The 70217-nt window shown below is 40.4% G+C and overlaps 4 protein-coding genes across 8 annotated transcripts; 3 read left to right on the forward strand and 1 right to left on the reverse strand.

Annotated features, from left to right (window-relative positions):
* Positions 1-1163: 1163 nt before the first annotated feature.
* Positions 1164-20576, reverse strand: TACC3 (transforming acidic coiled-coil containing protein 3). Its single transcript, XM_065634212.1, has 16 exons — positions 20472-20576; positions 16781-16961; positions 16502-16647; positions 13017-14108; positions 11684-11780; positions 11034-11226; positions 10201-10253; positions 9189-9322; positions 8987-9098; positions 8125-8277; positions 5711-5787; positions 5580-5623; positions 4367-4527; positions 2945-3051; positions 2619-2739; positions 1164-1334 (listed from the first exon to the last, which is right to left on the reverse strand). Exons 2-16 carry the CDS (start codon positions 16958-16960, stop codon positions 1269-1271), a joined length of 2736 nt encoding a protein of 911 aa, XP_065490284.1. The 5' UTR covers position 16961; positions 20472-20576; the 3' UTR covers positions 1164-1268.
* Positions 20577-20767: 191 nt separating this feature from the next.
* On the forward strand, positions 20768-31689 carry TMEM129 (transmembrane protein 129, E3 ubiquitin ligase). Of its 3 annotated transcripts, none has more exons than XM_065634215.1 (5): positions 20768-21175; positions 21826-22300; positions 24679-24838; positions 27536-27795; positions 29646-31689. In XM_065634215.1, exons 1-4 carry the CDS (start codon positions 20971-20973, stop codon positions 27782-27784), a joined length of 1089 nt encoding a protein of 362 aa, XP_065490287.1. In that variant the 5' UTR covers positions 20768-20970; the 3' UTR covers positions 27785-27795; positions 29646-31689. The 3 variants fall into 3 exon arrangements, with proteins under 3 accessions (XP_065490287.1, XP_065490288.1, XP_065490286.1); XM_065634216.1 differs by having other exon boundaries at positions 31217-31689; XM_065634214.1 differs by having other exon boundaries at positions 27536-31689.
* A 994-nt stretch (positions 31690-32683) lies between these two features.
* Positions 32684-47530, forward strand: LOC135988387 (histone RNA hairpin-binding protein-like). Of its 3 annotated transcripts, none has more exons than XM_065634319.1 (12): positions 32684-32779; positions 34819-34935; positions 36688-36792; positions 37534-37653; positions 39885-40037; positions 41336-41473; positions 42134-42250; positions 43322-43429; positions 43859-43972; positions 44257-44370; positions 45111-45300; positions 46182-47530. In XM_065634319.1, exons 1-10 carry the CDS (start codon positions 32718-32720, stop codon positions 44360-44362), a joined length of 1140 nt encoding a protein of 379 aa, XP_065490391.1. In that variant the 5' UTR covers positions 32684-32717; the 3' UTR covers positions 44363-44370; positions 45111-45300; positions 46182-47530. The 3 variants fall into 3 exon arrangements, with proteins under 3 accessions (XP_065490391.1, XP_065490392.1, XP_065490393.1); XM_065634320.1 differs by having other exon boundaries at positions 45126-45300; XM_065634321.1 differs by having other exon boundaries at positions 41339-41473.
* A 4625-nt stretch (positions 47531-52155) lies between these two features.
* SLBP (stem-loop histone mRNA binding protein) lies at positions 52156-60306 on the forward strand. Its single transcript, XM_065634429.1, has 8 exons — positions 52156-52322; positions 53358-53489; positions 55962-56066; positions 56593-56652; positions 56903-57034; positions 57701-57850; positions 59125-59209; positions 59943-60306. The coding sequence occupies exons 1-8, from the start codon at positions 52279-52281 to the stop codon at positions 60057-60059; spliced, it is 825 nt and encodes a 274-aa protein (XP_065490501.1). The 5' UTR covers positions 52156-52278; the 3' UTR covers positions 60060-60306.
* Positions 60307-70217: the final 9911 nt, after the last annotated feature.

The raw sequence follows: 70217 nt of genomic DNA on the forward strand, positions 1-70217 counted from the left end.
ATCATTTTCCATAATTAAACACACATGAGCAAGACAGGTCACAAATTAGGCCAAATGCAAGATTTCTCTCTTTCATTGTTGAGTCTATATACAAAGGAACACCCCAAGACAGTCTGGAGTAATTCCTGCTCTCTGAAATTGAGGCAGGGAGTAAACTTTGCTTTCATGCACTCAGTTACATGACTAATTTTTTTTCTCTGCTACTATCTGGCACTTTCCTAAGCTACAAGTTAAAGAAAACATACAGCAGCACAACTTCTGGAGCCAGGTATTCAATATTGTCATACTGACACTCTCAGGTTGGTGCAGAAACCACAAAGAAAACCCCACATACCATTGTGTTAATTACTATGCGGTATTCCTGCTACACAGTTGCCAATACACACAACACTGAGCACTAACACCTAACTATGGAGTAGACCCCCAATTCCTAAGCACTACTACTCATCTTTCCACCTGCCCTGGCAAACTACCCTTACATGAAAAGGGCCCCAATACAGCAATATCAAAAATAAAAAGCTGTAGCTTGCAATGAGACAATCCCGTTAACATCTGTAAGGTAATAACAGCTTATCCAAGATGTCTGCTATAGCCCCAATTAAAGCTGACTTAATCATAACCTGTGACCTGCAGCCTACATCTCCCAAGGCTTTCCATTGCAGGCAAGTGGCAGGGAATTTAAGTGGTGACTTGAAAGTCAAGAGCATCAGGCAGACTAATGATATGAAAAAAAATCCTGGAGACAGTAGCAAGTCATCTGCCCTGCTATTCAGTGCTCTGCTCAGCTTGCCTGCAAAAAAGGAATCACACCAGCTTCTCTCAAAAAACTAAGTTCCATTTTTTTTTTTCCATTACTAAATACTTTATAGCATTTGTGACAGGTCAAGTTTTGTTATAATCTTGTAACTCTGGAATGTTTCGATTTAAGTGAGACAGCAGGAAGCACAAAATAAGTGACATGGCCCATGCTGACCTCCACCAGCAAAGCACATAACCCTGGTGTTCTTCAACAGGGAAAAGACTGACAGTGAGACCATTAAAAGTTTTTCCTTTGAGCAACATGTGAAAATATTATGCAAGACATTGTCACCTACTGGAAGCAGCAACTGAACTTAAATTCAATATTTCCTGCAAAATATACAGCAAATAATACGCAAGACAAGTGCAAATCAAGAGTTTTATTTCTTCCCCACATACACAATTAAAAAAGTGAGTGAACACACAAGACAGGAAGAGATACTAGACATATTTACAAGACAGTTAAGCTATCAATTTTTAGCCAGCTTCGAGATCAAATCATCACAGATTTTCGTTAGTTCATCATTTTCTTTAGTCTGTTGAAGACAGGAATAAAAAAAAAGGAGTGAGTCTGAGGTATGCCTAAGCTATGCTACATCCATGTAGTCAGCTGAGTCACAAGTCATGTTTTCCTACATGTGGGACAGAAAGTCCATTTACATGCTAATGACTAGGGCATTTTTACTCTAAAGGACATCCTACTTTGCAAAGGTCACATAACAGCCTCAGATGCCTTCAGAAATGAGTCACAGTCCACTATACTGTCTCTACTTCTTCCACAGATTTTCCCATAATGTGAAGACCAATTGATCTAGGGAAATAAGACTATTCAGACTCAAAGTCTGTTAGATGCACTGAAATTCAAGACAGTGACAGTTTAGATTTTAATCTTTGAGACAGACAACTGTGTAGCATGCTGCTTCGATGCTTTTACTGACATGTGGCAATAACTTCCAGTTTGTTATAATTCCTTATACGGTCAAACCCTTTTAATAAGAGTGTTTAACATAACATATTACTGAACCTATAACAGGAACAAAACTAGTTCTGCATTAAATGGCTTGGCTTGTCTCATGTCTCCAGTTACAGGTCACTTTTTCCTCAGCTATGCAAACCTTAGCCATAAGCTGAAGACTAACGCAAATACTGGACTTTTCCCTTACAGGAACGTGTCAGTATTATCTATTTCTGAATCCTCAACACTGGCAAAGATACAACCATGATGCAGTAAAACTCATAGCATGCATTTCCAGCAATATGACTTGACTCTCAAAAAGCTTTTTTCTTTGAAGGTTTCTAAAAAAGGAGACTGATGTGCTTTTATAAGCCACTCTAAGACTATCAGTATAATACGAAATGTCAAATACAAGGATTAATGCCCTAAACAATACTGAAAGAGTTCAGTCAATACAAAGTCTGTATTAGTGCTAATAGGTTACAAATCATGGTTATGAACATGCTGAACCAGACAGTTATTCAAGATTCATCCCCAGATTCTGCTCTGGGACATGTTTAAGTTTTAGATCACCATCTCCTTCAAGAGTTCAGACAACCTCCTGACACAGGAGCCTAGATTGATCACTTTTGTGACCCACCTATGGGAACAGACCTTTTGCTCCAAAAAAATCTAAACATACAGATGAGCTGACATAAGAGTTGTGCCTTGAGTTTCAATGCCTATTTCCCAAAGCCTGCCAGGACAGAAGCCAACAAAACCAGCACACTTAGCATGGCTATTTCTACAGCACTGGTACGAAGTACTTCTTGACCTAATCTAAGGCAGCAGCTTGAAGACACTCACCCGTGGCATTTTGACTAACCTTTTGTTCAAGGCTTGTCTCTAAAGACTGGATCCTCATTTGTTCTTTGCGGAGACTGGCTTGCAGCGCTGCAGCCTCCGCTTTCGCTTTGCTTCGCACCTGGGCAATTTCCTCATTTGCTCTGAAATGGAAGCAAGATGGTGTTTACATTCCCTTCAGACAGCACAGCAAAACTGTTCACAGAATCACACTAGATGCTTGTACTTCGGATGAAACCCCAAGCTAAAAACATTTTCAGCCAAGTCTTGCTACAAGTCAACAACATTTTGCAGTAACTGTGATATATATTTCACTCCCAGCACTTGGCTTCTTGACGTGGTACTTACTGATGCAGCTTTTCTTCAGCATGTGCCTTTAATGCCTGATATCTCTGCTCCTCTTTTTTAATTCTAGCCAGGTATTCTTCAGCACATTTTTTCAGAGCTTCTTCATTCTGTCTCAAAACCAAGAAACTTAGTTAGCTTTTTATATGCTAGTAGATGGAAGAATCTCTCCACTCCACAAATGGGCTGTTTGACTACACTGAAGCAGCAATATTTGCTCATAAGAGTAACAGGAATAATGGTGAAGCCTCACAGGCCTATACAGGGACTGAAGGTCTCTCCTTTCAACTCTTAGCTTTGCAACTGAGATTTATTCACCTTATTTCCCTCCCAATATACTATTTACTTAGTAGCAAACTTTACTAAAGGGGAAATCCAACTATTTCAGAGAATCCATGGAATGATTGAGGCTTTGGACCCTGACATAATTGAGTCCAATGTTAACAGCAAGAAAGTTACCTTGGTACATACAGACACTATGACACCTTATTTTATTAGCTATTATAACAAGTTGGAACTGTTTGAAATAAATGCCAAGACTCTGCTAATTCCAGCTCTTGAATTGAGCAACTCTCTTTCCAAGTGGTGCTTTAACTCTGTGCTAAGGAAAGGGTTTCTGAATTTCAGGTGGAGAGAAGGAAGGGACACAAGATGAAGGAAGGCTGACATGTGGTAGGAAGGCAGAAACTTAAGTCGTAACAGACATCATGCCTGTTTCTCAAACCTAGACTACTAGAAAACTTGTAACAGGCTAGTTCTAAGCTTGAGTAAATAGGGGACATTAAAGGATTACTGAAGGGAAAAGTCTGAAGGCACTTTTTTTCAAACACCAATGAATCAATTTTAATGCATTTCATGCAAGAAACTATAGCTTATGTTGCTCATTAGCTTCATTCCTCCAGTCTCTGAAAACACTACAGAATGAAGGCCTGACTTTACCAAGTTTGAAGGGTTTTTGTTTTGTTTTTGTTTGAGGGGTTTTTTTGGTGGTGTGGGTTTTGTTTGTTTGGTTTGGTTTGTTTGGTTTTTAGCTACATAACACTATTTTGACTTGCAATAGCAAATCCTCTTCAGCCTCCATTCAGCATGATGTAATGGAAACAACCTGCCCTTACACAGCAGTTGTGACATGCGAGTCTGTCTCTATGATTAACAGAAAAGTGATATGCCTGCAGCAACAAACAGCTCATTCTTCTGTTCGAAGAAACTTTGGCTTCTAACAGAGAGATCATTATCATACTTCAAGCCAGCAACTAAATACAACAAACCAGTAATTTTTTAAATCTTTATTTAAACAACTTAGCACCTGGTTTTACAGGTAGTGCCTATACTAGCTAATTAATGGCTGCTCTAGAAATCCATCATTACCTCTCCACCAAGTTTCAATTATCTTGGAAGGATATTATTTACGTTATAACATCTTACTTTGCGGTAACCCTCTAGCACTTCTTTCTGTTTTTCAAATCGTTTGAAGAGTTCAGAGAAAGATTTCTCCATAGAGTTCAGATCTGAAATGACTTGTTGCTTCTCTTCCACCATCCTCTGCATTTCTTTCTTTGAAAATTCCTTCTGCTTCTGAGCATCCTCTAAAGAAAGTGGAATTCAAAGGGTTATGCTCATGATAGTTATTACACTAGCATAAAACTAGTTTCATAGTATGGATACATAACCCCTACACCTTCAATTATTCCTCTTAAGCAGAAAAAAGGTTTCATAATGCATAAGTTTTCAGATAATGCAAAGGGTTTCAGAGGAGCATAATGCTCCTCTGAAAGGACACCATGGCTTTGCTTTTAGGGAAGCAGTCATATTCTCTTTATTTACTACATACTACCTCACACCAACCCTAAAGCTGTTAAAGACCAGTTATAAGGTGCTTGTCAAATCATCGTTTTTCCTGCTATGTAGTCAAAATATTACACCCAAGTTTACCATAACAGAAGCCCCAAGTGTTGTGATAGAAGGAATTAAAAAAATATTTTTTACTAGATGTACACAATAGCTGGAAGATCCAGAGAAGACTGGGATAACAAGCCAAACTAGCACAACAAACTCTTTAAGGACAATTTTTTGTTAGGACACCTGAGCTATGTTCCCCACAGGCTTAAAGAAGCACAAAAAGCTGACATAATATTCAGTTTCCTCAAAGAACTAAATTTAAGCAAGGCACAGATTAGGCTATTCAGCTTTGAACTAGGAGAATCTACCTATACAATAAGAGTTTCATTCAATATCTTCCTAGCTTTGAAGCTCAAGTAAAAGCCTGATGTGTCCAGCAAGAACTTCTACTGACATCTTATCACTGAAATGAGGTCAGATAAGCAGTTAAACACAAGGTACAGACAACTGGATCTGCCAGATTTAATAAACCCACAGATCACACTCCACTGGAGAATAAGAAAAAGATGTGTTCATGCCCGATTCAGGAAGCCATCATTACCCACCAAGCGACATCATGTCCGTAAGAATATGCATAAAAGTGTAACTAACTACTTAGTCTGAAACCTTACACTCACCCTGGAAGCACTTGAAATATTTATGCTATCAGAAGTGACAGACTACTAACTTCAGTTAGTAAACTGAGGTTAAGCATGCCCCAATGGCCCCAAGCTATTCAAAGCATAAGTGTGGAACTTACCCATCATTTGTGTTATTGTACTTTCGAACTCAGCGACTATTTTTCTAAAAAACACAAAAAAGTGTTGAATATAAGTTAGAAAAAGCTGCTGGAGTAAACAAGCTGATATAAAAATCAGGACATATTCATACCCCATTTCCTTGTATTCCATATGCAGCACATCATACTTCCTTTTCCATTCTTGAGTCTCCAACTGTTTCTCTTGAACCTTTGAGGAAAAAAAGTAAACTTTTACTTCTTGCACAGGAAGAGATACAAGATTTGATACTCAGAACAGTCTGAACGGCAGCTTAGGAATACTTATAACTTGATATGGAATTCTAACTGCTACATTCTAACTGCTTAACAGAATCAAAATTAAGTATTTCATTACAAACGTGAGTAAAATAAGATGTGGATTGACATGCAGATTTTTATATGCATGATTCCCACTCAATGTTACCAATATCTCTTTTCAAATAGCAAGATTGGAACCACCTCAGTCAATCTCTTGGCTACTCTTACCCATCCTACATGTAGATCATAATTTCTTGGCCAGTTATGTTCTCAAGAAATATTATCTCAGGTGACATGTATTTAAAAGGCAGGCAAAATAAACCACAAAAATCTGCTAATCTTAACAGAGGAAAGTACAAATAATAGAAGTCTATCCTAGTCAAGATCAATTTGCTGTTTGGAATAATTTATACTCAACATTTAATCCTCCCCCAACTATGTTTCCAAATTTAAAGATGCTTCAGTTCACTTAAGAGTAACCACACCTATTCCACATCAGCTGAATTAAAGCAGAGCTCATGGTAACAGTATTAAGCAGCATAAGCACTCTTTGCTAAACGCTTTGTGCAAACTCCATAAATTGAATTTTGTCTTGGAGTTTCTATTAAGAACCTTAACAGTGATATTTGACTGCAGTTTGTGAGACCTTCAGTAAGGAGCCCAAAATATATAAGACAACCTGGAATTTTTAACAAGACAATGTGATTACTGCTGATTCCACCTCAAAGTTGCACAGTATACTGTAGTACACTGATTTTTTTAGTATTTCTTTTTGAGAAAACTAGTTTTAAATTTATCGTAATATTTCAGATGACAGGGAGGCAGACGTGAAAAAAGAATGTACCAAAATATAAAGAATTAACAATAGTTAGGCTAGAAATAAGTGTTACAAAACCAAAAATGGGTGAAGATGGAAACTGGCTAGAAACTTGCATTTGCAAACTCAGAAGTTGTTCAGTAGACCCAAAAAACCAAAACATGCTCCTCTTAAGCACTGCATTTGCCCAGAAGGGAAACAATGAGGTTTTTTCCTCTCCTCCCACTCTCGAGTTCTGTCACTAAGAAGTCATCTTAAAATTTGTCTTCCTTTAATGTTAATATAGTAATTCCAAGCATTTTTGTTTATATGACACACAGCTGGAATCATCCAGTCACACCTGTCTTGCTACAACTATGTTGTCATATTTAAAATACACCTCTGAAACGAGAGATTAGAGCCCCAATTTTAAGATATTACAGTCTTTATCCCCTGTTATATAAATTCTTCATTTTAGATCAATGCACTAAGAGTTGTCCTGTCAAAGCTGCACTTGTTTTCCTGGATTAGACAATATGCTGGCTAAAAGTGTCCTCCTAAATGACAGCAAGCAAGAGTTACTCCTAGAAAAGCCAGTATCTTTGTACCCTAAGTGGAAAGAATGACTTGAGCAGCAAATAACCACAGGTCATCTTTGCTGCAGGCAGTGACTCTAAGGACACCCGACAGAGCCAGTCAGGAATTTTGAATGCTCCGTGTTCTCCTGAAGGTAATTTTGAAGTGACATGATTAGCTGTAAGGACATTTATGCTTAATTACCTCTCAAATTATTTAGCATTTGTAATGTTATATAATCCAGAAGCCACAACAAATCAAGTATTCTGCTTTTTGAAGTGAGTGGATACATAACTCTTCTTGCATCAGTAAAAAGATGGGTGTTCAACAGCATTCCTGTAGTGATATAGTTACAGGATATGCTTGAAGTCCCACTAACTAATTCTCATGTTTTTCTCCTCCAGACTAAGCTCCAGATCTCACTTTTATTTTATTAGCTGGACATACTGTTGTGCCTCCCTATTCCAGAGGGAAAACAAAAAAAGACATCACTGCATTGAATTAGCATTACAGTTTTATCTTGTTTTAAGGAAATAATTGTGTAAGAAGTCCTTCCCATTGGTAAGAAGAGGTATTTCCTACCTGGTTTAATAAAAAGCATTCCAATCACTGATATTAAGCCTAACCATTCTATCTGATAATGGATGCTTTTTAATACTGACCACTTCTAAGGCAGAACCTGACTAATAGTGAAGTTTACCACATTTCCTTAGATATCAGCTCTGAAGAGTTCTATACCTACTACTCCTACCATATGCACAGCAAGCTTTTCAGGATGAGATGCTTATGTCAAGTACAATAGGAAGAATTACCAAGTATAGATATTTATACCAGATAATCTAAACACAAGGGGCTTTCAAGGCTGCACAAAGTTCTGCTTTGGAAGGGTCACCATACCTCTCTCTTAACCAGTTCAACAGCTGCATCCATGTCTTTTTGGCTATATTTTAGCACATCTATAATAGCATCCACTGCAGTGTTTGTGGAAGCAGCAAAAGGGAGTGGAGAAATGTCACTAGTCAGGGAGTCTGGAATTAGGGGTTCTGTGTCCTGTTAAGAGGAAGAAAAAAGTGGAGATTCAGTAGATTCCTGTTTTCATGCCATTGATTAGTTGCATGCAGATTACTCAACACTAAATCAACATATTTTACTTAACACCCAATATACCTCCATAACTTTGTTACCATAACTTTCTTACTTTGTAGATATCTTTTTGAACCATGTAGTTATCTTTAAGGTATAACACAAACTGCTATCCACCTATTATAGCTAACAGAAACAAAGCAGAATACACCACACTGTTCCCCACCAGAAAAAAAGGCACCATTTCAGGAGGAACTGCTGTGTGCAGATCTGTTGATAAAAGGCTGTTCAAACTATAACCCTTAGACCGTAGAGCATCAAGTTTAATCAAAAGTAGTGCTTTTCATCCCAGTGGTGCAATTAAAATTGTGGCTTCAGCTGCATGAAAGACTGCTTGATTAAAGCATTCTTAAGAAGAGCTCAAATTCTCTTAGACCATGTGCAATGTCACCAGTTTCCACAACAAAGATTTTTAATACTTAAGAAAATTAAGTCCACCAAAAAGTTCAACTTTGATATAAGTGAGTATCCAACCTGTTTAAGATAACAGTTTACATAAGCATTATTTAAATAAGTGATCCTTAGAATATCCACGTAATGCTTAAGTCCAGAACCTAGCCCAATCCCCTTCCCAAAATATCAACATGAAACCAAATACCACTCCAGATGCCCTTACAGGAGTTGTAAATGTTCCCAGGAGATCTAGTCCTTTTGGTTTTTCTTCATTTTGAAGACTCGCTGCAGGCTTTTCAGTTTCCTCAAGTAATTTATTTATATTAGCAACGGGACTAAAAATGAACAAACATACACCATTATATTCAAGCACTGCCTTTCTTTGTAAAGCTTTGTACTAGAGCCTAGCCTAAGTCAATACCTACCCACACTGATGTGGAGCTGTCATGACATTCATGTTTGTTTCAGTAGTACCAGAAATTGGTTTTCTTGGACTGTCTCTCAACAGAGGGTCAAACTTCAAATACAGCGACTGTTTCCTCAAGGCAGACTCCTTGAACTGAGGGGAAAGAGGCATAAACTGGCAGATCTGCTGCTCCATAGCACAACACACACATCCCACACACGCACATAAATAATCCTCTGGAGAGAGGGTGAGCCTGTTCTTCAGTGGCCAGAGCATTGTTCTCAGGAGGAAAAGTTACATAAGAGAACTCGGTGCCCACACGCTTAAGTCCTTATGTAATATCAAGTGAACTCCATCTGCTCACAGACAAAACCAAAAGGGCAAATATTCATGAACTACTCAAAACCAGCAGAAGACACTGAAAGGGAAAGATAGCATTGTAAGCCAAACAAGCAGTGCACGTCATTCTTTGTCTTTGCTCATACAACAAGAACAAGCACAGCATGATCAAAAAACAATTTCAATTCAGTGTATTCATTGTAAATTCAGAGCCTCTCCTACTCTGGACCAAAGTAGGAGAAAGAATAAATAAGCTGAACTGATTAGAACATGACATGCCCATTTTAGAGACAGATTTCCTGAAACTGCCCATAAAACAAAAGAACTTGGAAAGAAATATTTTTCAAAACAATGATCCTGCACTTTCAAAGCATTATGTTCTTGCAGTTTTGGCAACCAGAGAGGTGAAATGTCATCCATCTCAGTTTCACTGCTATTAAAGAAAAATAACACCTTTGCAAAATGAAAGCATAAGACCTCTGATCCTTAGCAGAATTGCTTATGACTGTTCCTTCGACCACCACCACCTGCCCAGCCTTGTAGACACATTCCTTTGGAATAGAACCTGTATTTCTGGGGGCTAGTTCAAAGTGAAGTTATTTCACAAAAACATTTCAGGCTTGACAGTTTCATTTTCCTTTCCTGTCCCCTCTGCCAGGGAGGTAAACAAAACATTTCAATGTCATACTTACTGATGAAGTCCCAAACTGTTCCAGATAGTCTATTTCTATGCCCATTCCTAGAACTGGAAAAGAAGGAAATGATATAGTGAAGATGCAATATTGTCATACCTTAGAGTGAAGCACCCGCAGACAGAAACAGACATCTGTCTAAAGCAAGTAAATCCCTGCTCTCACATAATGAGTTCTAGTTTTACACTTGCTAAAAATATTCTATTTTTATCTGGACCTGAAAAAAGTAAAAAAAAAAAAAAAAAAAATCAGGCAAAATTTATAAGCTAAATGAACTTACAGTTTCCGTTTGTCCTCAAATACTTTAAGAATACATAGAATTTAACACACAGTTGAGAACTTCTGTTGTCCTATGGTTAAAGTAGCAAGCACACTCAGATATTCTACTCTTTTATACAATGCCTCATAGAAGAGTAAGATTGGCAATCTCGCCATTAACATTAGCAGACAGCTCAGATTTGAACAATGAAATAGCTATTTCTCAATACACTGTTTTCTGAATAGCAGAAGTGATTTTAAGGGAGCATTTTTTCAGCACGGAAAGCTGTCGATGAAACTCTAAAAACATCATTTCTGTACCAGCCTAAATTTCATCCTTCCAGGCAACTGAACACCAACGGCCAGCTTTGAATTTAACTTAATCCAGCAAAAGTTACAGATAAGCTTAAGTACGTTTCCCACCCCTGCCAGTCACGATGGGTTTTACAGTCCTTTCAGAAGAGCAAAATGAGAGACAAAAACAAGAATCAATGCCAAAATTTAAGTAGAGAAGTATATACACAGAGGTTACTGTAACAATATACTTTCAGACTGTTCTAAAGAAGTGTCCTTACCTTCTGATGATGGTCTGAAGATTTCGTCAGGTTCAGTACTTGCTGTCTGCTCATCTGCTGTTATTTCAGTTTTGTGGGAACTAGGTTTATTTTCATCTGCAGACATCGACTTTTCTCCACTGTCAGCAGAAACCAAATTATCTTGGGAGGAGATGTTAGCTGGAGACATTTTAGATGGACTCTTTTGCTTCTCCTGATGAGAAAACACACAATACCTTTTACTGTTCAAATAGTGATTTAAATACAATGAAAAAAAATCATGATAATGATTGGTTTGTCATAAACTAGCTGGGCAGTCAGTTTATTATGGCTAGTCAGCATAATAAACCAAGAGTTCCCAGGCACAGAAACTAAACTACCAACAGCTCATATTATACAGGAGACATTTTTTAGAGTCCACACCCTTATGTTTGTAATATATGATTCCTGATCAAAAAAGACACTAAATACCAAGGTACCAATTTGGCTGTCTCTGATGTTACCTTCAAAAGACAAGTCTGCACAGTTGATATTCATTCTAGAGATGCTGAAGACACAGGAAAACACACATTCTTAGACAAAATACCAAACAGGAGTTTGACAGGTTAAGTCAAAGAACTCTGTTTCATGGAACAATTTGGTAAGAACTGGCTATCTTTCCTATACCTCACCATGTCTATCTGTCCTAGAGGTGCAGCTTCTGCTTGAACTTCTGGCTTGTCTTGAGTTCTCAGCTTGTCTTCTACCACAGTCTGTTTGCTGACTTCCCTAAAGCAAATAAAAAAAATTCAAGTCACACAGATAGTTCTGAATACTGTTTACCAGATATATTGAAGCATTGAACAAAGTAAACTTATTTGAGAGTTTCTACTGCCACAGTACAGAAAGCTCTAAGGAGGGTGGTGATGTAAATTCAGAGTCTTGACAACTTAAGCAACAGAAAGCTCTCCCTCCATCAGGAGCAGTGCTACCTGGGAAGCAGAAAGTCACAGCAGTATCACTTATTTCTATTCATTTAACACTGTTGTCTTATTTCCATTTGTTAAGACCATTATTTTAATTAAAGATAGGCTTCTTGTTTAATTAAGAACAGAATTAAAAGCAGTGTGCCACTCTTCCCAAAGTAATGCAGTGATTCTTGGTATAAAGTACAGAACTTCATTAGAGAAGTCCAATACTTTAGCTACTGTTGACAGCACAGACTTTTCACCCTAGTAAAGGGTAGCTGATCATGATATACAGGGATCAAAAAAGCAAATGTTTCTGTCAAATGAACATCTTGTATCAATCTAGTTCTGATAAGCACTGGGCCATCTAGAGCAATGCTGACATTTTAATAGTTAGACTTTCTAGGAAAGGCAACACATCTCCCATTCTCAAAAAGTTTTACGTGGTGCCAAAAAAATGCAACTTTAGTGACAGGCCTTTTTATTGGAGATAGCATTCAGACACAAAGGACATGCAAGGAAGCAACAGCACCTCAGTTCAGCCAGGACACTAAGCAGAGACAATTGCCTACTCCCTTCAGGTGCTGCATGATGTGCAACTCTGCTGCCTACTTACCTGGCTTTTTTTTTTTTGTCTGGTTGGGTATTTCGATGGTGGTGGTGTTTGTTTGTTTGTGGTTTGTTGGTTTTTTGTTTTGTTTTGTGTTTTTTTAAGGCAGCAGCAGTCACCCAATTCTCCACATTTTACTCTAATCTTGGAGAATTTGGGAAAGAACCACTTGACCAAAGTACTAATGCTCTTCCCATATACGCGTGTTGCCTCCCATTCCACCAGATTTAAGAACACCTTTTGCCCAAAGCTAGCCATCTGAGGATGGTTTCCCCAAGGAGATCTCTGCTGTTGCAAGGTGTTGTTAAAGGTTACAATGCACAACAGATTCAGACAACCTCAGAGGAAGTCAAAGAAGTAGGAATCAACTAGTTCGAGATATCATTTAACCATCTTTTCCTCACATTAGTTCAAGGTGCTTCTACATTCAGGTAGAGATTTACTCACAGACTTCCGGGTTCTCTTTTCTCAAGAGTTTCACAGGTACTTGGTGTGTTATCCTGCTCCCCTGGAAGAGGCTCCCTTCTTGATGATGTTCTGTCCTGCTCCTCCTGCAGGTGACCTTCCTGAGAGCTAGGTTTAGAACACTTGGGTGAGCTGGAAATTTTAGAGCCTCCTCCAAACGGATTAAAGTTTGGATCATCACATTTGTCCCAGTCAAACTTATAAGATGCTTTGGGAACAGGGATTTCATCTTCCACATTACTTTTATTTTGCACTTCAGTATTCTCTGGTTTTGTTTTGTTAATAGGAGTTTTTTTGGAAGGTGGCTTAATTCCAGGTCTTTTACCTAGTCTCTTAGGAGGTGGCTTTCTAGCAGTGGTATTATCAAAGTCAAATTCCAGTTTTACTGGTCCAGCCTTGGTAACACCAGGCTTTTCTGTAGGTTCCCCTTTGGAGATAGCCACCTCTTCCATAGGCTTTGACTCTTCTGCAGAGGCTTTTTCTGCTGCTGAAACATTCTCAAGCTTCAATTCGCTAGTTTTAGGACAATCAGTTACATCAGAACCACTGGGACCTAAGTTACCGGATGACTGTAGAGGAGGTGTAGGTGCTTCTGTTAATGCCACTGAACTATTGATTTGGCTCACACCTGTGGAAACAGACTTCGCATCCTGCACAGAGCCACCGATTGCTTGCTTAGGGGACAGCTTGGATTTGTTAGACTCCAGCTCTCTCAACACAGATTCTTTTCCAGGGAAAAGAGTCTTCTCTTCACCTGAGCACTCTGTACTTGCTGTGTTTGATGCAAAAGAAGTTGTATCATCCAGAAGAGACTCATTACTTTTTTGAGAAGCTTTTTCAGGGATGCTAGATGCTCTTACAGGAGACTTTTGTAGATTCACAGGAGAATTCTGCAACTGCGCTGAACTTTGAAAGGGATTGATGTCATTTAAGTTATCAAAATCGAGATTGTAGGAACCTCGACTCTTCACTGGCATCTCATCATCTGGGTAAGGAGCCGCACTGACCTTCTCTGGCATTTGTGTGTTTTTCACTGTATTATTTGCTTCGGCTTCAGTCTTTTGTTGACATGCGCTGCATTAAAAAAAAAAGTCAGGTCACCCATGCTATAGCTATTTTTAAGACATCATTCAAAATCATCTTTAGAAATACGTTTGCACAAGTAGCTTTGTATGCTCAATCAAATTTTTTTTGAGACATAAGGCAGCTGACAGCAAAAGATTATCATACAGCAAGAATTCAGTTGCCACCTAAACAGTGAGAAGTTATGAGCTCTGGTACACATGGAGATCAATCCTTTAAACTAGTCAGTATTCTCAAGGTACCTGTTCAGAGCTATATTACCTTATATATTATACACCAGGCATCACTGGAGACTGCTTTACTTACTACAGCATATGGACACTTCTATTTCACTTGACTGTGAAATTCAGACTGCTTAGGAAGAATTATTAATGACAAGCAGCTCAAACACAGGCACAACTAGTAGTACATCTTCATGTAGATTCATCTGTGAGTCATGACAGACTCACAAGTCTATGGACCAAACTGAGTCATGATTCAGGTTCTCCAATTCTAGTCATTACTTGGGTCACTCTGCAGATATTTTTCCCCTGAAAGTATGCACAGAATTTCATCTATGGAGGCCTACATACCAAAACGGAACCTGGACTTGAGGAACTCTAAACTCTGTACAATGGCAGATCTGAAGAGCAAAGCAGTATACAAGAAAATACTTCTCCAGTAAGAGAAAAGATAAGATTTTCTAGCAAAAAAGACAAGTTAAAGAAAGTTTGTGCACTCATTACCGTGGGTATTTTACAATTTATTGCTCTCCACGTTATTTCCCCAAACTCTACTCAACTTCTAAGACTTAGCCTCAGACTACAGAGAGTTAAGCCATTACTTCCTGGAACAGGATTTCCTCCCATTGTTTTGTCCCTTCATGAAGTTATTATTTCTATGTGCCATCCATATCTGCCGTAGAACAGAACATGATTAAAAGTCACTTACTAAAGACACCACTTTGATAAGCTCGAAAGCAAAGGCTGAGATAAAAGTTCAGGAAGCTCTTCTCACCCGCTCTGAGCGCCTCTCCCCTGCAATAGCCCAGCCCCAGGCTGGTTCAGCTGCTCAGGCCCCTCCCTTTCTCCTTCAGTCTTTAACCTGATAAATGCCAGTCAAGAGCAGGACACCTGCTTGAAACTTCAATTTATTGAGACTAGCCTTCAGCAACACCCAGTCCTTTTGCTTATTTGCTACAAGCAGATCCTTACGTTTTAAAGTAGAAAGAATATGTATGGTAAAAGCGATATCTTGATATACAACTATGTCCTAACTAAAACCAACTCAGCACTAGCCCTTTTAACTCACTTGAACCTTGTATGTACTAGATCTTCATTTATTTGTGCAAGAAACAAGTTTGGGGCATAAATGCAATTAAGTCATTTAAAAATTGTGGCGGCTAGCTCAGAAGTACTTTTCTAAACTAGAGTTTGCGTGCAAGTTCACAGCCAAACATTTAAAATGTTCCCACATTTCTCCCTTGTACCCTTCCCCAAAAACAAGAATAGGGGTCAAATGAAAGTACTAGGTAGTTAAAAGCAAGCAAAAGGATGTATTCCTTGCAGAAGACAAAGTTAAGATCTGAGACTTCTTGCCACTGGCAATTAAAGATGTCAGATGTTTATACATTTTTTTAAAAAAAGGAGCTATGAAAGTCAGTAGTGAAAAACATGTATTGAGCCTTATTAAATAACATCGTATTATTCTATATTATTCTACCATTGTAACAATATTTCTAGTAAAGGAGAGTTGCAAAACCCCAAATGGAGAGACTGCAGACTTTGTGCTCTTCTCTAGACAGCTACCATGAGCCACTTTGAGACCCAGGCTGCTAGACTATAAATGCACACAAACTTGTTTGTACTTGGCATTGATGTTATATGCAGTTTGCGTTGCTAGATTTTCTTTAATCTTAACACTCATTGACTCAAGGTGTCAATTCAAGCTAACCTTTCAGAAGATATATCTTAAGGAGAAAAATCTGAAAACTGTGCTCTGCATACAACAGAAGATATATTAATGCTTAGCTTCAGAATAGTTGTAGTCTCACATGAAAGCTTTACTGTCGGGAAGTTTTGTATTCTTTGCCTAATGCATCTCTTTTCTCTTTAACTGTTTATCCATATTATAAGTCATCTCTACAAAATCAGTTACTGATGAGTTAGAAACTGAGTTCAGTATTCAATATTACAACCAAGATAAAATTTTCTTAAAAGTAATGAAAATTGTATTTGAAAGAGAGTTCGTGCAAAGTCAGCATTAATTTTGGCCCTTTTATGTAGTTTACCTCTTGCTATAAAAATACAAACTTATATTTTAACTAGACAGGTTTATGATGGGGAAAAATTAACCTGAGTATGCCCCACATTGCTAATACTACTAGCAGTGAACACGTTACTTACTCAGCATTGAAGGATGCAGATAAAACATCATCTGCCAAGGCTTCACCGCAATCATCAAGTGTGAAAGTGGTGTCAAGTTTGTCTGTCATAGTAGGACTTAAGATTTTTCGAGTTTGAGGATCTCTTAGAGGAGTTTGAAAAGTTACCTTTAAGAAAGGGGCAAGGAGGGAAAAAAAAGGAAGAACATGAACACCACAATATTTTCAAGCTCCAAATAGCACATGTAGTAATGATCAAAGAAGGAGAAATAATGTAATCAATACAAAAGCAAAAGTTTACCTTCATAGCTTTTGCCACACTTTTTGGTGGCAAGTTTTCTTTCTGGGACAGGCGTAGAATGGAAGGTCTCCCTGTAGGTTCCGGAGGTGCAAAGAAACATCCACAGTCTTCCATCGTTAGATCATCATTGACGTTTCCTCCGTTTTCTCCATTTTCTGCATTTAAAATCTGCAGACTCATTCTAGAATATCAACACATACAACACCCCAGCATGAATGAGAGGGTGTGGTCAGCCAGATGCACTTTCAGATAATCAAAGTAGTGGGAAGCCTGGCACTGGCTAGCAAAGATTAACGCTGAAAATCTTCATACGGAAACATGGTTCTCAGAAGACTCTGAAAGCATCTAAGTGCAGCACCACACAGCCCCTCTGCTTTTCTGAGAGGCCTGAGAAGTTAATTGTTACACTTTCCACAGTTAACATATGTCCTTACTAATTAAGCTGTCCATCCTTTAAAGGGAGCTCTGTCATTTGCAAATTTCTTCATTCCCAGTCCCTTGAAGCTAGCAACAACTTAGAGTCATGTCTCTCCTAACAGGGCATCTAGCTAAGCAAAATTACAGCTTTTGCAAGAGGCAGATGACAATCATTTCTCTATTTTATTCACGTGGTCTCATTGCTACATTGCACCTCGGCAAACAGCAACAACAAATTTCGTTAGTTAGGGTGCCTTTAGGATCAGAGTCCTGAATAAAGTTATTTAGCTTTTTCCTGCCCTGCCTGAGCACATGCTGCTTTTGTAAGAGACATAGTGCTTAAGAATCCTTTGCAGCACAGACATTATTGGTATGCAAATTGGAAAAAAAAAGAATTAAAAAGGCATTTCTTAAATATCGTTCTTACAGTAGACATGCATAAGCTTTAGTAGATCATGCAGGCTGATCTCATCTCGCTAGTATTTCAAGTGTGAAGGACTTGAATCTAAAGCTTGCGTTGCATCTAAGATTACAGGTGAAAATAATTAGGAATAGAGAAAGAACACATTGAGTATGCCAGGCAATCCAGTACAGTAGAGGTACTTTAACTCCGTCTACCTTTTATTCCCATTGGAGCCTCTACTGTTCTTAAGGGTTTAACATTACTGCTCAGTAATGCTACTGCTGTTTCTTTAAAACAGACAAACCCCAAAACAGGACCAGAGCACAGAAGGCACGTTACACAAGATCCAGGCATAACCACCCTCCATCAAACACGACCCCTGAGAAGCACAGTTAGTTGTCAAACCGCTTACAAGGGGATTTCTTTCATGAGAACTTGTGTTATATTGTACCGCTTATGCAAGATAATCAGTATCATCAAGTGGAGGAGACATTGGCTTTCTGCAATGGATAACCATTCCAAATGATTTCAGATGCTTTATTTGATCAAACAGCTAATCCTTAGCTTGTTTTTCCATCCTCCATCATGCAGTCAAGATTAATTCAGAAAAATCAACTAAGGAGAACTCCAAATTATTGTCTTTCTTGTCATAAAGAGGTAACAAGAACACTCCCACTGAAAACTTCAAGTCACATTTTTAATCTCATTGCCCTTATGTATTCAAATTTCTGTATTTAAGTCTCTGCACAGATTTCCCCACTCTTACATTAATCCTCATGGGAAAATTCGCTTCGTACTCTGCACTGAACTCAGCTGCTTTGTCTGTGGGCCCAACAACAGCGCTTTTAATCACCAATGGAATGCAAACAATGGCTACGGAAGCAAGAGTAAGCCTGTGTTAGCTCTTTCATTCCTTGTTTATTCTTCATCATATTCGTACTTTAACCCAAGTTATTTTATAAAGTATTTCACATTAACATCTTGTAGAACTTGAAGTGAACTTCATTACTTTCCTTCATTCCAAACTAAAATCGAGACAACAGATCAAATGGGTCTTTACAGACTATAGTTGTTTACTGTAATTACTTTAGAAACAAAGCCTAAGACATGAAAAAGTTGGCAACACCTTCTAAAACAAATCCCATAAGTAGGAGAGGTTAATTTGGAGAATTCCTCAGGTTTGTCACTGAGCTATAATACTTGTGCACCACTGCTAAATCAGATCATTAAAATACCCAGAAAATTGATACCATAGACATACACCAGGTTTGCCCAGCATTTTAGATATTAAAGCTTTAAAAAAAAATAAACTCCTTTCTAGGATTAAATCATTAAAGTACTCCAGCATGTATTTAAAATATTCGCACCCAAGATTTTATCTAAATTCTATTTCACAAGTTGATTTGCTAGTAGCTGTGATAAAGTGAAAGGGGAAGGTATGCTTTATTAAAGACATATTTTTGTGTAAAGCAGTGTCCAATGCATCAAGTGTTGTGAAAGGCAGCAAGTTTTCCCACTATGGCAAATCAAAGTTCGCAAAAATGAAACTGCTCCTAGTTTTAGAATAATATTTATCCAGGCTCAAGCAGCAGTCTGTCATCCTGTGTTTGAGAATGAACATAAATTCAATGACATCAGATAATTAAAGCTCAGGTACCTATAATTTGCAAATTAAGGGCTTCATGGCCACTACCTACTTAATGATCGCTGGGGCATATAACATCCAAATCACCAGTGTGGTCTCAAATACTAAAAGGAGCCGTTGAACAGGCAAAGATGGAATTTTTCTACTTAATTACGCTTTTTAACTTCTCCAGCAGCTAAGATTCAGAGCACTTGCTCACAGAGCAAGTTAGCATGTGCTGTGAATATTTCCATACAAACTGACACAGAGATGACTGCTATATTTACTTTTTTTATCAGTGCAAATATCTCAATTCAGAACAAATCAACACTCTTCTGGTTAAAACTCCTTCGTAATCACGGATGCCCCCTGACTACAGAAGTCACCCGACTCTCAACAGAGTGTCTGAGAAAGGGGAATTCGCAGCAGTTTTAGCCAAAGCCAAGCTTTAGTAGGCAGAGGATGCTGATCCAAGCCCAGAAGCCTCGTTAACGCTCGGGGCAGGCACTCAGGGCCCGGCAGCTTGTGGCATGGAAACAAAAGATGGCCTTGACCTTCCCGGCTGAGTCAGATGCAGCCGGGGCGGGGCTCCTCCGGGCCGGGCAGAGGAGAAGCAAGGCCAGGGAAGCACGCTCCCTGTCCATCGCTGCACCTAACCATGCCTTAAGTTAGAAAAAAAAAAAAAAAACCACACCACACAAACACCCAACCCTCCTCTCGCACAGCCCCTCAATGCTCCTAGGCCACGACAGCCCCATATCACTCACCCCAAAACTCAGTGGCGTGCCCCCAACAACCCCCGGCCGCCTGAGCTGCCAGAGCCTCCCCGGCCCCACACGGCCCCAACGTGTATTCGTCTATTCACCCCATACTCAGAGACCCCAGAGTCCTTGTCAGCCCCCCATCCCCCTCAAAACGCATAGAGACGCTCTCAAGACCCTCCCGAGCTCCATCGCGCCCCCAAACTCATGGTGGAGCCCCTGAGCTCCCCTCCCATCACCCCCGACCGTGCCCCCATCACCCCCAAAGCTCTCAGCTCCGTTTCACCCCCAAACTCGCACAAGTTCCCCACAGGTCTTTTGTCCCAAGCTCGCAAGAGTGCCCGTGAGGCTCCTCGACAGGGGCTCCCCCGAACCCCGCACCACCCTCAGGCTCGCAGAGGGAGTCCCTGAGGCTGCTCCCCCACCCAGCCCCACACCACCCCAAACTTCCCCCTTCATCCCTCCCACACCCAAACGGGCACCCACCTGCCGGCAAGGCCCGGGTTGCAGCCCGCAGGACGCTCAGCTGAGGCGATACAGAGGTCCCAGCTGGCGGAAACTCGCCCGCCGCTGCAGCCACCGCCGAGCAGCGCCCCCTCCGCCGCAGGATTTCAAATTTCAACGGCAGCTCCGGCCCGCGAATGAGGAGGCAGCATTCGAAACGTGTCCGCCAATCAGAAGAGCGCGCTGCGGGGGGGGCGGGGACAGCCGATGAGCCCACGGTTTGATAGGCGATGCAGCGCGCAGGCGCGGGCGGTTCGTCATGGCGCCGTGCTGACGCGGCGGCGGTTAAACACCCCAGAACCAGCGCCGGGAGCCCGCCTCCTATCGATATTCCCGGGGCCGCGGCTCCGCCCCGGCGAAACCGGCAGCGCCCACGCCGGGCCGGCCCCTCCGCCCATCCGGGGCTGCAGCGGCGGGAACTACCGGTCCCAGGGAGCCGCGGGTCGGGCCGGGCCGGGTCGCGGCGGGAGCGGGCCGTAGCATGGCGACCCCGGCGCTGACCTTCACGCTGGCCTACCTGGTGTTCGCCGTCTGCTTCGTATTCACGCCCGACGAGATGCGCTCGGCGGGGCTGACGGTGCAGAGCCTGTTGGCCGCCTGGCTGGGCAGCGAGGACGTGGCCTTCGTGCAGTACCACCTGCGGCGCAGCACCGGCACGCTGCTGGCTCACTCCCTCCTGCCCCTGGGTGAGCCCCGGCCGGCGGCGGGAGGGCCCCGGGGAGAGGGGGATCCCATGACAGCCCTCGGCCTCGGGGTGAACCTGCGCCCGGGAACCGGCCGTGCCCGGCCGGGCGGTTCCTCGCCCGTGTCCCAGTTGTGGGTGAATCAGGTGACACTCTGCCTCTTGGAAATGCTGTGTTTTAGCATCGCTCAAGCTTCTTTGTAATGGACACCCTAAGCTTTGTAACAAGTTGGCTGCATTGGAGAACAAGCAGTTACAAAGGAATAGCGTTTTATTTAACTAGTGAATTCAAATTGTCATCCCTTAGCCATATAATTCTGCTAAAACTAAGTGGCATCTCACAACTAGTTTTATTCAATCAGCAAATTCAAATCCTTTACATACATAATTCTGATAAAAGTGGTATATTACAGGTAATTTTATTTAACCTCTACATTCAAATCAGCTTCATTTAGCTATCTAATTCTGGTAAAAATCAATGACGGGTAAGATTTTATTTCAGATTGCTTAGGACAAGAGGCTTGAATTGGAGTTGTCATCCAGAAGTACAGTAGCTCTCCAGGAGCTGAGCTCACTGGTTAGATAACTATATGGGGGGATGTGCTTATGTGTGTGCTTAATTGCATCTTGAAAGTAAGTCTTTTTTCCTTGCAGGTTATTACCTCGGTATGTGCGTTGCTGCACCTGAAAAACATCTTTGCTCTTTCTACCTGGCTTCAAAAGGATGGAAGACCTTCTTTTTCTTCGCTGTTCTCTTTCCAGCAGTCACCAGTGCCCTGGCATATTACTGGTCACGGAAAGGTTGGAATAATCATCCGTTAGCCCGAACCCTTGCTGTTCATGCTCTCCCGCAATCAGGTTGGAGGGCAGTAGCTTCTTCCATCAATACAGAATTTAGGAGAATCGACAAATTTGCTACCGGAGCCCCAGGAGCGAGGGTGATTGTTACAGACTCATGGGTGATTAAAGTGACCGCCTACTGTTTACATGTTGCCCAGCAGCAGGACATTCACTTGACGGTGACAGACTCCAGACAGCATGAACTCACCCCAGACTCAAACATGCCTGTGCAGTTCCTCACCATCCGTGTTTCCAGTATTAACCCCTATGTGAAAGCATTTGATATCCGGTAAAACAACTACCCTATTGTGTTATATATATACTATTTGATAGTGCTTTGTTGGCAGATCTGAAGATTTCTTGGGTCTCATCCCTTCTTTTTTGCTCTCTGCCTAGTGTTCAGAGATGCTGTATGCACAGTTCTGCCACACAGTGTAGTGAAAAAAGGTTGGTTGGAAAGATACATACACCTGCAGCATTGAATCCACAGTGGCTAAACAGAGGGACTGCCCTGTTTGATCTGCTCTTAGGAAAAGGATTGTGCTGGATGCAGAAAGAAGTAACTGGAAAAACTTAGGTGGAAGATGTAGAACAGGAATAAAAGGGAGAATCTTAGATCTTCCAAATTTTGGGGGAGGAGAAACAGTTGTTTCTCTAAAAGTGGCTGTTATTCACCCATGACTTTTTTTTCCTTCTGCTCAAGGCTCATAATGTTGTCACTGCTCAGAAGAGTTCTTGTTGAGCTGCTGTAAGCTGACTGCCCTTAAAGCAAGGAAGTAATTGTGGTCCATTCCTAATGTTTGTGTTCTCTTAGCAGTAAATCATGGCAAACGTGCTGTGAACTGTTTGGGCTTGTTTTCCAAAGGCTCATGCTATTTTTTTCAGCAGTCTCTCTGTGTAGCTAAGCAAAAGTGCAAGTTCGGCAGAAAGCTGTAATGCTGATTAGAATGGTGCTAAAGTCTTAGTTGTCTCTGTGTCATTAAAAAGAGTACCCAAAGCCATACTAGTACTCTTTATATATTTGAAAAGGCATTTGAGTGTCTGCTTGCTGTAAATCTGTATGTCAGCAGCATTTATTTACTAGGTAAGTAAAAGGAGGCAGATCACCAGACTTACAGGTCAGCAGAGGGATCCTGGCAAGCCTGAGGAAGGCACAGAGGTGATTGTGTTAGATATCCAGGGGAACAGAGCTCAGAAGAAGAGCTTAGTTAAGGTAAGCATGAAAATCCTAAGAAAAGAGGAGACACTTATAGACCTATGAGAGGGGTGACCAAATAAGTATTAAACAACTAATTATTTACTTCTGTAAGTGCTTCAGTGCCAGAGTGACAAAACTACATCCCCAGCTGAGAAAATCATGGCTTCTTTGACAATTCCTTTTAGGGAAAAAAATCCTAATCCAAAATCTTATTTTGTGGCTAAACAGTACAGCACTGAGAACACTGTTTAAAAGTTCTTATAATAAGATGTATCAGAAATAGCAAATCTCTGCTAGAATGCAGTCATACAGGATTTAACAAAAGTGCCATAGGACAAAATTCCCCTATTTAGGATATAGGATCATTGTACATATCAGTAATTAGATACAGTGGGATGTGTCTGGAAGAAAAATGCTTTTGTGCAGGCAGGCCACATTTCTGTGCATGTTCAATGTGAATTTCTCCTCTGGATACAAAGGTCTCTGTTATTTGCACAGATAGCATCTCTTAGCAAATGACACTATCCTATAGTAGTTAAAACAATGGAGCCCACCGGGAGCTAAAACTAAGCCAGTATTACATTGTACTGGGCTCAGTGAGTGGTAGGAAGAAGGAGGAATTTCAGGGCAATGTTCCCTGAAATTCTCCATGAAAGCTGTGTAATGAGTGGAAACGTCAAGCTGCTGGGGAGTTCTGAATCTACACTTCAGAACTGTCGTATTAAAAAGGAGTAACAACAGTGATGTGTCACTACAGGATGTGCACAAGGTCTTACCTGCCTCTTGAGGTCTGTGGACCTCGCTTAGAGAGACTTTAGCAGCAGCAACCTAGTGTGGAACACAGCCTCTTACAGCCTTACATCAAAGAGTAAGTCTCATTCAGCAGCTCTTTGTAACCTTTGTGAAATTTCAGGTTTTATCTATAATTGTATCATGAAATGACAGGAACTGGTACTGATTGACATTCTCCTAATACTTCTCTGTACTACATCAACGTGATACATACCACATGATATAACTCTAATTTCTGTCCTCAGGAGTTTATAAAGCAGAATTTAGATATGGTATAGGTAAATAGGCCTTAAAAAGGTGGACAGAAACTGTGCATGCAGTATTTTACAGTTAATGCATTATTTTTGTACCTGTATTGCTGCTGTTCATGCTGATTACTTCAAAAGCCTGCCTTTATTTTTCTATGATGTTTTAGCTCATCTCTGGCCTATCCTCTCAGCAATCCGACACAGATATGAAGGAGGACAGCGTGTTCTGTTGTCTAAGTTGTGTCAGAAACAACAACTAAACAACAAAAGAAAACAAAATGCTCACTATGTATTTATTCTGACTAATATGTACCAACCTTAATGGTTTTTCTGTGGATTAATTTATCTGATGCTAACCTCTGCAATGTACTGTCAAGGTATTTGAATGTATAATCAATGTAACATTTTGTTCCATCTTTTCCTCATCAGGTTGAACTCCACAGAGTATGGGGAGCTCCGAGAAAAGCTCCGTGCTCCCATCATCAATGCAGCTAATGTTGTGATCCATCAAAGCCTTAGTGATTTATTTCTAGAAACCTTTACATCTCTGGTGGAAAGTAACCAGCCGTATCCTGTTCCAAGCACTCAGGTGAGACTTTCTATCCACTGTAATAATTACACTTTTCAATACAGGCGAGCCTGTCATTACTGTGTAATTGATAACTGTGTACGTAGGGCTGTCACGGGTGAATTATTAAAAGAAGTCATCATTGTGGGGTTAACCAAAAAGTTTCATTAAATGATAATTGAATTATGATTAAACAATAATTATTAAATATTATTATTAAATTAGAAGTAAAGAGTAATAAAATGGTAGTTAAGCTATCATTAAATTGTGGTCAAAACCTCTACTACTTACAGTATGCTTTAGATCTAATATAAAGTGTCGCTTATCTTGCTGTAGATAACATGCCGGGTAAGGGATCTCTCAGCCTCGAGGAGTAACTAGTGTCCTGCCCAAGAGGCGATGAACCGCCGTGCAGCCCGCTGCCGGTCAGGAGAGCTCTGTGGGCTCAGGGGGGCTGCAGATATTTTTAGCGTAAAGTAACTGACTCGTAGTCAAACTCCCCTTCGGTGTATGTGCAGATGTGCAGCCACAGCAGTTTTAGTTTCGTCTAGTTCCAGTCCAGGCTGGCACCGTTATCTCCTGATAAGACCTAGCCTAAATTCCTTAGCTTTGTAAGACGATGTGGCCTAGCACAATTTCTCAAGGTCCGCACAGCAGGGCTGACTACAGTCAGGACTCCGTGTCAGTGGTGCCTGCACCGAAGTGCTATTCGCTCAGTCAGGGTGGGTGCAGGGGCTCACCTTCCATTTCAGTAAAGTGTAATAAATGTACTTCTGGCTGTTTCTGTTCCTTCTATGAGGAGACAAACAGTATTGTGAACATTACGTTTTTGAGACATGAGAGACAGCAGAGTGGAAGAAAATCCCATATAATCATTTCCATAAAAATTTCACTTGGAAACGTTTGGAAATGATGAGGTTACATTTTCAGAAAATTTATAGGGAGCTAGAATCACAGCTGTTGTTACAGTTCTTTAGGCGGTTTGCCCCATTACAGCTTACTTTTCTAGACAGCCAGGTTTTGCTGGATCTCCTGCTGAAATAAATTAATGATTTTTAAGTTGAGCTTGCTTTAATTGTAAATAATACCATGCAGTCCTTCTTTCAGTAATATTTGTAGAGACCTGGTCATTATTACACTTGTGCAGCACTTGGAAGTGTGACTAGAACACTGTTCAATGTACCAAAGATAACTAATTAAACTAGTTCTGGTGACCTAGCAGTGAGCCTGTGTCAGATGTTCCAGGTAATGGAGTGAGTACTGGATAGTTTTGGTAGCATCATGGAGATTATATGGTGTCTTCACTGTACAGGTGTTACATGAACTAGCTAAAATAAAACTGATCAGATAGATCTGCACATAATGTGGTTGCATGTTCTGATTGCAGCGCCAGCATACAGTGAAAAGAGATCTTCAAAATAAAGAGAAGATACTATTCATTTGGGAGAGTTGCTTTCTTGCAGGGCTTTTAATTTGTGACACATTTAAGTGTAAGCTGAGCTACTGAGTTTTGGTTTAGCATCAAGTGATAAATAACATCAGAAATTATGATACAGACATGAAAAATACAACATGGGATTTTTCCCTATTGTGAAGCTCCATGAATAAGTTGAAAAAGTTAGTTAACTTTTCTATGTTAAAGTTTTTTCCTGCCTAAAAACTAAGATAAGCCCTAATTTCAGAAGTTAAAGCTGATAGAGCTTCTGAAAGAAGCAGTCCTGCTTCCTGTACACTCCTTGTCCCCATGTTGACATGAGACTTTGCGGTGAACCTGGGCGGGGGGGAAATGATGGAGGTGAAAAGAGGAAAAGAAAGATGATCTGCTCCACAGTCAAGCTGCAAGTGTGGTGGAACAGACACTTGAGCTGACAAGGGAGGAGACATGGGAGGTGGGAACTAACGACAACAAAGCAGAGCTGCTTTTTGTTACACTGATAGCAGTATGAATAGGATTCAGATCTCCGTGCCTACCCAGTCTGCTATCTTTTGAACTTTGTCAAGTTGTAAAGAGCTTTGGCTGAAAGACATATCGGAAATGCTAATTATTGTTTATTAATTGTAAAATACTTCATAGCAAGATGATCTCCCAATATGCAAGTTCATGACGCATAACTAACTGTGGGGAAATATCAATTATTCCAATATTATCCAAGCAAAATTAAGTACGTTTCTGGTCCTTCAAAGTGAGTGCCCATTGAGTTCAGTAGAGCCCCGATTTCCTCTGTTATTTATGTTTCTTACTTACAAAGGTGGAGGATCGGAACAGCCATTTTCTGTAATAAGTAGTAAGAACTGTTTGCTTTGTTTATTTTCCTCTATATTGGTATGTTTTTTGAAAAATAGTATGTTGGAATGATAAAGATGGCGGCTTGCTTACCTTGCTCTGGCTGCTGTGCTCTGGAAACAGGTGGGGCTTTACACAGAGAGAAAGAACGTTTATTTTCAGTCATTTTTGTTTTATCAATCTCATGCAGCAGTTCAGGGTTTTCTGTTGGAAGAGATACTTTGTTCTCACTCATGAGAGGGTGGTCTAATAAACCAGGGCTCTGGAGATAAACGCATTTGGTATCTTCTGGTGGGGCAGTTCTGCCTTCAGGCTCTGCCCAACTCACGTTCCCGCTATCCTTGCACGCAGATAATTTTCTAAAAGCCTTTGAAGAGCAATGCCAGAAACCATTCTGTGCAGTTCGTAATTTTGATGTTTTTCTCCTCCTTTAGGAGCTGGAGCCATGCATAGGGTGTATGCAGACTACTGCTAACATCAAGCTCATTAAGAACTGCCAGGAGCCAAACGAAGGGGAATGCCAGCAATGCTACTGTCGGCCCATGTGGTGCCTCACCTGCATGGGCAAATGGTTCGCCAGCCGACAGGATGAGCAGCACCCAGAGACCTGGCTGTCGAGCCAAGTGCCTTGTCCGACTTGCCGAGCCAAATTTTGCATTTTAGATGTTTGCATAATACGATGAATAATACTTGGGTATGTTTTAACTTTTTCAATTTGACTGTATTTCATAGTGGGTCTGGTTAAAAGGCCTGTTAGGTTTGTTTCTGAGATTTCACATTCTACAGAGGTGCAAACTCCGACGTCTTCTTTGACAGTATGGAAAACAGATGTTTATCTTTTCAGTTCCTCTCCATTTTTACCCCATCTTTGTATTTTATTCACCAGATGTCAGTTTCTGGATTTTTTTTTAAAACCGTATCTTGCTTTCTTGTATCTTGGATGGAATAAGGGTATTCTTCTATATTTGCAGTGCTGTTCTATTTTCAGGTTTTAAACTAGGTTAAATTCTTTAAATTTTTAAATTTAACTTGGATTTTTTTTCTTTAGTAAAGGGCTGAGAAAATTACTTCGGTTAGACTTCATTGATACTTTTGTTTTTCTTTAATCCATTTGTAAAGTTCTTATTAATCTCCTCAAGTGTTTACCAAACGAGTATACCAGTTGCATTCCCTCTGTTGGTCCCCTCCACTTAAAAAGGGGATTGCTTTCCATAGGCTAAGGAATTTAATCCCTGAAGATATAGAACTCCCACAGAGACTATTTACTCCATTAATCTGCCTCTAGCTTATTTTTTTATGGACGTATTTATTTCAAACAACAGAAGGATTCAAAAACATACCCTGTTTACCTATACTGCCAATGCTATGCATCATTAAATCTGTTACTTTCCAGGAGCTACATTGCTTAGGGTTTCAGTGCTCTTTAGGTGACGGATTATTTTATACATTTGAAGGGATTGCAGCAAACATCTGAACTGTCTAAATACTCTGAAAGAATGCTCAGCTATTTCAAAGCCTATAAACTTTTTCAGAGGGGTAGCCTTTCCTCTGAAAGAGATGCCAGGATCACAAAGGTGTAATTCGCCATGCAAGATGCCCCAGGAATGACCATTATTAGTGAAAGTTTTTCAGGCTTGCAATTCAAAGACAGATCACAAGCAGTAGTCACTTTTAATATTCATAGGGTACTGATGCACATTTTTTGATCTGTTCTGCATCAGAATAATCTGTAAATTAAAATCAAAGACCTAAATGGTGGTCTAGCTGTCCATCACACCCTTCACTGAACAATTATTTGGCATGCTGCTTGGTGGAAAGCCTCAAGCTGCTGGAGAACACGCGTTTGATTTCTTACACTGACCTGCGCACTGAGAGGCTGAGCTACAGGTATTTGCTTGCTTGGGTTGTCCATGTGAAAGGGGTAGTAAACTCAGGCAGACAGGTGGGCCAAATACCAAGAAAAAGGAATATTTTAATGCTTTGCTCTAGGAGAATGAAAGCCCTAATACCTCCCACCTCTATATACATCAGCAGGCTCTTACCAGTAAATCACTAGCATAGATGACAGACAAAACTGCTTTGAGCAGGACTAGGTGGGAAGATGTTAAAAACGGTACAAGTACTGGAAGCACGACCATGAAAGACTTCATTAGTCTCAGCCTAGCTATAGGTTGTGTGGTGAGTGCACAAAAGGCACTTAGAGCCCCTGAGCCAGGACATGTGTATGAATGTGGCTGCAAGCTAGATTTTTGAGAGGGATAAGGAGTTGAAAAAAGCATCATTTGAGAATATATATGTTACATTGTTGGTGTTGGGCTTTTGTTTGGGTTTTTTTAATAACATGGACTTCCGAAGGTGCAAACTGTTTGGGTTTAAGGACACTAATTGCTTGAGCATCTCGGTTGTTACATAAACAACATTTACTATGCAATTATCTGTACCACCTATTTATACAGGCGATTTTTCTGTTTTTCATTACCTTTTGTTTTGGATTGTATAGAGTGAAAATTTGACACTGAGATGATTCATTTATCTTTCCCACAGAAATCTTAAATGGCATGTCCCTCTTCATCTGAATACGAACAAATTGAGTTCCTGAGTCTCAGAAAGATTTGTTGACAAGTCTGAAAATTAATAAAACATCAAGGAGCTGATCAGTGACTGGATCTAAAATATTTTCCAGTAGTTCTGTGGGAAAGTTCGTTGGAAGTTTTAAATGGTTTCTGCAGATTTTTTAACCTTTGGAAGATTCTTACCAGGCCGAGTGGTACCATCTGACATGCACCTCCTCGCTACATAGCAGCCTTTGCTAATAAGCATTCTGTGCCATTTAACTTCTGGAAAGTTTACATGATGTGGCACGGATATAAGGGATGTGCTCCTTGAAATAGTTACAGAAGAGAGGGTAGGATTTTGGAGTTGTGGTTTTGTGCTGGCAGTCATTCAATTCCTACAGCTCTTTTCCTGTTTGGAATAAAAATATTCACTGTAAAGATGTGTGAAGTTAACATTGTAAAGGTCTTGAGAAACTTAGATAATAGATACATGTAGTTGCAGATGGTTTTATACAAGAAAACAGGTCAGTTTCCAATAATATCTAATAAGAGTTTTAGTCTCATAATTGCTTGTGCAGTGGCGTTCATTACAGAAATCCAATTTGAATTGATTGGAAGTTTTCATTTCAGTGGAACTTCACTTTTATTCATCTTACTTCTTTTGCCAATACAACAGCATGACAAAGTAACAGTCAAAAATGTATAATACCGTTGCATCTTTTAATGGTAGTGCTCTATCCACAGAAGTGCCTCTTAGAAAACTTAGTAATAATTACCAAAATAGTGATTTACATTAATAATAGTGCCTGTCTTAAACCCCTTAAAACAAGCATTTTTTTCCCCAAGTTTAAATTATCAAAGTAATCTGGCATGTCTCCAAAGTTTGTAAGGTTCTTAAAAGCTGTGTTAAGAGAACCAACTTGTTGAAAATCCATATGACATATTCTCCTTAGGGACGGTAGGCGAAACAGTGACCTCTCCCTGCACAGTCGTGTGATATCTTATTTATCTTGAATAAATCATGGAACATGAAAATAATACAATACAAAAACAGGCGTTTGTGATAGCGTTGGGTCATCATCCAAAGAACCAGATACACATATAGGACTGTTTCTAGAGAAGATCTCGCTGTTTGCAGTTAAAAGAAACACATTGCCTACCACCCAATCTTGGTAGGTTTCATAAACATAAGGATAGGGTTTAGAATCAGTCTTTTTACAGCATTTTTCTAAGAAAAAAACCCAAAACAAATCTTTTTCAGCTATGTGTATGCTTTTCCACATCACCAATTCCTAGGTAGGCAATGTTAGTAATCTAAAGTACAAATGTAGCATCATTACAAGAAGACAAACTATATATGGGTACGCAGTGTCAGTATAAATACCCTATATGTATGTATACATGTATAGCCCAAAATTTCTCTATGCACTGCAGCTGAACAGTTGCTTATGAAAACATAGGCTGTGGCTGTATTATTTATTTCCACAGTTGTGTTATTTCTGTAATTGTAGCATTCCAGAAAATATTGGCAAAATGTTATCTGATGTTTTTTTTTTTTAGGTTAACATAGTTTGCTGCCCCAAAAGAGGCATTTTGTCCAAGCAGGATACATTTTGGATCCATTATGTGAAGGCAGTTGTTTGCCATGAGGCTTGCCATGCCTTGAAACCACAACAACAGGTTATCTCTTCAGTAGGAGTATTTTTATTGTGTTGAGACTTGGTGGACAGCAGTGATGTACCATTCCAGTGAGGCTAAACCTTAAGAAGACACAACTGCCTAAAGTTCTGAGTGCCATTTCTGAAGAAATGTTGACTTTGAGATATTTAAGGAGTTGAGATATAAATATTCAAGCTCTTACATGCATTACAAGACATTTTCTTCCAAAGATATACACCAGGGTTTGTTATTTGTGGTTGGTTTTGTTTTGGTTTGGGTTTTTTACCTAGATAGCTTACCTGTCTTAAAATGGACAGTATTGATTGGATGAAGACATTAATGAAGACATGTAGTTAATCTTAAAACTACCTGAAGAGCTCAATAAAAATTGATTTTATGTAAGGCTTCTGGTTTTCATTTTAGAGTTATATTTACCAGTTTATATGGGTGAAAATCTGTCTGACTTACCAGTACCTAATGTTTTAGCTGAGAACGCATGAATACAAAGAGGGTTTCAATTGTCCTGAAGATGTACCTGATAATTCCTTCTCTGATGAATTTTCCTACTATAACCTGAATGCAGAGGGCTGCATAAATGAAAGATGTGTAGAATCTATGTATCTCATGAAAACCAAACAAACACGTTTGATAACTATCGGGGGGAAGGAATGACACTGGATGTCATGAAATCAGCAGGGGCCATGACTAGAAACTTGTCCTTCCAGGGGAGCACAGGCATATAGCAATTATGTGTCCTGTATAAAACTTTTTTTTTTTGTTATTGTGGCATTGCTTAGATATGTTAACAAGTGCAGGCAATAGAAGGATGCAGTGAATGCCACTAACGGTATGAAATGTGGAACACCTTTCTCTAGAGTGTACATTGTGGTGATTACCAGCCCCTCTTTGCTGAGGCGGTTTATCTCACCACATCTAGCAGAAGACTAACTTGGCCAAAACCAAACCCTTGGCTAATAAGCGAGATAACGCACCGGTATCGGGGCTGGTTTTTTGCCGATTAGCGATCGGAGCGGGCCGGGGAATCCGCGCCCCCCCCCGCGCTGGGTGAGGGACAAGCCCGCATGGAAATGGTGCCCTTCCCGGGAGGGAAGCTGCACTCTGCCGCCTCACAGCGCCCTCGGCTGCAGGACGCAACGCCTTCCGGCCTCCCTCTGTAAAACCCGATCGGCTTTTCAGCAGAAAGAACATATTTTCCCTCCGTCTTTACCAACTCTCCCATCCCTCAGCCCTCGCCCAGTTCTCTGCCTGTGGGCTTGTGCGCATGCGCAGCCTCGCCCCGCTGGGCGGGAACGCCGCGCACGCGCGCTGCCCGCCGCTCCCTCCCCTCGGGAGGCGGGGTCGCCGCCATATTGCGCGGTGCTGGAGGCGCTTTTGCTCGGCCATGTCCGGCGGGCGGCGGGAGCTGCTGTGTCACGCCGGCGGGGAGCCGGGGGAGCCGCGCAGGTGGGAGCTACCGCGGGGGGCCGGGTGGCTGGGGCGTAGCGGGTATTGCTCCTTCAAGGCGTCTGTAGAGCTCCTGGGGCTGCGGTGTGTGGGCGGGCGCCCTCGCTGAGGGAGGCTCCTTGCAGCGGCTGCTTCCGTCACCAGGGCTCGACTCAAGGCTGGCGCTGAGGTGGGCGGCAGTGCGGAGCCCTGGAGTTAAAGGAATGCTGGAATATTTGCCAGGGGAGGAAGATGTCCCAGGGGAGGTTTAGGTTGGACATTAGATAAAAGTTCTTCCCCCAGAGGGTGCTGGAGCACTGAACAGGCTCCCCGGGGAGGTGTCCCGGCCACAAGCCTGACAGTGTTCAAGAAGAGACTGGACAACGGCCTCAGACACATGGTGTGAACTGTGGGGTTGTCACATGCAGGGACAGGAGTTGGACTCGATGATCCTGGTGGGTCCCTTCCAACTCAGGACATTCTGTGATTCTATTTCCAAACGTCATGATTTATGGTTAGTGTTTTTCCCTAGATTATCAAATAATGTTGTACCTAAGACATGTTAGGTGTTGTGCCTTTTTTAAAATTGTTTTACGTCTTTTAAGTTGAGTAATTGTTGTTGAGGATAGTTAGAGAAATGTTTTATCCATTGACTGCCTTTGCAAAGTCTGAATCAAAATCATTTTGGTTGGAACTGACCATTAAGATAACTGAGTCCAACTATAACCTAACTAGCACTAAACCATACCCTGAAGAGCCTCACATATACACCTTTTAAACAGCTCCAGGGATGGTGACTCCACCACTTCCCTGGGCAGACTGTTCTAGTGCTTAACAACCCTTTCCATTAAGAATTTTTTCTGAATATCCAATCTGAACCTCCTTCTCCCTCCCTTGAGGCCATTTTCTCTCCTCCTATCACTTGCTACTCAGGAGAAGAGACCAACGCCCTCTATGCTTCAACATCCTTTCAGGTAGTTGTAGAGAGCATTAAGGTCTCCCCTCAGCCTCCTTTTCTCCAGGCTAAACAGCACCAGTTCCCTCAGAATGTGTTGGAAGTGTCCTTTTGCCTAGATCCATGATTTGGAGTAAGCTTTTTGTGGTGTGTTAGTAACTTTGAGCCCACTGGGAGCAGGAGATTCCCAATAGCCAGTTGGGGGGAGGAGGAAGGGAAAGAAAACAGAGGTTGTTAATCCAGCGTTAAAATAACAAAAACCTTCCTTCCGTCTCACTTTTTGACTTAAAAAGTGCAGAGACCTCACATATACAGAGCGGTATGTTTACAGTTTACTCGCACATGCAGAACAGTATATTTACTGTGTACAGCCTGCAATATAGGGTCATTCTCTCAGACAGGTGTGGTCCTTAGCCCAGAAGCCAGGTGTGATGTTAGTAGAGCTGTGATGGTGTTTTCTTTGGTAACCTGTCATTTAAGATGTCAAAGCCACCAGAACTGATGAGGAAAATGCAGATAACTCTTAATCCGTAAGGAATCTCTGGCTGTCTTTCCAGCATGTTGCGATTACCCTGCTCTAGCTCCTTGTCCCATGCTTACTTGTGAGGACTCCACAGCAGTTTCTGGTGAAGAATATCCTGTGTAAACTTGTTTACACATAAACATTTGACCTGCTTCTCCTTAGACATGCTGTTCGCCTGTGTTGAATGATGTTTCTGTATTTGCCTCTCTCACGAGTTCAGTGCTGGGTAGAATGGTATATAAGTGTCTAATGCGTTGCTGACAGAGGATCTATCAATGTTGGCATGTTTCAGCAGTTCCATGAACACCGGTGGCATTCCTCAGTTGTTTTTTCCCCTCTTTTTGTTTGCAAATAGAGAAGCATGTACTCTTGTTATCTAGGTATCAATGGTTTATTTTAAAATTCTGATGTCTTAATTGCTGAATTACTGAATGAGTAAGCTGATGCAAATCACATATCTGTGCCAAATCAGCATTTTGTAATTATAAATGGTGATGCTCAGATTGTCCGTATTTGTTTTGTATAGGCAATGTTCACTGACTACCAGTGACTTGATTTCTGATGAGAATTCTTATTTTCTAGTTCTGTGCAATATCCACACTGCTGGTATCAAGAACAGGAATGTAGAAGCTGGAATGATTCAGATTCTTTGGTGTTTGATGAATATCGATGTAGACATTTAGACCAATGGCTGGAGAGGTAAGGAATAAATGTGAAGTTTGTTTAAATTTTCACTTTGCACTCTTTAGGAATCCAACAAAACCTTGGATGTGATTAAATGTTTTCTAATAATACTAATTCCTAATTCTAATAAGAATTAGGAAATGGTACCTGCATCATGCAAGTAGACCATTGAGTTTGGCTAATTGAAGTACATATTAGCAAGTATTCCACATGAAAGAGAGAAATGGTACATACTGGTACAGTCGTTTAAGCCCTTTATTGCTGAACTCATCAATATTGGTATAAAACTCCCATTGAGGCAGCGCGCTGTTACTTTTTATGCTTTGCTTACACATCTTTATGTGTAAGTGTGGGCAAGCAGTGATTCTCTTCACTTGACAGTGCACTCGGTATATTCAGCTGTACTACAGTTTTTAGTAAATACTTTTGGGGTTTTTTTTGTACTGGAGATAATTTGAGATGAGATCAAATTTTATAGGTAGGTAGTTCTAGGAGTGGTTTGCTTTTCTTTTGGATATTGTAGACTAAAGATCTCAGGTGGAAGAAGTGGTTGGAATTGGTATATTAAATGTCTGACAGGAAGTATGAAAAGTGGTGAGTGCTTGGATAGGTGCAGAAAACTGAGTAGAACATAAGAGATGAAATAGTTTACTGAGGACACTTGAAAACTTTTTAAAATATAATTTATACATTTCTGAGTATCACACTATAGGAAGGCAATTGTAATTTCTGATGGCGTGTTTAATATTGCATCAGTTAATAAATGAATCTTTTGAGGAGCTTAGGAAAGATCTCATTGTGTTCAGGAGTGCTTTCTATGTCTTTGATGCCATCGTGAAAAATAGTATGATTTTGAATCAAACTGGATGTGCTAGCAGCATTTTGTGTTTCTCTTTTGCTGAGTAGATACATTCCTTCTTAGTGTGGAATGTGTTAAAATGGCATTGGCAGTGGGGATAGTAATTTCATCTGTGGATGTGAAACTGTTTAGGGAAGTAAGACTATAATCTAAATCTGCTTCTATATTACTTACGTTAAGTGTTGAGGTATTAGCATTGAAAGAAGTAGACTGAAAGAAGAAATTATCAGTGTTTCAGAATATTACAGTATTATACACTTTTCATTTATTTTTTGTAAGTTATTGAGGAACCTTGATAAGTGTTTCTTTGCTCTGAGATCATAAGTGATCCAGCTGATTGTTTAGGAGCTTCCTGGCTCACTCTTTGGCTTTATACAGCAGAGTTTACATTCTTGAAATGATATGTTGGGGTATGATGGTGTCTGACAAAATGTTACTTCTGCTGATGTGATGGGCATTTTTCTGTTCCTTAAGCATCTCCTCTGTCCTTCAGAAAGTCTGTAGCTGTTGACAGAGAGCAGTGACTAGACTGATTCTGACCTCAAGTAATTTCATGAATTGTGCTCTTTGATGGAATGGCAGTATTGAGAAGGTCCTAAGTAGTAGAGAGAAGCATTTGTATTGGTTGAGGTAGGAGAATTTTAAGAGTTGGTCAGGTCTGTGTTTTGGCATGAAATTTACTTCATGACCATTTTCTTTCCTTGCAAAGTAAAACTGATGATCTCGCATCACTGCTGAAGGTATCTTGAGCTGAAATGTTTTGATTCATTTAACTTCGAACTGAAATAGATTAGGAGTATGCCCATGGTGTTACAGTTGTGGAGCAGTTTTTGTCCACTATTGAAGTCTTGTTCACTAACCACGTTGTGAATATCAAATGTTCATATTGAGTTCTCATTATTTTCCAGCTCTAAAAGACCAGAATACCCCAGGCCTCTTTCTAGTTGCCCCAACTGGGAAGGTAGAATTGAAGAAGACAAAGCAATGAGGACATCACGTAAAAAAATTACGAAGTATGTATTGAATAATTCTCAACTGTCGTTGTGTTGGTTTTAGCAATAGCCATCTGATGATCTGCAGCTAGTTTGCATGCATTAGTGAAGATTTGAAGCACCGCCCGGCCATTTCATATCAAGCCTGAAGGAAGCCTTAAGGAGAGAGTAGCATTGAGAAGTCTTATCTCAAAAGCTGCTTGTATGATAACTTCAGATTCTCTTCTTTTTCATCTTAAATTTCAAATTAATTACAACTTTCCATAAAAGAAAATACTGGATAGTGATACAAAACAAACAAAACCAGCTGTTGAGGCTTATAGAGAGAAATGGCTATTAGATCATTCAAACTAGCCTCCTTTATATTACCCATCTTTGTTTTACTGAGTTTAAGCTTTTTCATATTTATGTTAGGAGGTTGTTACACATACATGCAATAATCTTGTGTCATTTCATTTGCTTATTGTAGGACTATATATAAGTTTCTAATAAAGCAGCTCCAGCATTGGTACCCTCAGGTGTATGTTTACTTGTTACCAGCCTGAGCAATTGCATGAACTTGCAAAACCTACTCTCTTTGTTATAATGATTCATTTGGTTAGCACAACTTTCACTTCCGTAAAATGCTGAAGTAAGAGTTGTTTTTCCTGTCTATCAGAGTAGCAATACATTCAGTTCTAGAGTATGTGTTTAAATTGTTGTAGAGCCATTAAGGTTCTTTTCAACATAGTTCTAATGTTTATTTTTAAATTCTTGTTCAAGAGATTCTACTAATACAGCAGAAAGGGAAACAGATGAAGTGGTTCTGAGGAGAAGACAGAAACAGATCAATTTTGGAAAGAATACCCTTGCTTATGACAGATACATTAAAGAAGTTCCAAAGTAAGTTGCATATTTCCAAATAAATTCTTATTTGTTCCTGAAAATTACATGGACAGTAATTGAAGAAAACTTGAATCAATTGATTTTTTTTTGTTAGAGAAACCAGGTATTTTCTGCATACAAGTGAATTTAGGGAAAATTGAATGCTAAATGTTCCCTTCGTGTATTGCTGTTGCTAGTACCAAACATACTTTAAATGACTTCCTTATTAATCAGCTCCCTGTGATACTTCTGGTGACTGTTGCTAGGCCAGTGTGAAGTTAATTGATATGAGGAAATGACGGTTTGAATGAGGACTGAATAAAGCCTTGCATTTAAGTATTGGTAAGGGAAACGAGTCTTCAGCGATTCATCAATAACTAACAAATCAAAACCTAGATTTCTTGCTTTCTCTGTCATTCTGCTTTGGGCTTCAGAATCTGCAAATTGGGGCACTTAAATTAAGATTTCTTAGCCAGCCCCTGCGCTTACTGCAGAGCTGTTGAGATTCAGAAGCTAGGCTGTACTAATGTCTGGATGTGCATCTATGTTCTTGTTTTTTTGTTTTCAGGGTTAATTTTAGAGGTTTTTCTACACATGGCTTGCTACTTAAAATTCCCTGCTTTCTATGGATTTAACCTGTAAGAATCTGTTGTGAAAATTGCCAGCCAAGTGTGGTGGACACTGCAGGCTTGTTTTTGAGGAAAAGCTTAAGGATTAGACTGGATGACTAAAAATCAACAACAGACACCAAAAATGATCACCGATATTGCACAATATCATGATCACATCTTCAGTAACGCTTTTTTCCTTAGCAGGGATCTTTTTATCTTACAAAAAGTGTTATGGCTAAGTACATCAATCTGTGAAGCTGGTAGGGGAAACCATTTGAGACCAAGGTACTTTCGTGTGATTTAAAACATTATGCTTCCCTGCCATGTGTGGGCTTAAAGCTGACTCCAGTATGATAGGACTCTAGATGGGATTATTTTGTACTGAAGGTGCAGTTTGAGTGAGCTCTCCAGTAATCTGGTGGGCAGGACGGAGCTTTGAGATGCCATCTGAGAAATAGCACTTCCAGCCGTTGGGTGATCCCAGACAGTGGTGGTTTTTTTTTTTTTAGTGTCTGCCCTATGTAGATTCAGTGGAAAAGGCATGTTGTTTACATTTTACCTGGAGAGTAGTGGTGCTTTGTTTTCTGTACTCCCAAAAGACAAATGTCTCATAGAATTATAGCAGTCCCCATTGTAATAATGCATGGATAGTTGTGGAATAAAAGTTCACTGAAGATATTTGTGGATTGACCCCTCCCAGCAGCCAACTACCCACTTAGCTACTTGCTCACTCCCTCTCCCCTGTGGGATGGGGAAGGAATAGGAAGAGCAAAAGTGAGAAAACAGACGGATTGAGATAAGGGTGTTTTTATAGGTGAAGGGAAGAAAGCGTGGGGGAAAGCAACTGGTGCAAATGCAAACACTCACTGCCTCCCACAACAGAGTGGTGCCCTGGCAGTCTCTGAGCCTGGACTACTATGGAAGATGCCTCCCCATATTCCTCTGCCTGCTTTTTTTTTTTTTTGTCCTCTGAGCATGACATTATATGGTGTGCAATATCTCTTTGGGTAATTTGAGTCAGCTGTCCCAGCGGTTTCCCTTCTCAACTTCTTGTTCACCTTTAACTTAATAGCTGTGAGGTGGAGTGGGGCAGAGTGGGAGAAAGAAACAACCTTGAAGCTGTGCAAGCACTGTGCAGCAACAGCCAAAAATTGTGTTATCAGTACTGTTTTAGCCATAAATCCAGAAAGCAGCAGTAGCAGGGACTGCTATGAAGGAAGTTAACCCCATCCGTGCCAGACTCAGTACAATAATAACTACAAAGAAACTGCACCTGACTCAGGAAAATTGAGATAGAAGTAGCTGGAAGCTAGGATACTGTTGAAGGGGTATGAGTTATGCTGCTTCTGTTTTGTATATGTCCAAGGGCAGTAGGGATTTGCTTTTGGCAGCTGTCAAGAGTGCTGGACTGAATACACCTCTGGTCTGATTCAGCATGTTATTGGTAGTTGTTGCTTGTGTGGTCTGGTTTTGATGATGTTTTAGAATACACTCATTTCAGTTAAGTGTTTAAAAATACGAAAATTTAATTTATTAGGTCACTCATGCTTGTGTGATCTGATGTGCTGTGTTTTGTTTTGTTTTTTTAAAGAAGGAAAATCGTGTTCTGAAATAATAAATATTACTGTGTATTTACAGGAATCAGCGAATACCAGGAGTTCACCCCAGAACTCCCAACAAATTTAAGAAGTACAGCCGTAGATCCTGGGACCAGCAGATCAGACTGTGGAAGATAGCACTGCATGCCTGGGATCCTCCTGAAGAAACCTGGGATCTGCAGCCAGTGTGTGTGTGAGTGAATTAATTCAATACATGAATCTCGCTTCACAGGAGGAGTCTGTATTCTAGAGCATTCCTAACTGGGAGGAAGAGATCAGGTTCAGAAATGGCAATCTCCTTGAATGCCTTGTTTTCCTTTTGAATTCTGTTAGTCTTCAAGATATTATCATTATTTAGTCTAAATTCATCTCCAATAAGGTGCTTTGGGGAGGAAGGCATTTGGTCTGCCTACAGTTGTACACTCCCTTCCCCTGTATGTTTACACTAGTCAGCACAAGGTAAAATTATTTTTCTAGAAAGCAACAGCCATAAGCAGAAGCAGAAACTTGGTGATTACTGTTCCTTGACCTTGATAACTTCTCTTTCATTTTTCTGTTGTCAGTGGAACCACCTTTCTCCTGCAATAGCAGTATGTTACAGGATTTGAGAAGTATGAGAGGATTAGAGAGAGGTTTCAGTGTGCTCTGCAGGAGAGTGGCTACTGTGTTCAAGATGTTATTTTGGTTTTTAATCTTTTCAGAACTTTGAATTTGTGTAACAAGGCTAGCTCTGCTAACTGACACCACCTGATACTTTACAAGATTTGGACTAGTAAACTAGGAGGAAAAGAGTGAATGTGTGTACACACACACAGGCACATCGCAAGAAGAGCCAGAGGCCACGAATGCATTGCAAAGAGCAAGTTTTATTTTAGTTACCTCTCTACTGGGGGACCTCCAAAGTAGCACCTAAGCTCCCAGGCAGAGGTGACACAAGCGGGGACGCAGGCGCTGGTACGTTCAGCCCTGCTGGAAGATCACTGGGCCTGCTGAGCTCGCCTGTTTTTCAAGGCTTCAGGCAGGCGCAGCCTCCTGCTCTTGCTCACAACAAAGCAGGAATCTCAGACAGACATAGTGACAAGGTGCCTAGAGTTTCTCACAGGCCTATGTTATCTAACACATAGTTTCTACTCATCAAGCACACAAGGTCAGTAAAACAATTAGTGTGATGTATGTGCTTTTTCTACAGACAGCTGCAAGTCACTTTGAGCATATTTACATTTAACTAACCTCCTCACCAATCTTGCACTATATTCCCATACAGAATGGGATTCTGTTAGCTCTAGAGCTGCATTGTGTAGATAGATTTAGCTGTGTCGTAATTGACCTATGGTGGAAGTTGCAGTTGTTTGCACCATTTGGATGTCATGTGAGATGGACTGTTAGTTATTACTGCAGTTTAACTGTCTTCTGCTTGGAGCAGTAAGCCAGATGGGTAGTGTTTTATATCCTTTTTCTTTTTTTCCTCCTTTTTCTTTTTTTTTTTTTCAGTAGCACAGAACCCTCAGGCAGTTCCCAGGAGTGGTTCTGCAAAGATCAGGATGTTTCTGGTTCTCTTCTATTTGATGAAAAACAAAAGAGAAGTGAGTGTGAAGATGAATGCAGACAGACTGACTACACACCAGAGAGGTACCAGATAAAACTTTTTTGATGAACTTATTGAAATAATTCAATACATGTTGATGGTGTCAGGTTTTGGTGGGTTTTTTTAGGAAATGTTTAATGAGGGAGGGCTTGTCACTTGCTGTTGAATGGTACATCACTGGTACAAAGCACTAAATGTGGAAAAATTACCAGTGTTATAGAATTGCATGATGAACAACAGAAAAAGGCAGTATTTTTTTAGCTTCTCTGTTTACACAGTGGAATACTGAGGTTTCTTTAACCACTGGTGAGTGCTGAAAGTAGGATACCTTTTTCAGAAGTAAGAGTGACCATACTTAATTAACAGTGTTACCCTGTCCGCAGAAGAGCGGAGTGATTAAGAGTAAAGTGCCTCACACGCTTCCCTGTTTACTGAGATATCTCAGTCTGGGGGAATGTGTGGGAGCTGAAAATGGTTCTGCTTCCAAGTTTCTTCTGTGGTTATGACTGGGTTTGCTTTCCAAAATACAGTGGAGTGGTTACCAAAATTTGAGCCACTTTTTCAGTGTTTCTCTGACGGAAGACTCGTACCTCAAAAAAAAAAGTTTTCCTCTGTAGCATGTGCCATTATTTTGCAGAATTCTGCTAAGCATTTACAAAGAGATGAAAAACGTTGTGTGTGTAAAATCTGTCTTATTTTTGTAGTTCCTCTTCTCCCGATTCTTCTCCAGTATGGAAGCGCAGAAGAAGAAACAATTCTGACTCCTCTGTGGTTTCAAAGAGCAAAAACCATTATGTGGATATGTACCACACACTGGAAAGGTATGAAATGATTCTCCATATGGAGATTCATTGATATTATGAACTGCCTTTGGAATATGTCTAGTATTTATCCCTCCATTTGTTAATAGCTTTAATTTTATCTAAATGTGTGTGCAATTTAATGAGGAAAGGAAATAATGTCAGAATAATTGTGTTGTATGATAGCAAATATTTACAGTGGTCCACTGCAAACGTGAAGAAACTTAAGTGTCAGAAGACACAACATAGGTTATTTTTTGTTTGTAGATTTAGGCAACACTGTGGTGTTCTTGATTTCTCATGGAATCAGGTTTCTATGTCAGAGGCTGTAATTTCTGAAAGTGTCAGGCGTCTGCCATAGTAATTCCCCATACCTCTTCATGTGCATTGCATTCTGCTTTTTGGCATACAGAGTGTGTACAAGTGGTTGAATGTTATGGTAAAGGAATGGAGCCTAAGGCACAGTCACAAGTCTGACAGTGAATACTGAAACTTGCTGCCTGTTTAATTATTGCCGTGTTATGTTTGCTACAGGTATTACAGAGAATGTGTGTTCATGAAAGTATGTGAAAGAAGCTTTATGTATTTTGATTAAGCTTTTCCCTGCCTTATGAAACATGGTATGGGAAAAAATGCTAGTTGGAACAAGGAGCTGGTCACTCAGCCTGATACTGGGACATAGGGAGGTTAATCTTCAAAATAAGTAGCAGAAAGGTAGAGTTTTTCAGGCTGACACCTTCTTTATTCTAAGTTCTTTAGGAATTAAACTGCTCCTCTAGTGATTGGTCTTAATCATACTTCCTTTGTCCCCCTTTCCCAGCTGCTGTGTAAGACGTCTTTCTATAAATAAGAAATGATAGGCTGCATAGAGGAGTACGTGATTTAACTCCATACGAAGTTTTGTCAGAACCACAAAAAAACTGGAATAATGATTTAAGTTTTTTGGGGGTTTAGTTGACTTTTCACACTAACCTTAGTAAAAATGTTTATACAGATGAGGTTTTTTTATCTGTACTTACCCCCCTTCAGAAGGATTAAGAGGAACTGTGATACAAAGGTTCATGGTTTCAGACCTTTTCATTTTCTTTCTAGTCTTACTGAGTCAGGACATCGGGAGGCTTTTTCACAGTGCTCAGAGTCGGAAGCCTTTGGTGAAAATGACAAAGTAATGACAGTACAACATGGTATGGAAATAACAAGGTAAATACCATAATGAATGTGATGATTTTTCTGTTTGTTACTTGTGCTTTGAAGGTGTCCTTGGCTTTTTTAATATTTTTTCCTTCACTGTTTAATGCTACTTTTTTTTTTCCTCTCTCTTTGAAGTTCCTCCAGTGTGTGGTATGTTTGGCTGTTACTTGTGTTCTTTGAGTTTACTTGGCTTTTTCCAGTCTGACTATCCATCTATTGCTTTCTGCTGCTTCTGCCATTAAGTAATGCTGGAAGATGCTAAGCCCATTTCACCCTCTTTGTCTTATGGAAAGTGATGACATTTTACAGAATTGATCCCCATGGTTGTCACTAGCCTCTCACTTCCTGAGCCTAGGAGCTGAAAGCTTCCTCTCTGTCTCCTGAGAGATTAACTTGTTTTGTAGCTGACAACAATAGTAGCTATTTGTTTTTATGCAGTGACCCAATTCCAGCCAGTTGTTCTTCAGGATGGAACAATCAGAAACAGAAAAAAAACAACTTCTTTCTGCCTGACAGCAAAACTTGCAGAGATACAGACTTCAGGCTGGAGAGGTATAAAGTGCAGCTTCTCAATCAGGGGCTTTTTTGGCCTTTTAAGTTAGAAGCATGGTTACTTTATTACTGTATTTCAATCCAAGCTTTTATAACAAAACATAGATTTGTTTGTTTTACTATTCTTAGGGATGTGTTGGCCAATATTTGTTATGTGGTAAAATTCTGTCCTTATGTTCTCATGTTATAATCTGTATTAAATAGTTGGTTGTAACTGTATTTCGTATAAAAACTTTACCATAATAAAGCTACTTAGTGGGGTTTTTAATTTATTTTATTTGTAGGCTTAAACTTTGTAGCAGTTTATTGGAAGGACGTCAGTTGGAATACCCTGACAGGAGGTGGGGAAGTGCAAATGCTGAAGATAGAATAATGAGGAAAAAGATTTAAATACTAAGGTGAGTTCATGCTGACTGCTTATGTTACCCATTCTGTTTCAGTAGCCCGTATGCAGTATCATTCTACAGAATCCAGCTGTTCAGTTCAAGCAGATTGATTTCTCTTTTTGTTCCTTTATTATATTAGTATTTTATCCCATCCTCTTGTATTTAATGCAGCATCTTAATTAAAACATCCAATACTTCAGACTTGGTAAATTGAAATATTTACCTCTTTGGCCAGTAAACAATGTATTTTATCACCCAAACAAAAAGTGCCGTTTTAAAAAAAATATTCCAGTAGCAGCTTTTCTGCCTCTTAATATTTTTGTGATGAAGTCACAACTTTGCATTTGCAATGATATCAATGAAAATTTTATTTTGGACTGTAGATTCTTGTGATGCATTAATAGGATGGTAATATCTTGAGTCAAAGGTTTTTTTTTAACTCATGGTCTGTGTGATATGATTACCTTTGATCTACATTTAATACAGGCTCTGAAACATGGTTCTCGAAATATTTTGCATAACAAAACCAATTAAGAATGTGGTATTAAGAATATGGCATACAATCAGTTTTATATTACGTAGGTTTGGAATTATATCAATATGAGGAAAAGACAGAGCTTTTAAAAAAATTGTGCTGATCGTAGTTTTTTCCTGTTGACTTTATTGGTTTTTAATTTAAATTCTTTGAGCATGAATAAGACAATATGGATTAGCTTTTCTAAAGTGCTAATTCAGTATTTGAAAATATCTAGTCTCTCTGTATATAGAAGTATCGAAGACGGACTTTCTCCTGTGGCAGAAAATGATTTGAAGAATAGGGATATCGTCTGAGATCAGCAGATCAAGTCTTGGAAAACTGATGCAGTTGCATAAAATGTGCATTGAAAGAGGAAGAGATTTACAGTCAGCATATGTGCAATCAACATAATGTGAAATGTGCAGGTAAAAGAAACATGTCTCTGTATCACAGCTAAAAGAGCCTTTCTGGTCTTCTACACAGTTGATATTTAGCTGCTTTGCAGTTGTCTTTGTTGTAAACTCAATGGGTTCATAATCACTCAGTCTAACAGAAAAACTATCTTTGTGACATATAAGATGTAGAAAGTGAATTAAATAGCGTCTCTATGAAGCAACACATTGGTTTCCTGGGAAGCAAAGATCTATATTTGGGAGAGACAGTGTCTTTAACTGTGTGTTTTAGGTGCGATGAGCTCTCTCAAATGGCAGGAACTTCCATCTGTGGAAAATGAATGTTGCTTGAAAACTAGATAGAATTAGGTAGAATTCCATACCACCCACCATTTTGCTAAAAGAAAATTTGTCTTAAACAGAAAAATAAACCTTGCTATTTGGAGCCCCGTTAAATGTCTATAAGTTTGAATGTATCCGGTTGCTTTTTAAAGGAAAAATCCTTAGTAGGGCACTTAAGATATGGGAAAGGATGTGTTAATTAGAATGGAGAGAAAAATGTCTTTATTAAAAGACGTGTAAGTGAAGGTGATATGAGGGGTTTGGAAAGACAAGCTCAACTACTTCATTTTCTCTTTGACAAATAATTTAGCAATACAGGCTATGTAGTACTCTGTTTTTTCCAATAAGTTAAGTTCTCAAAGCGCTCATACTATCTGTAGCACTTTCTTTAGTACGGCCAATATGGCTTTGTCTTTTGATGCCATGCTTTAAGCTCACCATCTGCAATGCTCTGTTACATTTACTACTACTGTATCACTACAGCTTAAGAGAGTAAACATTTTGTTGTTAATTGCTACATAGGTCATATTTATAAGTCGCTGATATCTACCTTTTTGGTTTGGTTTCTCCAGATCTTTAAGAATAGATCATTTTCTGCAAGCTCTGCTTCAAGTGTAAAACTTCAGTTTTCGTTAAGCCTGTGCCACAATGATGATGGATGTTCCATAAAGCCTTTGAGAATGTTTCTGCTTTACCTGCATCAACAGATGATGTGCATCATATTGTAAAGGCTACTTCAGTTGATGGATCCTGCTGTTGCCTTTTGGAGATCGTGCGACTTAGAGTGTGCTAATATTATGCTGGTGAATTGGTCCAATATTGAGTCAGACTGAAGAATGGCCACCCCTTAAATGAAGGAGTTAAACCATGTTTTCTCCACTGGCCCAGAATTGTACATGCATCCTGAAGAACTGCTTCAAAAGAATGTAGATAATTCTAGCCTTTCTCCAGTTGTTAAACTGTTCTTAGCTTTTGGATCGGGCGATCATCCATTTGGCTTATTTACTGTTCGGAGATAAGATGTATTAAGCTAGCATTTGCCGAAGCCTAGTGAGAGAAGAGAAGGGAAAGGTAGATGGTTTTATCAAAATTGACTCCCTGTCTTTAAGGAGATGAACAGCTGTGTTGCTGAACAGCCTAAATAGCTGGATTTTGCTTTTCTGTATGTTGTAGCCTGACCCAAAGAGCCAACCCACTGCTGAGAACGTAAGAGGGTGAGTTCAGTGCCACCTTCTCTTACAGAAATTGGAGGCGAGCAGCAGTATTTGCAGGTTTGGAGCAGCTCTTGGGCATGGGGTGTCCAGGCTAAGGGTTGTGATGGTGTTGAGGTGTGCTCTCCTTTATTTTACTCTACTAGTGCTGTGCTCAGAAGGTCAGAGGGCGGGCCATTGTGACAGTGGAGTTAAGACCAGATTGATGTGTCCATTACAAGAATTTCTCACAATCCGTGTGGCATTTTCTGTAGCACGTACTGGGATACAACTGTCTGTTAGAGCTGGGAATTGTCTCTTTTCAGGAATTCGGTTTGGCTCTTCACAAGGCCACTGGAGAACTATGGCAGCGCTTGCGGTGACACAGCACAGCCTCGCTGTGGGGCTGGCAGTGTAGCCAAGGGCCAAAAGCCTGTTTTGCTGCTGAAGTGGAAGTGAACTGCTTCCTCAGGAACTTTTCCCAGTCCCTTCAAAAATGTGTTTTCCAGGTGTGCTCAGGCATATGGTGTTCAGTGGTGTCCCATCACAGGAGTGGCTCAGTCACACACCGCAGAGTATGCAGTGTGTGTATATGAGGAAATTTATACAGCACTTTTTAAAGAAGTAAAATCTAGAACCTTGTTCCAGTGTGCATGCTTCCATGTATTTATTATGATTGTAAATAAAGGAATACATTACATTTCTGGCATTTTGTCTTTATGCAGAAGAATTGAAGACTTTAAAAATCCCTGTTACTCTGCTTTTGCTGTTATAATTTGTCAGAGTTCCATTATAAAAGGAATATATGGCTTCAGTAGTCCTTTTGTGTGAATTTGTTGTAGAGTGTGGTGCTTTGTTGTTGTTTGGGGGTTTTTTTGCTGTGGTTTGTGTTTTGTTGTTGTTTTGTTGGTTTTAGCCCTTGCTAAAAGGAGAAAGTGAGGACTCTTCAGAGATTAAGTCAAACTCTTGAAGTGAGTTTACAGTAAAATTTGGGTTGTGTCCATCCCCTCAGTTTATATTTTGACATCTTTTTTTGAACTTGTATTTAGTGCATTGTAACCTAGTGGAAGGGAACAGCTGCCATGAGAAAGGTGTCTTCCCAGTGAGGGTGGAGCTGTTGGGTGAGTCATGAAATAGGCTGTCATTAAATACTTAAGCTCAACTGTTGGATCCCTTAAGCTTTTGTCTATGATGGACAGGGCCTGAAGTGGATTTATGGACACAAATCCATCAGACTTGTAATTCAGCAGTCCTTAAAAGATCCTGTATGTCTCCATTGAAGATACTTCGACTAGAAATAACGAATCTGCTTGCAGCAGTTAAATTTTGGGCAGGTTCTGGATGTTTGGACAAGCTATGCCAGCACAAGGAAAGGAGTGATAATGAGCAGATGAGGTTTGAGATCTGCTAAAGTCATTTCATGCAGTGCTGCCACTGGATGTAGAACCATTGTAATGTCTTTTAATTAGTAACAGTTCCCTCATCAGTCTAAATAGAGCAGTTAAAACTGGAATGCAATCCATCCATTCACTTGTTTATCTGTCCAAGGCTTTTTGACATAGGAGTTTACAACTGAGGTAAGCAAAGGTGAAGTCTGGCACTCAGATTATATTTGATAGTCTTCCATTAATTTTACCTATTGTAATTAAATCCACTTTGCAGGAATCTGCTCATTTTGTAGTTAAGCCAAAGTGAACTTCACCAGCCAGATTTAATTTTTTTCAAGAAGTGACATGTATCTTTATTGGCTTACTTCCACTGGGAGAATTTCCTTACAGATGATACACTATCTGTGCTTGTACAATTACAGTCCTTCACTAGCAGTTCAGAAATGCCACTGGTTATGTGTACTTTGGTTTGCTTCTAAAACTGTTCCTTTGAGATCACAGTGATGAGACTATCTCCTCTTCCTCCTGAAATTCCCACTGTGGTGTTAAAGTGCTTTTCTGAAGGATTTTCCTTGCTGACAGGGACAGAAAGATTCAAGGCAGCTGTAACCCCTACATTGTGTTACAGCAGATAGTTCTGCTGGATAGACTGAATTTAACTTGTATGTAGTGTTATGCTAAAAGTACTGCCTGGCTTCCAGGCCATCCTCGCTCTGGCTCGCGTGGGTGTGTGCAGGTAAACATGCTGTTCAAGTCATCTTATCTTAGAGCAAGGCTGGAGGAAATGGAGTTAGTTTGTACGTGTTTTGAACCTAGGCAGAATTTGAAGCATATCCTTGGTGTGGGAATGCAGCTCTGTTTTCCACAGCGGTGTGTGGGAAAGGAGAGGTGTGAGCACAGCAAGCGTTCCTGCAGGAGCATGGATGTTTGTGCAGGTGCCACACAGAAGATGTTTGTACAATTATGGTAAGACCAGGCAAGGGGAAAGGAACTCTCAAGGTAAATCCCTTACATTGTACTATTTTCAGATTTTAGTGTGTCACTGAGCATAGATCCAGCCTGGCTGTTACCACCTGGAGGCAGGCATTTTGGAGACACCCTAAAACAGCAATCTCTGAGGAGAAAAGTGCAGGACCTGTGTACAACCTTTGAGGCAAAAAACATGCCATGATGGAAAGCAAATACAGTTCTCCCTTAACTCTTCTCAAAATTCTACTGATTTCAGCCAGGAGCACTAGGTATGTAGACATTCCACCCAAAAAGTATTATTAAACAGCTAAAATGCCATTTCCAAATACACGCTTAGCAGGAGTCTTTGAGATATGTACATATAATGAGAATGCAGATGCAATTTGAAGAAGTGAAACAATTTAATATGGTCTATTCACAAATTGGAAAAAAAAGTAAAACCATTGAAGAGTTGAGCAAAATAATGCAAAAAAAAAATCAATAGAAAGCAAGCTAGCTGCTGAGATTTCAAACTGTTTAATTTGTAAAAGCTATTGCAAATTATTATCTGAAGGCTTGGTCTGGCCTGGTGCAGTTGCCAAGGCAGACTGGCAGGGAGGAGTCTTTCCACTTTTGAAGCTGTTAGTTTTGCTGGGAAGTTAGTGTGAGTGTCTATGTTTATTCATCAATCCATTGTGTGCCATTACTTTGCAAAAAAAAAAGAAAAAAAAATCAGCCTTAGAATAGTATTCGTGCCTTTTTGGGGGAAAAAAAGTGAATTTCTCCCACTTCTAACAAGACAACATGCGATGAGCTTTGTGAATTCACTATGGAGAGGAACTTCAACACATCTGAGCAATCCTGAGCTTCACTGAGCAGGTGCTTCCTCTTGGCCTTCAAGATCATGATACAATACTGCAGTGATCTCTGGTAGAAGAAAAATCAGCAGTTTTTACTCTGCTGATCTGGGCCCCTTGTCTGACCTCTACCTTGTTACTCTTGCTCTTATGCCCAGAGCTAAAAGCAGCTGTACATACTGTGCTGTATGGTCTTGCACAGCCTTGAAGAAAGCCCCTTTTTATATCTGCAAACTGAAAAAGTGGCAAGAAGGGCTGCTTAGCCTATTTACCAGACTTCAGCTGGGGTATTCCTGTAGGCCATTTTATTCAACTGTCAAAAAAAAAATTAATCAGCAAATAGGAAGAAAAAAATGTGTTCCTGGAGCTACTCAAAATTGGAGTCTGGATACCTGGAATTAAAGGGAGCATGTGGTAAAGAAGCAGCAGAAAGACTAAGATAGGTATTGCATATGGTAGGTGCTGTTCCTCTGTCTTAATTACTTTAAATAATATGTATCTAAGGCAACATACTTGTTTCAACTGGAATTTTGTTGTGTTGGACAATTCCTAGTAAATGAAGGTGTGTCCTGCCACTCACTGTGCCTGCTGATTCTGTCCTTTCTAAGCTCAACTTGTAGACAAGAGCTCCAGTTCTATGTAAATGATAACCTGAAACACAAGTCAGAGTAGCAGGTGTCTTTAATTTCTGTAACTAATTACATGAGAAAGTTGTAGATTGTGAAAACATGCTTCATTGCTACAGGAGAGATGCAAATTTTCTCTCTCACCATACACTTTAACCTTGCTATGCATGAAGTAACTTCAGAAGAAAGAACCAACAAAACACCTGTCAATATGTACTCAGAGTGTCTCTCTAATACACAGTGCCAGGCTTTGGTAATTGCTTTTGTGTTAAGCTGCTCAAAAAAACAAAACAAACAAAAAAACAAGTAAACCAACTTCTGTTTACTACTTCTGCCATCCATCAAATGCATTTCATTGCTCATCTTTCAAGTGGTAATTTTTTTTTTTTTAAGAACAGGCAATGGAGATATGGATAGTGAACAGATATCGATCATATGCTGCAGGCAGTATTCAAATGTCACTAATGTCAATAGATTTTACTACATTAAGAATATTATATCTCTTTGCTGATTGTTTTAACCTTACTCTGACAACAGTTGATGTGAAGCAAATAATGTCTCTTGAGAAAAGGAAGAAAACTCTGATCTGGTTCTATGAGAGAAGCATCCCATTTTCTTTGCTAGCCTATTCCATTCTGAATACTAAACCTGCAGAAATCTGGCAGTTACATTATGTGCCAAAAAAAAAAAAATGCCTTTTAAAATATTAGTTCTTGCTTGCTTGTGGAGATAAATCACTGTACCTAGAGGTAATGTTACCACCCGTGCCTTCATCACTGTGATAGCTACATCCAGTGTCCAAGAAGCAGCACCGAGGCCAGAAGAAGAAAATGCTGCCCAGTTTGTGTGCATCTCTGTGAAATGTGTCACCAGCCTTCAGTCCACCAGGGCTGCAAAAGTGTTTTTGTTTAACACTGCTTGTGTTCTGCTGTAGGAGTTCTCCAGGTTGTTTCTAAATTACTGTTGTGAAACATCAGTTTATACCAGATCTCACAGATGAACAGGATCCTACTGTGTCTGTGGAAACACCTGAAACCTCCACTTACTAAAGCACAGAAACCATATAGCATTACTCAACCTTATTCAATATTGACCTGAAATATTATTTAATGTCATTTTATGAAATACAAACTTATGCTGTATAAACCACTGCTGCAGGGTTTGAACTGGCTGTGAAAATATCACATACTTTTCATGGATTAAAGAGCCGTGCTCAGGCCTGCAGTCCGTCATCTTTAAATCCCGGGAATCTATAATTGCCTTTTGTTTTGGTTAATTTTGGCTGGCTCGCACGGGCAGCGCGTCGCTTCCCCGCCCCACAGCCGCCGCGCGCCAAAACCGCGCGCCGCCGCGCTCGATTCTCCCGCCAACACGCCCTGGGGCGGGGCTGGGCGGGGCCGGCCTAAACCATTGCACCGGCCGGAGGGGGAGTGGTAAGTGTCCTCGGGTCTACATGTGCTGGCAGCGCGGGGCTTGTTTCCTTCTTCCCTCCCCCCCGCGTACCTGTCCCCATGGAGGTGCCGGCGCAGGGCGGGGTCAGGCAGCGCCGGCGGGAGCTGCGAAAGGGCTGAGCGGGAAGGCGAGCCGCTCTCCTCCCTGCCCGGTCCAGCCTCGCAGTCCGCTCCGCTCCCCTCCAGCCCTCCCGAGGACACCCCGCGCCATGTCCTTCCGCCAGAGGAGCCCGCACGGCGGCACGCAGAGCAGGTAGGGCCGAGGTGAAGAGCACCGGTACTCAGAGCTCCTCTTCTCCCCGGTGGCGGTGCGGCGTTCGGCGCTGGCCCGCCCTCGCTCCCCGTCCCTCGGGCTGGGGGTGACGGGAACCGCGGCCGTTGCGCGGTTCCCCCCCCACCGCGGCCGTTGCGCGGCCGCCGCTCGGGGTCCGCCATGTTCTCCGCCGGGGCAGCCGCTCGCCCTTCGCTGAGGTGCGGGTCCCCCGGCCAAAGCGGGGCCGCCGGCAGGGAAGCGGGGCTGGGAAAAGGGAGTAAATACCCGGGTCTGCTGTTCCGCACGTTGTGTGCGCGGGCGGGCGGTGAGGGGCGGGTTGTGGGGCCGTTGATCGCGGAGTCTCGTGAGGGGGGAATCACAGAATGTCAAGGGTTGGAAGGGACCTCGAAAGCTCATCCAGCCCAATCCCCCGCCGGAGCAGGAACACCCAGATGAGGTTACACAGGAAGGCGTCCAGGCGGGTTGGAATGTCTGCAGAGGAGACTCCACAACCTTCCTGGGCAGCCTGGGCCAGGCTCTGTCACCCTCACCAGGAAGAAGTTTCTTCTCATATTTAAGTGGAACCTCCTGTGTTCCAGTTCGCACCCACTGCCCTTGTCCTATCACTGGTTGTCACCGAGAAGAGCCTGGCTCCATCCTCCTGACACTCACCCTTTACACATTTATAAACATTAATGAGGTCGCCCCTCAGTCTCCTCCAGCTCCAGAGCCCCAGCTCCTCAGCCTTTCCTCACACGGGAGATGCTCCACTCCCTTCAGCATCTTCGTGGCTGCGCTGGACTCTCTCCAGCAGCTCCCTGTCCTTCTGGAACTGCGGGGCCCAGAACTGGACACAATATTCCAGATGCGAAGGAGGAAGAGCCGTTCTCTGAGGGACCCCTAAGGCCCGCGCCTACTTGTGTGGCTAAGCTCGGTTTGTTTGAACTAAAATTAATAAATAAGCTGCCGTGTCTGCGCGGGGCGACGTTTCAAAGAGGTTAATAAAATAAAAACTCCCGCTGTCTTGTCTGCCAGCCCGCAGCCCCCGCCGCGCTGGGCCCAGGGGAGGAAACGCGGCGCGGACGGAAAGCGGAGGAAACACGATGAACCCGATTCGTCTGTTTTTGATGAAAACAAGTGCAAACCTTCCGACAACAGGCTGGACAGGTACGCGATGCTTGCCGTAGGAGCAGCTCTCTGCTCTCTTGTTCATCAGGAGCTCTTCAGTTGACCGTTGCACTCAGTTTTTCAAGCCCTGCCTATTTATAAATTATTTGTTTGCCATAAATAGCTTGTCTTAAAGGTGGGAAAAGATTCTAGTGCGGTGTTCTTATCTTGGAGTCACTTCTTAAGACTAAACACTTTTCATTCAGATGTCTTTAATTGTATACTTCATCGTTTTCTGTCCTATTTCATGCTTCTTTTTTGCCATTTGTCACAGAGGAATATCTGCACAAGCCAGTCATGTTTGTGGGTATAGGCTGTATGTACCGTTGTGGTACAATTAAATGAGACAACAAATTAAAAATTAAAGACTTAAAAGTCACCTGCCTTCATATTACTGAAGGCAATACAGACCGTCTTGAAAAATTGTTTAGACATGTCAACACGTGTGGTGGGGTCCGCTTCTGAGCTCATTCACTCTGTTTATACTACTGCTTGCTGCCGTTCCTATCACTTCCCAGCATGGGTAAACTTCAGTTTAGGGAAAGTATCTTATTTTATAGCCTTGTCTACATATGAACAATTCATGCCATAATCCCTTTTATCAGTAGATGGGAGTTGTGACCTGCAGCCCTGTTGGTTGAATCTAGATTTCTAATCTAGAATTACGTGGGTGTTGCCCTGTAACTACCCGTTTTTCTTTGCCGATAATAAGCAGAGAAGACACTGGTCAGTGGCTCAAATTGTGATATCCAGGGTAAATGAAATTAATTTCAGGAAGCTTGTTTGAATAGGAGTACAAAGATGAAACTTTACAGACCTTTTCAACTAAATAAGCAGTGCTTTTATGTGTCTTCAGTATTGAGTTGTTCTTTGTGGTTTAGTTTGGGTTCAGTTCTGATTGAAGTAGTTCTCTTCCTGTGCTAAAGCTGCTTTTTGTTTATGCCAATTCAACATTGTCAAAATAAAATTTTAAAATGGGGAAGAGCATCGCGATGGAGGCTGCATCGTACAGCAGATTCAGTCTGAGGGGATGTTACAGCTTTGTTTTCCTGCCTCTGTGGCAGAGTTTGAGCACCATTTGCAGTCTTAGCACAGCACCAGAGCTTCTCACCATGTGTGAAATGGCACATGGGTTGAGAGTCTAAAGAAAGACGGCCAGGGTTTGTACATCTGGTACCAGTACTGTCACGGAGCAAATTAATCAAGAAAAGGAACCTCCCACTTCTCCCTAATTTTCTGTATACACAGCACAGATACAGAACCAAATAAGTATAAAAAAAAAAGTATAACACAGTGCTGAGGAAAAAGCTCAGGTGGTGGGACTAACTGGGTACTTCTGGAATTGTGCCATTCTCTGCTGTGGGAGAGCAATCATTGCATATGGCCTGCGTTTTCAGCAAAGTTAATCTTCATTATAAGCAAATGCTAAAAATCATTGGAGAGCAGGCAGATATTTGCAGAGGGACCCGCACTAGTTATGGATTTTTAGTTCTTCTGAGTTGGTGACTGGGTTTCATCTAAAAAGAACTTGTAGTTTGAATTTAACAAAAACTTCAAAGCCAGTTTGTGAGCTGGGAGCAGGGAGGGAGTTGGAACTGGTTTTAGCACAGATGGATCTAATTCCCTGACTTCGAGGGACTTCTCTGCGCAGAATCCTGGTCAGTCTCTGGTGTGTTTCCAGACCTACTGGGAAAACTCTGGTCTGTAGGATACGGTTTTGAGTTTGTACCTTAGGAAAATTGATCATCAGGAAGACAGAAACTGGAAACCATATTTAATAATCTGAATGTAGGCAGCTGTTGTTGGATGGAAGGGATATAGGCTCATTCCTCTGCAACAGTCTGAACCTGTTCAGGATGCTAATGGTCTACAACAAAGTTGTTAAATACCAGTTTGCAAAGTCACAGCAAATCTCTGTTTACTAGCTAAAAACTTATGGTCTTGGCCTTCTCTACTAGATATATTTGCGCACGGAGAAACTCCTGTGCTATTGTGTAATTTTAATAAGCTGTACAATTGAATTCTGTGTTCTAACTTTTGTCTCTGATACAGCTAATAAGTCTGCAATTATGGAAGAATAAATATTTAACTCATTTAGTGTAATGAAAATAAGCGAGTAAATGAGTAAAGCAGGACACCAGCTTAAAGTTATTGAAAGTGTAGGCTAGGTTACGTGCTACAGTGGTATGTTTCTATAGGTATCTACAGAAACTTTTTAAGGAAAACAAGTGAACAAAACCACCCAAACACACAACCTCAAGGTAGAACTCTCACTGATGCTTAATTTTACAATGATGACATTTTAATAGAACAACAAAATATTTTCACAGCCATTGTGAGTGCTGTTAATGAATATATTAAATAACTACCAATCTGTGAATGGGGGAGATGCTGATAGTGGGGTGGGAAATGCAATTTAAAAAAAAAATAATAATGTAGAGGCTGTTTGCTTGTTTGTTTTTTACTTTCCAGTTTTACAACACCAGAAGGCCCTGGACCTCTTTCCCGGTGTTCAGATTGGGGAACTGCAGTGGAAGAAGATGAAATGAGGACCAGTGTTAACAAAGAAATTGCAAGGTACCCATGGGTGTTTAAGATGAAGTGGGGAAAGGAGGGGAAATGGTAGTTGTCTTGTAGAATCTGTGTCAACTTGTTTCTAACTTGCCCACTGGCTATGGCTTAACCATAGCTGCTTCTCTGCTGCTTTTAGGTGAGCTTTGGTTTAAATCCTGCAGGAATGACAAAGCATACTCTCAGGAGAGTTGATGTGTGTCACTAAATATCTCCCTTTTAGAAGAATCCTTTCCTAAATCTCTTAAATTGGATTACTTTGAATCTCCTTTCACTAATTACTGGTTTTGCATATCATTACTATAAAAAGATTTTTAAGGAAAAGACTTATGAAAGTCCTCAGTTTCAGTTTTCCCCTAAAAAAAATAAATAAAAATAACACCAGTTCCATAGTGGAAAGGTGTTTACAATGTCTAGGCTGACTTCTTCAAGACTGCTGCTTACCTGAGAAATAAAATCAACCGTGAGTTATGGCAGTGCAGCCTTACATATTCTCTGTGTATATTCTTAATATGGATTTGAATTCTTACAGATATAGAAGAAAACTTCTGATAAATGAATTTTCAAGAGAAAGGAAGTCTTCCTCTGGAAGGTAGGTTAAGTTTCTAGCTTAGCTGAGCAAAATTGTGACAATAGGTCTGAGTTTTCACATATACCATTGTTGCTTCTGAAAATGCTTGGTTTGAACTAGTTCATTTAAGTCTGGTCTAACATTGTAGTTCAGTAACATCACAAATGAGCTTTCATTTTAAAAGTTTTAGCTTGTTTCTTTTTAATCCTCTATGTGTGGGTTTGAGTGTTGCTTGTTTTCTAATACTCTCAAATTTACGTTTTTTCTTTAGTTCTGATTCAAAGGAGTCCACTGTAACAGTAGAACTTGAGACGGATGAAGTGGTTTTGATGAGAAGACAAAAACAGATAAACTATGGAAAAAACACAATTGCATATGATAGATACATTAAAGAAGTTCCTAGGTGAGCTGCTTTTGTTTCTGGAAAACTAAATATTCGATTTTAAGTCATACCTGTTGTTTATAAGCATATTAACATACTAAACTGGGTATCTGAGTCATTTAAATAGAAGGCATCTACAAATTAAACCTTCTAAGACATTTTTTAACAGATTGACACAATCAAATGAGATGTGCGTTGGTTTTTTTTTTTTTACTAGTTGCTTCATGAGGAATATACCTTCAAACTTATATTGCAGAAATGAAAGTAGAAGTTCTTTCGTTTACGCTCATCAACTAGAAGAAATGAAACTTTTTTGCAGTCCATTTTCTCATTAATAAACAGACAAAGAGGACTACAGTTGCTCTTACATTTTGAATATGTTATATGCAGAAATTTCATGCTTAAGTTTTCAGACCTAGGATAATACTTTTTTTTTCTCGTTTAACTTGAAGACAGAAAAACTAAAATGTTCATATGGAAATGACAGCTTTTCACAGCTTTTTACCTGAGAGCTGGAATTGTGCAGCAGTCTTTTTTCATAAATAATATGATCACTTAGGCTCATTACAACCCAGTAAATTCTGTGTAGCAGGCAATCAGTTTTAACACAAATCAGTCTTAACAAAGCTATATGATATGTCTGTGTGAAAATTATTAATGTGGTTTTCATGTCTAATATCTGAATAGATGCCATCGTATACCAGGAGTTCATCCCAGAACTCCAAATAAATTTAAGAAGTACAGCCGTAGGTCCTGGGACCAGCAAATTAAACTATGGAAGGTTGCGTTGCATTCCTGGGATCCACCTACTGAAGAAGGCTGTGATCTGCAAGAAATGTATGTATTGATTATTCGAGATACCTTTATAGAAATTAATATTTAAAATCTCGTGGTAAAAACACACAAACCCCAAACAAACAAAAAATCAAAACAGCATAGCCCTCTTGAGACAAGTCAGTGATTGCTGAATGTTTTCATTAGTTATTTGTCCACAATTAGTGCTATTCAGTTCTTTCTCCGACAAAATATGCAATAGCTATCTGGACACAGATTTACTCAGTGTCCTTGCTAGGGCATACATATATATCCCTCGTGTCTTTAACACATGTCTACTGGGTAAAATCAGAGCTCATTCTGCAGTGATCTGTGAAAGAAAATATCAGACCATTGAGGCAAACTGATTATTTCAGAGCAGTCTGCAGATTAATCTGTGGTAGAGGCTGTCCTGGGGAATTCTCATGAATATTGAGCTTGGACCAAAACAATGTATAAGAACCTGCTTCATAGCCTCCTCGCTAGTTTAAGAGAGGAGGAAAGAAGTACTTGTAAAATCATTTCAAGGTACCATTAAATTAAAATCATGGCCACAAGTGTTCACAGTCCAAGCTGCTGTGGTGTTCTGCTCTAGAAGATGTAGAATAATGCAAGTAGTTACTTTCCTCTGTAGAAAGCAATAAAACCGATCACAGAACATCCAAAATAAAACTGTGTTACTACAGAATAGAGACAGATTTAACTGTTTCCTCAGGAAACAGTTTTGTGGTAATAAACTACTGTTTTTCCTTAACAGTGATGATGATTTTAAAACCAACATGGATCAATGACATCTAAAAGCAAAGGCTTAATTTACCTTCCTTTTACTTGTAGTTGATCTGAAAGGAGTTATATGTCAGCCTGAAGCCTGTTTTACATGTTGCTGTTGAAATACTAGTTTATCTTCAGATGCTGAGCTCTAGTTTTGTGTATAGTGCCTGTTAAACCTTGTGTTGCAAAACAAATTGATGAAAACCTTGTCTGGAAAAAAAAAACCCTTGCTCTTCCATAACATTTGTCCTCTTCTGTATTGAGGAATTGTCTGCGTTTTGGGTATTTGTGTCTTTCACAAGTTGCAATATTCAGTCTCAAGACTTTAATTTAGACCTTGGCCATTTTGGCTGTTTTAAAGTTGACCTGCTGTTCTGTTTGGTCTCTGCAGTTTGCCACCACTGGCCCTATAATCTGTCGGTAGCTTTGCTCTTGTTTGGCCATCGTTTTCAGAACTGCACCTACAAAGTGCATCTTACTACTAAAAAATTGAATTTAAGTGGTATTCTTTTAAATTATTTCTACAGTGTTCCTGTTGACCTTGGTGAGATGGAGACAGAATCTGTCAGAAGCAATTCTACTGAATCTCAAACGAGCTCTCAAGATAATGATGTAAGCTTATCTGTCATTTGCATAAATGCTTGTTAATAATTGGTCCATTACTTAGGATTATACCCAGAGTAGAATATATGAGAAATTCCATAATTTGTGTTGTTTAGGGACTGTTTATAAAGCCGAGCAATTTTTAGATTCGGATGTTTTCCCAGCTATAGCAAATATGTCTGTAGCCTGATTTTAGAGAGTTAGAACTTAGCTGTGATTTGAGATGATCACTTATCTCATTTTTTCATAGCCTGCAAAAGAAAATTTACGTTCAAAGCGTGTCAGTTCTGAACTGTGATGTACAGCGGAAATACTACTTTAGATTGCGATATCTAATGTTAAAATAGGATGTAATTTTCTTGGCGCACTCAGACTTTTTGAAGTAGGCTCTTTTTATATCCAGAAAGCACTTAGTACAGCTGAGCAGTAACCTTCAGTAAAGATCTAGTAATATTTTTCTTACTGGATTTCTTTCTCTGAATATTGAATCTGTATAATGTTTGGATGCATGTGTGTATAGATCCTTAAAACATTTGCAAGGAATCTTAGAATGTGGTTGAATGGGCAGAAGCCTTTATTTAAATCTCTTCAATCTTAAGACTAACCTTGTGTTTTTGTATGGTCTCCAAAGTGTTTGTAAGCCTCTGCTACAAGGTGGTCTAAACGAATTTCAGAAGTGAAATGAATTATTGCATAACTAATTTAACTAATTAACTAATTATTGACTGACTTTGTATTCCAGGATACCTGTTCCGGCACTCCCACCAAAGTTAGACATGTTGACTATGGAGCAGAAGGTGAATTTGACTTGGAAGTGTGTTTGAGTGAACCACTTAAAGATTTTGATACAGTGAGTTAAATAGTCTCGTGCAAACAGTTTTAGTTTCAGATGAAGTTTCTTTTAAATTTGAGAGGTTAGCTTGATTCATAAACTGTTAATACTAGGAAAGCTTAAGTAAAGTTGAAGAGTGTTCTCAAAGTTGTGGTTGGTCTACATATCCTCTGGACCAAACTTGTGTAAAAATACAATTAAGTCGTGTGACTTCTTTTTAACTTTTAATTTATGTATAGCAGATTTTTGTATTAAAACTTTCAATAGAAAAAATATGCAAAGGCAGTGCTATCCTCAAGTAATTACAAATAGTTCAGCAAGATTTTATGGATTTTTATTTTTTTATCCCCCTCCCACCTCCATTGTGTCCATAATTTCAGTTGTACCCCCCTGCAGATCAAGAGTGAAGCAGGGGGATATTTTTGAGCATCTATATGTTACCTTTTCCATCTGACCTTCACTACAAGGATCTGACTTTGAGTAATACAGGTGGTGGCTGAACCACACTGCTGAATAGTACGTGTAAACTCATCTACTGCAGTTATTTACCATAAGATCAAACTGCTTTACCTTTATTAAAAAAAAAAAAAGGCAGATTCTTTTTTATTTGCAAAACTGTCTCTGAAGCAATTGGAAATCATATACTCTCAAAACTGGAGCTCAGTATGGTAAAGCCCAGGCAATAATGCTTTAAGAAGCAGTAGCCTGGATTTGAAATCTGTAAATAGACATGAGTCATTTATTAGTACAGTCAAGAAAACGATGTGTAGGTAAAGTGCTTGATTCTTTTTAATTTGCTGATTTAAAACGTGAAACTGTTGTAAATGGTAACACTGTGTACATATTTTCTGCTGAAAGTTGTTGATGTTTCCATTACTTTTGTATGGGATGTTGCTGGAAAATAAATGGAATTTCATTTGCCTATGACTCTTCAATTTCCTTGCCTACTAGTGATGTTCTGTGGATAACAAAATGCAGGGAAAATACTCAAAGCCATGTTTCTGAGACTGATTCTGCCGCTAGGCACGGAGGCGTGTGTGTTAGCATCGTCCTCTGACTTTGAGAGAGACCTTAAAAACCAGTTACTTGTGTGCAGGCCGCTGGGGTGAGTTTAAGAGTTAGTTATATTGGGTAAGCCCGTTGTTGACCTTTGGCAGCCTCTGTGGGAGCCATTAGAGCTGGGTGGACGCTTGAGTCTGGTTTACTATGCAGGACCTTTTGTTACAGTTGCCTCACCTGGCCGTATCTCTAAAATGGAATTTCTGAGTGTTGCAACGCTGTCAGGCTCAATGGAGATGCTTAAACTTTTCAACTCCAGTGAGTATCCCAGCTGTAAGCGTGATTACTAGCTATTTAATTTGTCAGGCACTCTTGAAACCTGGTAGTTTGATCTGATGGGGAACCTTCCAAGGAGAGGCAGTGGCGTTGAGAATGAGGTTGGAGCTACACTCTGGTGTTAAGAGCCTTCCTATCATGTATTTTTACAGAGCAGGCAGCAAAGTGATTGTTTATCTTGCTTACTACCTGGAGTAAGCCCTCTTTCCTCCCTACATTGCTTTTCTCATGGCACATTTTCTGGCCACACTGTCCCTGGCTGTTCTTAAGTGTTGTTGTTGTGTAATACCTAATTGTAGCTTGAGCTGCAATTTGCTTTGGAACCTTTTTCCTATATCCCCTTGAATAAAAATGGTCATAAGGTCAAGGCAAGCTCTTCCATGTGTAATTAGAATAATTTGATGCCTTTACTTAAGGCTTCTATGTAATGGCTAAGAGGGGTTTAAACTAGACTTCCCAGGTAGTGCAGTAACTGTTCTGAGTGTCCCAAGTTTTAACTTTGATAATAGGCCTGATAGACAAATATAAAGGTCCTTGGGAACACTATTTCAAGTCACGGCTACTTACTGTTAGATTTTTTTTTTTTTAATTATTAATGCATCTAATTCGAGTCAGCCACTTAAAGCTTAATGCAGTTCTATGTGCCGCTTCACCATTAGTAACTGATGGTACTAAACTGTTTTGATGAGAGCTTTTTTTCAGAATAATTTGTTACTTCTGAATGTTTTAAAGGTTGGTAATAAGTAACACGAAGCCAAGAACAAAACCATTCATGTCTTAAATAAGCTAGAAATAGTTCACAAAACTGAACATCAGCCTAGAATAAAATATTAATGTTAAATGATGTGTTTCTATACAGGGTGAAATGAGTAAGGCAAGATTTTAGAAAATTACATATTGCAAGCCTGAAAACTAGTATTTTGTGTCAAATTGGCTCTGTCTTCATAACCCTGAAGCACAGGTTAGTAGCTGACACTTAGATATGTCACAGTTTGCACATTCTCAGGTGCACCAGGTGCTTGTGCTGCTCACACGCTACAGTGAGTAGCAGTACTCAAGCTGTCTGGTTTGCTGGTGTTACACCGCAATGGCTGCGCAGTGAATTAGGCGATCAGTGACTTGCCTTCTACTTGTGTTGTGCGTAACCTCAGGCTGTATCTGAACTTTGCACAAATGAAGCGGCAGAACTTTTGAAGGATACTCACAGGCTGTTGAGGATAGCTTAAATGAAGTCCTGAGGTATTAACAGATCTAATCTGATCTCCTGAGTAACACTGATCATAAAATACCACCTTAAATAATCCTGGAGTCAGTAAGTAACTTTAATCCTTTATGTGGAGTACCAGAGTGAGGTAGTATTGGAGTCCCTGTGCCAGAAGAGAAACAATTAGAAGAGATTTTTTTAAGGGGGAGAGAGGGTGGTGATGGGTTCATCTGTACCTGAATATCAGAACAACTGGTAGAAAGACTTTCTTTTTTTTGTTTTAAGATGTTTTCCTGCACCGCTGTAGCTAGCGAGACAGACTGGATCAGTGGAGTTTTCATATTGTTTAGAGGCTTCCAAAGGGTAAGGTTACTTACACTTGGTTTCTTAGTAAGAATATTGAACCCAGTAAATATCCACTGAAATAGCTGAAGGAGATGCATACTTTTCAGAGCCTATTGTAGAAGGATTTTACTAGTCTGAAAAATGTCCGTGTCTCTAAAAAATCAATTTTTAATAAGGTTTTTCCATAATGTCACAAAAAATATTCATTCTAGAAAGCATCTAGGTATGGTATCTGAGACTGTTAAAACTAGTTCTTAGTGCGAAGACAATACATAAACCAATACTATTCAAACAAACAACCCCCCTCAAAAAAACCCAACCAACAAAAAGTCCACCGCAACAAAACCCCATAATCTTTTTGAGTAATTCAGGTTCTCTGTGATAGTCCTTATGGCTTTGTGACTTGTGTTCTTTGGAATCTGTATTGGGGGAGGAAATGTAGGAGTCTTTCTCTGACCAAAAGATTCAGGTATGGGGGAATGTGGGGAAAACATCGTGAAGAACCGTAATACCTGTGCAGTGTAAAAAGATATTAGGCAAACAACTGAGACCAGCTGAAACTGTTATAACGGAACATACAGGCATCCATAGTAGTGTCTTTAATCCTACAAGTTATTCCCCTTTGCTTCAACTACGTAGAGAACTTAGTTTTTATGGACTGTGTTTAAACAGAGTGCTCATGTCTGAGTTTGGATGTTTTTTCAAAGGTACTGAATGCTGGATTAGAAAGCAACATTTTTGCAATAGAATAAAGCCCTCTTGTGGTTAAATGTGGCATAACCTCATCCTTTTAGGTTAATACTAGTAATACTGGTACTAAGATATTACCATTATGGTAGTTCCTAGAAGCCACACGTATTGTCCAAGTTATTTTAGTCAATGCCATTTCAAAAAAAAAACCACCAAACAAACTGCTTTGCAGTATTACCAGTATATATGGATTTGTACCAAGTTTTGGAGACTGGGAGATGATGATAGATGGTGATAGCTGTTCATCATCATGTTTCACGTAACAACAAGAATTTAGGTCTTGTAATGGGTAAATACGCAAGTTGTAAGGTCCCATCAGCATTTTGCTCACAGTCTCTAAACAGTTGGACTCGGTGATCTTGAGGGTCTCTTCCAACCAAAATGATTCTGGGTCTGGTAATAGAATAATCTTATGGAAAAATAACATCCATGTGTTCAGTTGTGTATAGTTGCACACAATGGAGTTTGCTTCAAATGGAGGATTGGCAACTACTGCTGTCAAACTTCAGACTCATTAGGCTAAATTCCTTTAAAAAATGCAAATGAACGAAATTAGAGGGAGCAGGAAAGATGTTTTGGAAAAGACAGTACAATGATTTAAGCCTCTTTAAGGAAGCCAAGCTAAAACCATCATTGTTCCATGAATTCACTTCAAAGTCAAAAATACCATTCAAACAATATTTTGTTTGTGCATATATTTATTAAATTATGTTCAGGATTATCTGCTTTATGTTGGTAATGCAGATAAAACCCCTGAGAGAGGGGCAAGACACAGTGAGCAACTACGTATGCGTGAGTATGGATTTTTGTGGAGGTGTCCTGGGGGATCAAGCATTTCTTTATAAAAACTGGACTGGTAAAAGAGCCCTTTTGAAAGAATTTTGAACTTACTGGAATTTCTTACTCTTCTGCGTTTTCTTCTTCTTCATGGTTTTTCAAAATGTGAGAAGATTGACTAATAATTGGTTAAGAATTCCTTTTTGAGTGCTTCCTGACAAACAGGGATAATTTTAGTGAAATATAAATAGTTAAGAGATTGAAGTTACTTTGGGAAGCATCAAAAATCCATTTTATTTTCAAAGAAAACAAGGTAGTTATGATGTAGTGTATAGACTTAAAATGGTTAGGAGAGAAAGCGGTATTGCTGAGCAGAATTTATTCTGTACATGTAGTATTTCATTTTGTGGCATCTAGGTGGTACCTAAATACAAACCATGCAAGGAATCAAGATCCAGCATCTGTCACTTCTGGCCCCCTCCTGTATTTTTGGATTACCAGTGCTGTTCATTTGTGAGCTCACCAGTGACCTCCCTTGGGTTGTGTTTAAGCACAGGAGAAAATTAATTTATCCCCCCAAAAAAGTCCTGATTCATACACTTGGGAAATAACTGAGTTTTCAGTGGAAAGTTGGAACTGACTTTGTGCGTTAAGCTGGGGTTCAGCTGGCCATGCTGGGAGCTTTCGATCGATTCAAGTTTCTGCTGAGAAAGTTCCTGGGAGGTACTGAAATGGCTCTAATCGTGGTTAAAAATAACGTTCCTCTTTGCGATTCTTTAGAAGGGGGCTATTCCGTTTCTTCTGAAAAATGCTTTGTTTTCAGAATTACGAGTACAATACAGGAAGATTCGCTCCTGCTCTTTCCATCAGCTTCCATGTGCCGGAATCAAAGTAACTTTGCAGCACTGCAGAGGGCAGTAAAAGTGCGTGTTTAATTACAGGCGCACAAAAGAGAGCTTGGAGTTGCTTTACATCTGTTGTAAATCCCAGGAATCTAATTATACTCACTGATTCTGACCTTAGGAGCAACCCATAGTCCCAATAAAATCCCTTCAAGTCTGTCATCTTTCACTGTTCTTTCCATTTCCAGTTTCACTTGATCTTAAGCCCGTTATTACAGCGAATGGAAGATAATAGTAACTTAACAGCAGACAGAAAAAAATAGACCTTGGGGGGGGGAAAAAAGTCCTCCTGACAGATAGTACTAGCCTGCTTGCATTTAAAATCCTCGGTGCTATACAGCGGAAGCATCTGAAAATGCTCATTTAAATTGCTTGATGAAGACACTTTTTCTTTTGCCAAGAACAGAGAAAAGTATTTTTATTCCTGAGGGTTTGAGATTTCCCAGGGAAAATTAATTTCATTATTTTATCCACGCTTAACTATTTTCAGAATATACCTGAACGCTGAATCCATATTCTTTGCCATTTGTTAGAATGCGTTTCTCTCTTCTACCTACTAAATTGCCCATACTCTAAAAGCATTGCCGTCTGAATTAAAATTGTACGTTGTAGTTGGAGGGTTGGATGTGAAAGCAAAGCAGAGAATTAGCAGCAGGTGAAAAGAGAATGTTGGTAAATTTATCACATACAGTGCACAGAGGAAAGAAAGCAAGCTAGAAAAGCAATCGAAAGTCTGGGGTAGCTGCAAGTTGTTGGCAAGGGCACGGCAAAGCTAGAATTAATAGATGTATAAGGAATATAATGACATTGTGGTGGTCCCCAGCCTCTGAGCACTTACCTGAAACGAGAAAAAGAAGAAATTTTAAGCCAGGCTTATCTGGAAGCAGAATCATGCCTCAGTATCCTGCTAGAATTTCTAGGACAATGCTATTTCAAAAAAAACCCACCAAACAAACTGCTTTGCAGTATTACCAGTATATATGGATTTGTACTAAGTTTTGGAGACTGGGAGATGATGATAGATGGTGATAGTTGTTCATCATCATGTTTCACATAACAACAAGAATTTACGTCTTGTAATGGGTAAATACGCAAGTCATAAGGTCCCATCAGCAATTTGCTCGTAATTTCTAAACTCCTAAGCAATGAATTTTCAAGCTGTAATTCTCAGAGGTGAAGTGGATTTGGGTAGCATGGAGTAAGACAGACTTTGTCTTCCAGGACCACAGACCCACAAGTAGAATTTAAGCCCTTTGCTGGAATTCAGCATAAAGATTTTTGTTTGTTTGTTTTTGCATTAGTGTGGTATTTTAGAAAGGTTGTGAAAACGTGATGTACGTGTCTAAAAACATGACCAGAACACGTGATTTCTTTCATCAAAGAATGCCGGTTGTCTTGCTTTCATCACCTCTCTTGGTTTGCTTTTCAGGCATTCAGAAAGGAAAACAAAACGAACTTAGTAAAGATGTGTTGCAAATTAAAATGGGTATTGATAGGGGAAAAAACAGATTCTTGTGGGTCAAACAAGTATGTCTGACTATTAACAACACAGCAGACCCCCCTGTGCAAACTTCGTTGTGAATCAACTAATAATATATTAAAGCTGAGAAGAGTATTTTGCTTTCAGACCCTCATTGCTCTGAGTTCTACTTTTCACCAGGATGCAGATGAAAAAGAGATGATCCCTTTAAGAGCTTGATAGGTTAAGTCAGGAAATTCATATCTCGCACACCAGGCAAAAATATGCCAGCAACTGCTGGGAAAATGACAACTGCAGTGTCTGATCGCTTGTCAAATCAATGAGGCTTTTCTCTCCTTTTGGTGAGAATTTATTTGCAGGGGTTGGTGAGCTGAGAAAATAAGATTCCTGACCTAATGGTCACCCCCATTGGTATCTCATTGTGGAAAATACTCTCTGCTGCAGTCCATTCAAGTGATTGGCAATGACAGCTTGGATGGATATTGTCAGTTGACAGGGCTTTGCACTCTCTCTGTTTTAAAAATGATGCGAAAGATCCCTTCCCCAGCGTGCAGTGCCACAAGTTGAGTTTATGAATGAACGGATGAATGCATGCTTCTCTCCTGTCATCTGCAACAACAGCAGCAAAAAAATTCCCCATCCTAGCCCTGAAATGATATGCTAAGTAAATTCACACACATGCATTTACTCAAGTGGTGCCTGCAGGCAAGCTGAGCAAGTCCTTCCAAACACTGGGGCTGTATTTTATTTTATTTTTTAAGTCATTAGGAATTTCATGGAAAATGTAAAACTGCCCATTTGATATGGACAATCTCCATGAAAAATGTGAAATTCCAGTGTTTCCAGCAAGGTTTTGCCAACAGCTCATGCATGGAGAATAGCCTGAAAGACATGCATGCAATTAAGGGATCCATCTCGCCGAGCTGGGGAGAACAAGGCAGGCAGTGGGGGATGTGGCCTTTGCTGGGGCCAGCTGGTGTCTGCTCCTGGGCTCTCGGAGGGCACCAGACCATTGAGAGAAGTGGGGCGAAAGAGGGAAAAAAAAAATAAAAAGAAAACACAGAAGCTTCAGAGAAAATGAACCAAGTCTATCGGAGAAAATCCCGAAGCTCCTGGGTAACACTTTCCCTCCTCACGCCTCCCCCTTTCTAGATGCTGTTGGACGCAGTTCTGAGTGCGACAGAAGTTTCTTGTTTTCCCAAACCTGATAGTGATGATGCAAATATCGAGTTGCGCAGAGGCACCAGGGAGCTCGGCCGGGGAGCCAGGTGCGAGGTTTGGGAGGGAGAGTGTTTAAATTTTACTCAGTAATCACATCAGGCGTGTCACACCGCTGCTCATTAGAGGCGTTAGCAGTTGAGGAGACACTTTTGCGCAGGCTTGTCGTTTCTCCACTACGTTTCTGAATGGTTCAGCCCTATCAGGAAAGGCTCTACTGTTGTATTTATTCTAGAAGAGTGACTTCTGCACATCAGCTTGAAAAACCTTCATGTGTGTTATTGAATACAGAGGGTAAAACGGAAAAGAGAACGCAAAAACCTCCCTGCCTTCCCCTTTCCATTGCAATCAAGCAGTGCCACACTGCAGGTAGCGGATTCCTTGCCTGTGGTCCTTTATCTGAGAAAATGCAGCCCTCCGGCACCAGCCTGGCCTTGTAGCACCTTCGCATTTGTCACCTTAACTATTGATTTAACCAGCGTTAGAGGGAAAGGGTTGAACAGTTTGTCAGTGGGGGGTTGCAGGTTCGCAGAAGTGAACACTGAAGCACAGAGCACTGCCTTGCAGTGCGTTTTGTCCTGAAAACAGCCCCTGAACTTATTGCCATCGTTCCTATTTGATAGGCAGGTAGGGCAATACAGGACAAGGGGTGATGGTTTTAAACTAAGGGAGGGGAGATTCAGGCTGGACATGAGGAAGAAATTTTTGACACTGAGGGTGGTGAGACCCTGTCCCAGGTTGGCCAGAGAGGTGGTGGATGCCCCATCCCTGGAGACATCCCAGGCCAGGCTGGACGGGGCTCTGAGCAACCTGAGCTGGTGCAGATGTCCCTGCTCATGGCAGGGGGGGCACTGGATGAGCTTTGAAGGTCCCTTCCAACCCAAACTATTCTATGATTCTGCCTACTCTGTGCAAACACGTGGTGCATGCACGGTGCAGCTAGCGATGATCTGGGCTCTTGTACGAGTTGTTCAGCACTGCACTGTGCACAGAATTGCTCAGATCAAAAGCAGTACAGCTGCGTTTTCCAGCTGTGTCACCACCATTCCTGACGCTGCTGGATCACCTGTAGCTGCGGCTTCTCTGCCGTGTGCTCCTTGCAGTGCGGAGACCAGGATCAGCTGGTGCACACAGGCACGACGTAAAGGGTCATACAGACACGTAAAGGAATTAGGAATGAACCAGGACGCAGGTTGCCCGACTCCCTGACTTAATTTTTCTCATTTGGGGGCTACTGTGCAGTTTTCTAACAAAGCTGATAGGGCTCATTCTTCCTTTTTCCTTTGCGCCATCGTGCTGGTTTGAAATACCTCTTGTATGCAAAGTTTGGGAGAGAAGGTGGGGAGCAGATGGGGTCACAAGAAAGGGGGAAAATGAAGCATCGGTTGGTGTCATGTATGAGTGCAGAACAGAGGTCAGTTCTGCAGACAGGAGAGATGACTTGAGGAGGGGCTGGCCATGGAAACATGATTTCTATGCTGCTTCTGAAGTACGGGGTGTTTCCAAGAGGTGGACCCAATTTCAAAGATATAGTGATTTAAAATTGGGTCCATCTTTATTAAAGGACAGTAAAACTGCGCAGTCTCTGAAATATCATAGCAAAACAGTCTCAGATAGTTGCGCTCTCACAGCTGCACCACCAAAGGAATTACATTTAAATGGTTTGTTTGGACTCTTCCCCTGTCCCCCACCCTTCTCACATCCCTGAGCACTCAATCCCATGCACACGGAATATATAAACCACACAGCAAGAGCATAAGGGTCCCTTCGCGTGAGCTTTGCAATTGCAACAAAAGAAGGCAAGAAGCTTTTGCTGTACTCCAAGTCCCTTTCATTGCAATCTGAACAAAAGTGTTAACCCATCAACTTAACCAACTTTTTTCCAGAAAAGCCTGGGCATCCTATGAAGCAGCAGTGCTTTGTTCGTAGAGGTCTGTTTGCTCTACCAGGCTGCCTGCGGCACGGGGTCAAAGGAAACAAAGGAGACCCCTTGTTGGACCTGAGATTGCAGTGCAGCATCCATCCTTGTTATATTTTTTGTGGAGTCATTTACTTCCACCTCTTCTGGTTTTTAGCTCCGTTGCTGTTTCGTGTTCTTTTAAAGAGGATATCTTGTGTGGCCCGAGAACAACAATCAGCGATGTGAGAATGCAGAGTGCAGAAGGTGAGAGCAC

This window comes from Caloenas nicobarica, chromosome 4, assembly GCF_036013445.1.
Source record: "Caloenas nicobarica isolate bCalNic1 chromosome 4, bCalNic1.hap1, whole genome shotgun sequence".
Taxonomy (NCBI): Eukaryota; Metazoa; Chordata; class Aves; order Columbiformes; family Columbidae; genus Caloenas; species Caloenas nicobarica.

Coding starts and splice junctions, on each gene's coding strand:
- TACC3 (XM_065634212.1), bottom strand. CDS start 16,960: ATGAGTCTGCAGATTTTAAATGCAGAAAATGGAGAAAACGGAGGAAAC. Junction 16,648..16,780: donor GTGTGGCAAAAGCTATGAAG/GTAAACTTTTGC, acceptor CCTTTCTTAAAG/GTAACTTTTCAAACTCCTCT. Junction 5,788..8,124: donor TTGAACTGGTTAAGAGAGAG/GTATGGTGACCC, acceptor TTTTCCTCAAAG/GTTCAAGAGAAACAGTTGGA.
- TMEM129 (XM_065634214.1), top strand. CDS start 20,971: ATGGCGACCCCGGCGCTGACCTTCACGCTGGCCTACCTGGTGTTCGCC. Junction 21,176..21,825: donor TCACTCCCTCCTGCCCCTGG/GTGAGCCCCGGC, acceptor TTTTCCTTGCAG/GTTATTACCTCGGTATGTGC. Junction 24,839..27,535: donor ATCCTGTTCCAAGCACTCAG/GTGAGACTTTCT, acceptor CTCCTCCTTTAG/GAGCTGGAGCCATGCATAGG.
- LOC135988387 (XM_065634319.1), top strand. CDS start 32,718: ATGTCCGGCGGGCGGCGGGAGCTGCTGTGTCACGCCGGCGGGGAGCCG. Junction 34,936..36,687: donor TTAGACCAATGGCTGGAGAG/GTAAGGAATAAA, acceptor ATTATTTTCCAG/CTCTAAAAGACCAGAATACC. Junction 41,474..42,133: donor ACTGACTACACACCAGAGAG/GTACCAGATAAA, acceptor TTATTTTTGTAG/TTCCTCTTCTCCCGATTCTT.
- SLBP (XM_065634429.1), top strand. CDS start 52,279: ATGTCCTTCCGCCAGAGGAGCCCGCACGGCGGCACGCAGAGCAG. Junction 56,653..56,902: donor AGGAAGTCTTCCTCTGGAAG/GTAGGTTAAGTT, acceptor TTTTTTCTTTAG/TTCTGATTCAAAGGAGTCCA. Junction 59,210..59,942: donor CGAGCTCTCAAGATAATGAT/GTAAGCTTATCT, acceptor TTTGTATTCCAG/GATACCTGTTCCGGCACTCC.